The sequence below is a fragment of the Mustela erminea genome, chromosome 1, assembly GCF_009829155.1.
Source record: "Mustela erminea isolate mMusErm1 chromosome 1, mMusErm1.Pri, whole genome shotgun sequence".
In the NCBI taxonomy this organism is placed as follows: Eukaryota; Metazoa; Chordata; class Mammalia; order Carnivora; family Mustelidae; genus Mustela; species Mustela erminea.
The window spans coordinates 168475447-168547535 of NC_045614.1; positions in this window are offsets into that span (position 1 = coordinate 168475447).

Sequence of the window (72089 nt, forward strand, 5' to 3'; positions counted from 1 at the left end):
AAGAGGTTAATTATACCACCACTATGTTTAGGAGATCTGGGAGGAAATTCCATTATGCAAATATTCCCTCTCTAAGAACAGCATTTGAGATACTCCTGCCTTCTGGCAAAGTTTAGAAATTTGCTATGGTGACAGCCTCAATCACCAGGTTTTATTTAACAAGCCTTTCTTTCCCATTCAGCATATTCAGACTCCTAATTTACAATTCCCCTTGGAGTCTCACATTTCTGGCAGGACAACATCATATGGAGGTAGTCTCTGGTAGTAACATGGCCTTTACTATCTCTTGTGAGCAGGCCTCACCATCCTGTGCCATCACAGCAGCTTAAGACTATCAATCCCTTCTCCTAGGCAAGTTCCTCTCAATCCTCTATTTGTTTCAGCTGGAAATGTATCTACAAGGGTTTTCAGAACTACAGTCGTGATTGGTGCATCTATCTGCCATGTGCTTCTTATCACACTTTCCTTTGAAATAAACAGAACTTTGATAGTATTTCTTTAATGCTACATATTCTTCTACAGTGGGAATTTTTCTGTAGCAGACTATGTTTCCAGTGTTTTTATTTTCCTGTTGGAAGGTTTAGTTGAAATTCTAAGTCTAAACCATTTGCATTTTGATTCTTTTCTCTCTTACCCAATGTAATATTAGTACATTCAATTGGAATCAAGGTCTTTCTAATTTACATATGCTTTCTGTTTCAGGTATTTTGCTAACATCTTATTTTAGGTTTTGAATTGTGGGACTTTCCACAATTCAAATAATATTCTATAATCAATGGCTTCTATATCTACTAAAATCATATGCTAGTTTAAAAAAGTCTATATTCATTATATACATATATTGAATAATTCTACCCAGAAGATACCCTAACTATAAGGCATTCTCTCAATAAAGTAGCTCCAGTCTGTTCTCCATCCATTATTATCCTATCTAGTTACTTCTTAACATCTTTTATTCTTTGTCTTCTCTTAGAACTTTAATTTCAAAGAAATTAAAATATGATATTTCAAAGTATGCCTCTTTTGCATAAAAATTATTTTGTGCAGGAAGCAATTAAGAAGCAGCAAATACAGGAGAGGTCTCTCTACCTTCTTCTTTTCTGCCTAAAGTCATGATATGAATCCTTTGTATACTAGAGACCAACCCAGAGATGGCACCAAAGGAACCTGCAAACAGATTTCACTCCATTAGCTCCCTCCCACATATTTGCATTCCTGCAGTCTTTCGTCCCTAGAAGCCTAAAATGCTTTCCTTTGTCCTGTCATTTCTCCACAAACTTATTGTTCTTTATTGCGGATGCTATGTAAGCTGCAGTTCTAAGCCACAGTTTTAAGTCATTCTTTGTTTTAGACTTCTCCCACGTTAATAAATTGTTTTGTTGTTGTTGTTGTTGTTTCCCTCTTGATACTGTCATTTAGTCCCAGATGAAAACCTAAATTAGTGACGCCTGGGTGGCTCAGTGGTTAAAGCATCTGCCTTCGGCTCAGGTCATGATCTCAGGGTCCTGGGATCGAGTCCCACATTGGGCTCTCTGCTCAGCAGGGAGCCTGCCTCCTCCTCCTCTCTTTCTCTGCCTGCCTCTCTGCCTACTTGTGATCTGTCTGTCAAATAAAAAAAAAAAGAAAAGAAAGAAAAAGAAAATCTTTAAAAACCTAAATTAGGTAGAGGTAATTTTGCCACCCCTACAAATTTCACCCGTTTCTTGTATTTCCTCAGGATTCTCAATCAGAGTGATTCACAAAGTCAAAAACTGTCACCATGAAATTCTCCTAGTAATTCTGTAAATATTTTACAGTATCTCCCTGATCTATTTCACTCAAAACTGCCCAGGTTTTATAGAAACTTTTATGTAACTGTGTGTTCTTTTATTTTGTATTCTCCATCTGTAGCTGGAAGATTTTTCTGGGGCCAGGTTTTCTGAGCCAGGGCCTCTCTGAGAATGTTGTTCCCATTTTCTCTGAGACCTGATTCTTGTCCTCTGCTGGATTTCACTGAGCCCCAGTCACTATTTCTGACCTAGTGAGGATGAAAATCTCTTTTCATACAAGCAGGGACACTTCTTTCACCTTTTTATATCAATTACAGTTTTTTTTTTCTTTTTTTAAGATTTCACCTTCTCCTTTTTATTTGTACACCCTGCTACTGAAGAGTTCAGGCTTTGTCCTCTGGAAACTTCTTTTTCTTCTAGCTTAAGCAGCCTGTCTTTCTTCTTCTTCTTCTTCTTTTTTTTTTTCATGTTTCACTGCTCTGTGCTGATACTAGGAAGCAGTTTTCCAAATCCTTTGGTTTATCTCTAATTTCCAGAACATACCTAATTTCCCGGAGACAATCTTTAGGTCACTCAAGGTTAAAATTTTCAAACTTCAACACAAGGAACATCACCACAGGTTCTCAGAATGTGCAAGTACCAACTCATGGATTGGGGTATGAGAAATATATCAAGATATAAGATCCATTTGATGCCAGTGCTGTTGGTTTGTGGATCACACTTTGAAGAGCAAAATTTAGAAAGACTTTAGGGTTTTCTGTGATTTCCCTGCTGCTTTTCATTTCCTTCAGCCTAAGAAGAGGATCATTTCTCCTTACCAATAGGTCTCCTATTTTTGTACATGTTGATTAATAAAATATATCCCCCCTTCTTTGAGTACGTTCATAATTTACATCTCAGACATTAAAGCTAGGTTGATAGGTCATATAATGAATAAATACAGAGTCAACTGGTACAAACTACACAAATTCAAGGGCGTTCCCCTCAGAGTTTTCTTTTTTATCCTAAAGGCCATTTTAAGGAGAATTTGGGGCAGCAATTTTACTGCTGTCTATATGACTAAGAATAATGACTTAAAGCTAGAACTTCATAAGCCAATGGAGTTCAGCTGCTTTGAAGATTATAAAGAGCATTGGTGCTTATCCTCAACAGATGCCAAAGATTTTTAATCCTGCCTCAGCCTCATTTGTAAATCAAGCCTGGAATTCTGTGTGGCAAAAGTCAACCAGACACAAACTGTGACTTACAGACCTACAGCCACTTGCAAACAAAAGCCCTGCCTTTTTTCTGCAGCCTAGAGCTCTGCTTGGTTCCTTCTTTTCTGGAGGGCCTCACACTTTTGAGGTCCATAACCTTTTTAAAAAACTTTTTGAGGAATTTCTTTTGCTGAAACCTACTGGGCTTTGTTAAAGCATGGCTTTCCTATTAATTTTTTTAAAAGTAGTTGTAAAAATAAACACCAAAATGTTAACAGCAATTGTCGTATCAAAATAGCATATGACCGAAGACTTAATACCTTTCCCTCAAGACGTGGGAAGGGTCAGAGATTTTACCTGACCTGCAAATTAACCTGCCACTTTCATGGAAGCTGGCAGAAAAAATAAATTTCCTGGGTCAGAGACAAAGGACATTATTACTTACAGTTTGTGCAGTATGAGCTTCATGTTTGCATCGCTTCCTCTCCCATAAGAAGATGAGAAATGGCCCTAGTGGGACCTACACACAGAGTGGATTTTTGTCACAGCTGAGGAACCCCATTAGAGTATCCTCAATCTTGTGAGGAGACTAGTAGTGAATGTGCTCTGATTTTACCCCAGAGGGAGGCATTGTCTTTAATATTCTGAAAAACAAATGAACCTGACTTCTCCTGGAGGGAGAAACTATCTTTCCATTTGAAGGTTATTTGATGTTATATACACATCTCTCAACAGATTGTCTGGAACAAAAGACATACAGAAATGCAAGAGCTCCGTGAACAATTATCTATCAACATTGCCCAGGTCTTAGCCATTAACAACCAACAACTGTAAAGGCAGTCCTGCTACACATAAGAGGACATTGCAAGTCACCAAATTCAAAACGTTGCTTTATGCTCATTATTAAAGCACCACCAGGGAATAAACCTGCTCACCTTCGTCATGCCAAATGTTTCAAACTCTGATTAAAATTCATAGCCCCAAATTCCATAATTTATATTTTCTTTGAATATTCTTGTTCAAACAAAAGATCTGAGGACCTATTAAATTTAACTTCCCATTCAAAACTGTAACACATCTGTCATTCCCAGTCTGCCTTTGTAACACTGATGTCAGAGATAAGTAGAAGAGAATTCTAAGTCCACCGATAGCCTGGAACCCACAAGGAGAGTACATAGGGTACATAGCTCCGTTCTTCCAATTTTTCTTTCAAATTCACCAACTTGGTTTGTTCGCTCATTTTCCTGAGGCAAGATAAACTTTAGAAAGAGGAAAAAAAGAGTTTAGAAAAATTTTCCATATGGCAACCAGGGGTAGAGAATGACAATAAATACAATTTGTACAAGTATAAGTAAATGTATATAAAGATACTTAACTTCATATTGTAATTATCCGTCTTGTTTCTCTGAATGTCTGTACACATCTATGTGCCTCTCAGTATGAAGGAAAATGCCCATTTTCTTCAACATTGTCAATATCTGGGATTATGTATTATCAAATAATGGTTTATAGATAGACAAAGTAGACAGATTATTTACAGTTGCATCTAATCTAATAATTACCTACAAAGATTATTACATAAGAAAGGCATTTATGATCTTATATAAGAAGTTCAAAATCAGTTCCAGAATTGATTCATCAGCCAAAGGCTACTAGCTCTCTCCATATAACTGGGCAGCCACCTTCAGTGCATTATTTGTTGGCTTTTTGGGGAAGAAGGGGTTATTTCTCTTCTTAGTGTCTTTTTGAGGTGATTCACTATTGCTTTTCTTACTACTTAGTTGGAAACAATAATTTCTATCCAATCCTAAAATTATTTTTGAAAATTGTTTTATGGCCTTGTATATATCCAATTTTTATAAAAGATCCATGTATACCTGAGAAAAGTATATATCTATATAATTATCTTTTAAGTTGGTCATTTTAATTGTTCAAGTCTCAAATGTTATTCCTACAGTTCTTCTTCTGGGGCTATTCATAATTGAGAGAGATCTGTTTTACCCTTCTAGAATGATGTAGATTGGCTTTATATATTTTAAGACTAATTTATAGGGTATATCAGCTTTAAAATTATTGATTATTAATGGTAAGATAAGACTCATTTTTTTATGATACTAATATAGCTCCTCCATTTTTTTCTTTTGTTTGGCATTTTCCCGGTATTATTCTTTTTTCATCTTTTTTATGTGCCTTGTGTGCTGTTTTAGATTTTTTCCCCTACAAATGGTATATAGATGTATTTTCAGTCCCATCTGACAAACTGTTAACTATAAAGTTCAATGTATTTAAATTTACTTTAATTATTTCAATATTTTGACTTATTTTTAGCATAGAATTTCTATTGTATATTTTCCATAATTTTTAAAATCTCTTTTGAATTCTTTTTTCTTCACTAGGATATCTTGAAATTTTTCATGTATACTTACCATAAGAAGGTCCCAAAGTAATCAGTGCTCTTATCATTTATCTGACAATTCTATTTCTTATCTCTTCACACATTATTTGCATTTCATATGACACTATTATTTATTGCAGCTCTGTTTTGAACTATTACTTTTAAGGCTGTGAATTAGACATTATTCTTTGATACAGTGTGAGTCTATATTTACTCACAATTATACCCATTTCTCAAATGATTTATACTTATCTTTTCCTATTGAAGTATATAACTTCTAAGTTCATTTTTTGAGGGTCATCATTTTAATCATTTTCATCTTATGCAATAATTAATTGATTTGTACAATTCACAGATATTCTGGTATGAGATAGAAGGTTAACTGTGACAAAGGCCAAGCAAAAACTTCAGCAAATCCAGTGTGGCACATTCAAGCAAATGTGGCCTGCCAAACATTCTGACAGACTGAAATGACAAGTCATTTTATAGCCCCATTTTGGTCAGCCAACAGGTTTAGGCCATCTTGGGAAGGTGTGAGATAGGATGAAATGGCTCTCTACAGCTGAAACAGATAACAAAGGTACTAATTGCTGAAGGTTATCTGCTGACCACACTCCTCGCAGGCAGACAGCATGTCCTTCCCTGGCTGTCATGTTTGTTTCCTAATCAAGTGACAAAAATAATTCCTATGTTCCAAAATAATTTGACCACTTCTTATATATTGTAATCAGTTATAGATACCACTATTTGCGGAAAATCATGCTGGGAAGCACATATAGAAGAGTCATCAAAATGAAGAATGCTTTGCTTATCATTTGATATTTTTCAGCTGCAGTTACTGAAACAGAGAATTCACTCAAATTGTCTTAAACTGTAAGCAAATGTATTCACACACATAATAGCACATGTAGGGATAAATTGGGATAGAGTTACTCACTTACGTCTTCGAAGAGCCAATTTTGGTTTTTGCAACTCTGCTTCTTTATTTTTATTTATTTATTTATTTATTTTTGATTTTTTGGTCTTCTCTGTTTGCTTCATTCTAAGCTTCCTTCTCATGACCACTGATTAGCTAGGAACTGGGGCTATGTATTTAAAATGTGTATCTCTTTATGTCTTGTTGTCCATGCTTTGGTCACATGTACTTCTTTAGCTATAGTGGATGAGATTATTGGGATCATGCCTAATCTTACTAAGGAGACTCATTCCGCAAAAATATACTTCATTTGGGAGAAGAGAACAAATGTAAAAAGCTCCACTGCAGTGTCCTCTCAAATTCAAGGTGGTTTTTTTTTTTTCCTTATTAATAGTGATTGAGGAAGCATCTGTCAAAAATAAAGGTGGATGAATCTCTATTTTGGAAGGCAGCTGAAACTAATTGATATCTAAGTGAAAGGAATTCCCATATCTAAGATTATATGATTATATTTTTCTTATTGCTGAATTGAGATCTTTTTTTTTTTAAGTGTACGTAAGTAGAGGAATGCATGTGACTGTGATGTGAATACTCTTTAGTTAGCTGTCTATTGCTCTTAAAGTTATTTTCCTTAGTTTATATAACCTCTGATATAAAATTTTTCTTCTCCCAAAGATGGTTCATTGTGTTTACAAAAACTTCCTCTCATCTCACAATTCAGTAAACTTTGATGACTTGTTAATCAGACGAAGTTATCTGAGCATTGATTTTTGAGCACAAGCTTGCTCATTTGTAACAGTCGTTTTATTTTAGTATTCAGTATAATGCTGGGGCGTTATCAAATAACATCTAAACTTGAGTGTTTTTACTGTAACTGACATTTGGTGCTCATAACACAGTTATTACAGTGTTACATGTGCTAAGTTGAACAAAAAAACATGATAAACAAATTCACATTTAGTTGGATCAAATTATTTTTGTCTACAAGGTTATCTATGCCATTTAGGTTATTTGAAAAAGCCGAATACTTCTTAGGAAAAGAAATCAGCTTACCCTTATTCAAAATGGTAAAGAGAAAAGGTATAAATATGGGGAAAAACAGCAGATGAAAATGGAGGACAACAATCAAATCTCACCTAACATTTCCAAACCCAATTATTATTATTTCTTAAATTATTTTATTTTATTTTATTTTTTGTAAAACCTTTCTGAAGGAAAGTAATGCACAGTTACACGTCTTCCATTAAAGTATAATGGCCTCAATCTCACCATTTATTTTTTTATCTCTCTAGTTCAACAGCTCCCTAACTTCTTCTCTTCACAGACGGTGTATTTAGTAAAAGAGCAAAACTGCTCATTATATTGTCAAGGATAATATAATTCGTGGTTGAGATATTTAAGAAGCCAGCTTAATTTTTAAATATGTTATTATTGTTACCCATAATGATGAAGTTCACAGTTACCTGTAATGATGCTCAGTGTTAACTTTTTCCTTTTGTTCTCAGTCTAAATATTCTAGTTACAGCTGAGATTTGCATTGTTGTCCCCCCAAAATGCTGCTCTGATGAAGTGCACTATTGTTAGCATCTAATTCAACCACTGCTTGTATGAGAAAGCCTGATTTAACTTCCAAAGCTGATTATCATACATTTAGAAATGAATAAAGGAAGACTAGATTAATATAAATGACAATGCATTATTTAATAATGCAGGATCATTTTCTGGTTATAGCTTAATACTTAGTTGTTATAAATGTGTTAGGTATCATTTAGGCTTTGATGATGGGGCCCAGTAATTAATCTTTGACATAGAGTCTGAAATATCAAGGTACTCTGACTGAATTAAGTATTCATAGTATTGGTATTATGCATAATCCAGCTCTTTGAGTTTGTACAGAAAGAAAATTCAATGTGTTTATTCCATCCAAAAACCAAGCTGCTAGTAAGATTATATATCATTTACTGTCTAGATTACATGTAAGACAATCATTTAAGAAGTTTTGTTTTTGGTTTTTTTTTGTTTTCTTTGGTCCTCTTGAAAGTATATTAGTTATAAAGAGGGTATATTTGGAAGAAATACCAAGTTGACTGTTTCTTGTATTTCTTCTTGTACTTTCAAATCTTAGGCAAATTCCCAAAGAACACCCATCTCCAAGCTTAGAATTAAGCCACTCTCTCTCATAAGGTGAATTAGACTTAACAGAATTTGTCCCTAATTCACCACACTCTAAAACTCTTCAAAGTTCTTGTCATCTAAGAGCCATTATAAATATTATTCTCAATTCATGAAATGAATTTATTCCCTTGTCCCCATTCCTTCTAAGTCCTTACAAGTTAAATTTTACTTCATACATGGAAATCTGTTTAGGTTAAATCCTTTTTCCAGAAGTCCTTTTTTGGGTAATTCATAATCACAGTATATCTGATTATGTCTCAAATGAACTTATATATCCTTTCTTTCTTAGCCTCAGAATGCTTCTCTTCTTGTCTGATTCATAGAAATAATTGTTGTCTTCATCTTCCTATCAGTCTTATCAAAGCATGGAAGATGGAGCATCATCTACCATTAGCCTACCCAAACCATCTCTAACATGTACCTTAGGTTCGTTTACTTCCTTCTCTTCATTTTACTGATAACATTTAATTCCACCACTATGAGATTCTCTAAAAGCTTTGTGATTGGTTTCCCTTCCCTCCTATGATGGGCTGAACTGTACCTTCCCAAAGATTCACACGTGGAAGGTCTAACTTTGGAGATAACTCCATTAAGTAGGTACTTAAAGCTAAATGAAGTCATTAGCATAGGAGCACTAAACCAATAGTACTGATGTTCTTAGAAGAAAAGGAAGAGATATCAGGAGTGCATTCTCACAGAGGAAAAGGCCGCAGTAGGACAAAGAAGGAAGCTGTCTGCAAGTTTAGGAGAGAGGCCACAGGAGAAACTAACCCTGCATCAGGGGTTATGAACTCACTTGATTTTGGACTTCCAGCTTATGTGAGAAATCTTATGTGAGAAGATAAATTTCCGCTTTTTCAGCCACCCAGGCTGTGGTATTTTGTTACAGTATCTCTGGCAGACTAATACCCCAATTTCATCTCTCTCCAATATAGGCTCTGTGTAGTAATCTTTTATATAAGCTTTTATTTGCCCATACAAATATATGAATATATGAACATATATATGCATATACATATATGTATACATATGCATATATACGTATATTTCTATGCGATTTTGACCAAAGTCTGCAATGGCTCTCCATTGTCTTGGGATGAAATAATTCGAACCATTCTTTATCATGATCCACTATACTGTAGTCCTAATGATTTGCACACCAGAAATAATGGAGGACCTCACTATTAAATCACAGACGATAACCTCATCTCAGTGTAACCCAGGCAATTCTTCAGTGGTCCATCCAATGTTTGCCTCTGCACGTTACTGATAAAGAAGTGCTTTGGCAACTTTTTAAAAACTATACAAGAGCTCTTTTTTTTTTTTTAATTAATTTTTTATTTTTTATAAACATATATATTTATCCCCAGGGGTACAGGTCTGTGAATCACCAGGTTTACACACTTCACAGCACTCACCAAGAGCTCTTTTAAAGACGTGTTTGGAATTGGAACACAGATGGCCATGTCAGTGAACTTCTCATTTGCCTAAAGATTTGGCAGTGTCATCAAATGCAAGGATGATGTTCTGGGTCACACAACAGCCATCAAGTCCCAGTCTGCCAGAATGTTCATCTACTTTATTTTGGATGTTAGCTGTACACAGATTGCAGTCATGATGCTGAAGTTGTCTTGGATGTTCTTGTTCAAAGGACACAAGCAGTTGTCAGTGTGGGAAAGACTGCTGACAATCCTGAAAAAGATGACATACTTTTATAGTTCTCTCCCTTCACAAACACGGAATTATCAGCAACATGAGAACACGTAATAAAACTTCTTCCCATGCTATAAGTGAGCCTCAATTTTCTAAAGTTGAAGACACCACTGGACTGTACAACATATTTAACATTGCACCATGACTCTGTTCAAGCTAATGGAATCTCATTCCTGAAAAATAGGGGTGATCTTCCCACTGGTCACAACCTTCTTGTATTCAGGCAGGTCGGTGCGTTGAGCATACTATGAGAGTAAATCAGGTAGTTGAGAAAGTGATAAGTAATAGTTAGAATAGCCTCTGTCGTGATATTGAAAATGGTCTTAGTTACCAGCTACCTGCTGCTACCAGCTACCAGCAAACCTGCCATATCTTTTTGCTCCAATTTTCACTATTCCATGGATGTGGCTACTGTTGGCACTGAAGAGAAAGTATAACTATCTAATGAGTTGTCAAGGGACTGCTTGTTTATTTACCATACTTCCTTTCTCATTAGAGAATTTTCATGAGTTTAGGGACCAGATCTTTCACAGAAGAGATCTGTTAATAAATGATTGTCCAAATTCAAATATACATAACTGAATTCAATCTTCCTACAGTGATGTATGAAAAGTCAATGGCTGAACTAGTCACATATCAAATAGCACGTGCCAAGTCACTCAAAAATAATAATTTTACATAGAAATTCTTTTTTTTTTAAATTAATTTTTTATTTTTTATAAACATATATTTTTATCCCCAGGGGTACAGGTCTGTGAATCACCAGGTTTACACACTTCACAGCACTCACCAAAGCACATACCCTCCCCAATGTCCATAATCCCACCCCCTTCTCCCAAACCCCCTCCCCCCAGCAACCCTCAGTTTGTTTTGTGAGATTAAGAGTCACTTATGGTTTGTCTCCCTCCCAATCCCATCTTGTTTCATTTATTCTTCTCCTACCCACTTAAGCCCCCATGTTGCATCACCACTTCCTCATATCATAGAAATTCTTTTATTTAAACAATTCAATATATATCATTTTATAACTAAAATTTACATGATTTTTATTACTTAATGATTCTGCATGCAAACTCCTTATACACACACCTGTTTTAGTGATATACATATGATTTCACAAGTCTAAAAACAAAAGAAACACATATTCTCTTACACTTTCCAATAAACAGAAGCCGTAGGTTTGTCTTTTGATTGCCTGGTATAATTTTTAGGCAAGACATTTTCCAAATTCAAGAATTATACTGAATGTTATAGGAATGTAAGATACCATTGCATAGAAATTGTGAGGTTAAAATGCCACACAGAGATTTGCAGAGGGTCAGGTACAGAGGAAAGCTTGGGGGTAGGGGTGGTTTCTCTTCTCATTTAATGCTTCCCCCTTGATAATTAATTTAGTGTGTAAAGTACATGGAAAATAGTAATCTGCATTAATATTAAATGATCCTGTAGGACTTATGTTGGATTCTGAAAAAGAAAGTGATAGGTTACTGCAATTATCTTTAGACTTATTTTTCATTTAAGCACAGAGTTAGAAACTTTCTTAAAAATGGAACTAGTGGCCCATGATTCATTTCTTAAAAAGACATTTAATAAAATATAGTCAAAATTGCAGCCTCTTAAAAACATGGCCAATAATTTTTCAGAGTATAATTGCTCACTAATGTATATATGTAATCTAAAAGCTTTCAGTCTTAAGCAAGAATAAAACAATACCTCATTCATTTTGCTTAGTAACAAAAATTAGCTATACTAAGTACAGTTAGCTTATTATCACTGACTGGAACTCAATCTCCGCTTGTCTATTTATACCAACAAAATCCATTATAAAAAGGAGCATGTGATTATGTGGTAAAGGTGGACTTTAGTAAATGATTTAAAGAAGTCTATGAAGCATTCTTTTCTAAAAAGATTATATCATTAAAATAAGGTCAAATTATGTACATGAACTTAGAATGTTCATAAATTTTTTTTTAAATACGGGGTGTTTTCTTGATTTACACAATAGCTTACAGAAAATGCTAAGGTTTATTTTGTGTCAAATAATAAAAAAAATTGGAAGATGGAGACAATGTACATCAGTAAACCCGATAAATATGAGCTTACACATGATTAAAAAGTCCTGCTTTATTCCTTTGCAGATGGAATAATGTATATATTTAAAAGACCACATAACTCAAAGTCTTAAAATGGGAACCCTACTTGGCAAACTTTCTGGCATCATATTTATTAAAATACCACTTACCTCACAGCCAACAAAGTCTTTCCCTGGTCCTTAGTTATTATTGCTCTTCACCTAGATATCTACCTGGATTGCTTCATACCTCACATCATTACAAAAGTCAAGGCTGCCTTGTAAAAGTAAGTAAGAGTAAGGCTGCCTCACACCTGATCTTCTGGACTCCTAATTCATAAACCGAGATTGCCTTGTTCACACTAATGCATTGTCCACACTTATCTCAACATGTGTGTGCATCTTACAAAGATCTCCACTGTCTCTCCATTTGCCCAGGGTCAAACCCAAATGCTTTAACACAGCCTGCTTAACCTAGCTTCTGGTAACTTACAGTCTTACTTCATGGTTCTTTCTCTTGTGACATACACTCCAGCCATTTAGAAATCCTTGTGTTTTCCCACTACTCTTTGGCCTCTGAGCTATAGTATTAGAAGGCTCTCTTCCTTCTGGCTAGAAGTCTCCTCTGCTAAGTCTTCTCCTGATGTAGTACAGTTCAGACTCCAGCAATTAACAGGCATTTCTTCTCTAGGAAGAGACCACACACACAAAGCGTTGGTGAGATTTTCAGTATATGTTCTCTTATGGCATGAGTATATGTCTAACTGTTATATATGTGAGTCCTACACAGTGGGTGAAATTCTAAGAGGCTGGCATTAGTCCTTCTTTTCTCTCCTATTCCTATTACTCAGAGCAGTGCCTAGAATATAAAAGTTCAGTGAATAATTGTTGATTAATGAGTTCTGAAGGTCTTTAATAAGTTGAGTTACATGTGTATTTACATTATTATTATAATATAGATGTCAATGTTTGCATTTAATTATAGATTTTATAAAATACAGAGATTTTAGGATATGTTTAATTAGATTTCTATGTAATACATTGAAAATGCCTTATTGAGAAATTCTCATTTGTACTTTTATTTCTGTATATTTATATCTGTCTCAAGAAATCTAAATTGATTTTGGCTATAATATCAAATAATGACAGTGCAAACAGTGGCACTCCACTATTTAAATGATTATTAAAGTATCTCTGGTAAAAACTTCAGGAAATACCAAAGAAGAAAGAGAGCTGAAGAGAAACAAAAATTTTATCAATTAGTTTAAGTTACCTAATAAAAACAAAATGTAGAGAAAATAAGTAGAAGATATTAATTAGCTTTAGAAGACATTTGCCTATTGAACTTCTTTAAATTCAGGATAGAAGAGAGCCAAACACGTTTAAATAATCTAGGTCACATGGCATTCATATGATAGAAATACAAAATTTGCTCACTTACTTAATAAACTCCTTGCAGTTAAGTTAAAAAATTAATAATCTGGGTTAATACAGTGATCTGAAAAGAAAAAAAAACTGTAATATTTATCTTAGAGTAAACACACACAGCAGTTTCCTTGTCACTTGTAAAATGACATTTTTATAATAAGATCTTATATTTAAATAGCACTTTGCAGTTTAGAGAGTAAGATCTCTTATTCATTATCCAAAACCACAAATAGAAAAGCTGTGAATGTTTGTGCATATTTAGAGTAATTCAATCCAACAGTGCCTACATAAGCAAAAGAGAGTTTTGAAGTAAAAGAAAATATAAAATCAAATTTTAATGTTTCTTTAATGAACAGATATTTTTAATAAGAAATAGAATCCTTTTATTTTTTTTCTATCCTTACTTAGTTTCATTAAACTTCTGATATTGGCTGAATGTCTTATATCAGAGAATCTCTTCATAGAGACAAGTATATAGTTTCAGAAACAGCACAAACATATTCACCTAAAATATTTTGCTGCTACTAAAATTACTTATGACGTACCTGCTTAAAACTTTGGACCATTAAACATAAACAAATCACTACAGATAGAAAAATTTTTAAGGAGTTATGAATTTTGATATCTATAAAAATGCACAGTATGCATAAATAAATTAGAAAAGTATGAGGATAAATTTAATGTTGTTAGTTTCCTCAGCTAATATAAACATTGAAAATCAAAGTGAATTATAAAAAACAATTCAAGTTGATTTACATTGCCTGAACTGAAGAATGAGATAAAAGACAAGTTCTACTGGAAGATTCTAAACCATGTGTGATGGTAAATGCAAATGAGAGATTTTAAAGAGAATTTCATTCTTGTTGATCCTAAAGAAGTATTCAGTATCTTACTAACGAGTTGGAATTTCTGGAAAAGGCATTTTTCTGGATCCCAAGCTATAACATCCATAGGTACAATCAACTGAAACATTTCATTAATGAAAATTTAGTGACACAATTGGAAATAACTCAGTGTCACATGTCAAATACTGCAGTAAATGCTATTACTTTATAATAATTTGGTAAAAATATTTTAATATTTTATTTATAATAAAAGGTAATTGCATATAACAGATATATAACATTAAAATTATATTTATAATGCAATGTATAATTATATGTGCATATATATATTTCAGTTAAAGACCTTGTATTGCCTTTGACTTCTTTTTTTTAACTCCTACTTCCAATCTATCAGCAAGTACTCTGAAATCTGGTCTTTACTAAACCATTACTCGCAGTCCATTTTTGTTATTTTGATATTCCCACTCTTAAATAATTCCTCCTCTAAAAACAGTTCTCTCTTGATCTCTTCAATAGTTTTACAATTTTGTTCACCTCAATCACACTTCTGGTCCATCATAAATCATAGTCTACAGAGCACCCCTTCTTCTTATTAGAAAATATGTCAGAAAATTTCTCATAAATAAGAAAGTCCAGTATATTATACTGTAGTGTATTTTTCCTATTAAACACTTGAAATGTGTCTAGTGTAACTGAGAAGCTAAAATTTTTAATTTATTTAATTTTAATGAATTTAGATGTATACAATCATATGTTGATTGAACAATGCAGATTGAACAATGCAGAGCAGAATCAGAAAGTCATGATGATTGTCTTAGGGGGCATTGAATGAGTCTGCCAAGACAACAAATGCTACATAAAACATATTCCTTGAACTTTGCTATGAATTTACTAGGAGTATTTAGTATGGATGCCAGTCTTTGCCTGTATTTTCTCAAGGAGAGCATTCCATAGGCTTCTTTTTCTCTTCAAATTATATTTTGACTCACTTTTTAAAATTTATATACAGTAAAATTCATCTTTTTTGTTGCAAAGTTCTGTGAGTTTTGACAAACACATAGCTGTTTAAACATCAACAACACCAAGATGTTGAGTCATTCCATTATTGTAAAACTTCCTCATGTCTCTTGATACTCAACCCCATTTTGTCTTCTTTATTGAATACAGAAAACATTATTTCACTTCTGAGAATCTCATGTTCAAAAATATGTTGGAAAAAACTTCAGGAGTTCCCAAAAGAACAAGAAAGACATCTTTGTTAATTGATCATGAGGAAATAGAAGGCCATTGGCTAAATGGTATCTGAGAGAGGCAGATAACTGTTTAGAAAGTGTTACTGGCATAGTATAAACCTCAAAGGAAGGGATGAATGATTTATTTTGCACAGGGGAATCTGTTGAAACAGTGTAATAGAAAAGAAAAGTCTTCCTTTTGGAGAAGATAGTAGATAATTGATGTATGCACTCGTTTGGAATAAATCTTCAGTGCTTAAAGCAATTAAATAATGAAATAATGGTGTATCTATAAATCATTTTCATTAAGGGCAAGCTAATTATTTGCATAGAAATTTTTACTTAAAACAGCAAAAAAAAAAAAAAAAAAAAAAAACCCAGGTAAAATATTTTAAAACTCTGTTTCAAATTATTTTTTAAGTAGTAGGATAGTGAAATTTACTGGGCCAGGATCTTGAGGAGGAGGGTGGAAGTTGAAGACCTAGAGGATTATCCAGGTCATCAGAGCTATTGTTCTTCTATGGGCTTTTGCCAGTTCAGTAGGAATCAGCTGAAATGGGAACAGACTAATAGAATCTAAGAAGCTGATTAACACTTTTGCCAACTGCGAGGCTGTCAGCATCGGAAATTGAAATCTAGGGCCTTATGAGTTATAGATGAGCTCTATTTAAAAAAAAAAAAAAATCTCTTCCTTGGATTAGGACCCATCAAAGGTGTACCTAAGGAGTAAATGTGAATTTTCCTACACCACAGACTCACAGATGTTGTCTCAATTTGGTGGTTCCTCAGCAGGCTCAAAATAGAATTTCCATATGACTCAATAATTTCACTCTTGGAGTACTCACAAGAATTAAAAACAAGTATTCGAACAGATACTTGTATACAAATAGTAATAGTAACACTAATCACAATAGCAAAAAAAAAAATCATCAAATAGATGTTTAAACAATATGCAGTATATCTGTATAATGAAATTATTCAGCCCTAAAAGGATGAAGTATTGATTCATATTATGGTATGGATAAACCTCAAAAATATTATGCTAGCTAAGTGAAAGGAGCCAAACACAAAAGGTCACATATTATATGATTCCATTATATAAAATACCCCAAATAGTTAAATCCATAGAGATGGAAAGCAGACTAGTGGTTGTCAAGGGCTTGTAGTAAAGAGGGGTGAAGAGTAATTGTTTAATAGGTATGAGGTCTCCTTCGGGGGTGATAAAATGTTTTAGAACTAGATAATGTTTGCATAATATTGTGAATGCACTAATGCTACTAAACTGTACATTTTAATACGGTTAATTTTGTTTTATGCAAATTCTATCTCAATAAAAACAAAAATAAGAGTAGGCAAACCATATGACACAGAAATTGCCCTCCTAGACATTTAACCCCAGAGAGGGAAAATATTATGTTCACACAAAATCCTATACATAAATGTTTCACAGCTGTTTATCCATAATAGCTCCAAACTAAAAACTATCTAATGTCTTTCAGTGGGTGAATGGCTAAACAAACTGCAGAACATCTACACCCAAGGCATTACCCAGTAATAAAAAGAAATAACTATTGACAGAGGTAATAACCTGGATGAATATCCACAGAATTATGGTGATTGAAAAATCCAGTTACAAGGGCACTTAGGTGGCTCAGTGGATTAGGCATCTGACTCTTGATTTCAGCTCAGGTCATGATCTCAGGGTTGTAAGATCAAAACCCCACATTGGGGGCCATGCCTGTTGTGGAGCCCCCTCCCTCTGCCCTTCTGCCCCATCTCTTCCTCCCACTCAAAAAAACAAACACACAAACAAACAAAAAAACTCTGACTACATATTTCATTATTCCATTTATATAACATTTTTAAAGATAAAATCATAGAAGTAAAGAACAAATTAGTGGTATCCAGAAGTCCGGAATGCATTAGGAAGGATGTTGTGTGGGTTTAGAAAAACAACAGTGTATTATTTTATTGATAGAACTGTTCTCTGTCTTTATTATATCAATCCCAACATCCTGATTGTGATATTGTATAATTTTTTAAAAATGCCACCATGGCAAACTCTTAAAGGATACATGGGACCTTTCTGCATTATTTCTTTTAATTCCCTGGAATTTTATAATTATTTTAAAATAAGTTTAATTTTAAAAAGCTTACACAAATTTTTGTCATAAATATGAAAAGGACCCTTTTCTATTTTATGAGGAGAAATTAATTTCAAAAATAAATCTTGGCAAGGATACCACAAGAACGGATAGTTGCCAGTCATCATTCATGTATATACTTGAAAAATATTTTACAAAGTAACAAAGTAAACTCCAAAGTATATTTAAAATAATATGTTATGACTGAAATGTTATGACTGAATTAATTCCAGGAAAGCAAAATTGGTTTAACATTTTTAAAAAATCAGTTTTAGTATCCACCACAGTGGAGTGAATAAAAGAAAAAAGGAGATAACCCATATAGTCATTTCAATTAGTGAGAAAATCATTTAATGAAGTTCAACATTTATTGATAGCTTAAAATAACTCTTAAGTTATATATATAATTTCCTTAAAATAATAAGATTTCTTTAATTTAAAAATTCAGCAAACATAATCATACTTGAGAGTGAAATGTCGAAACTGTTCTTTTGAAGATCTAGGAAATAAAATAAGAATAACAGCATTTATCTCTTTTATCAATATTCTACCATATTTTCTAGCCAATGAAATAATATTAAGTAAATAAAGTATAAGCATCTGAAAGGAAAAAATAATATTATAGTCATTATGTTCATATCATAAAATTCTGCAGTTAGAACGTACAAGTACGCTATTAGCATTAATTAGTGCTTGCTTTTCAATATTCAGCTTTGTTTCACAAGGTGGCTAGCAATGGCAATGTGGACTGTCTTCTTTCTCAGTCGTTTCCCTTAAGAGAAGGAATCCCATGATAGAAAACTCTTCCCCAAAGGACTCTAAAAGACTTTTCTCTAATTAGAACTTTTTGAAATGTGTGATATAGCTTACATATACAAGAGGGGGTAAAGCAAAATATGTATAGCTCAATTATCTCAAAGTGAACCTCTGTGAAACTTAACAAATACTTAGGTCAAGAAATAAAAAACAACTTGCTCCTCTCAATAAACATTTTTCTCCTCTTAAAATTAATGAGTTCTTAAAAAGATTTTTCTTAACATGGATATATCTACTAACATTTTTCATTTTTAAAAAATAAAAGTAATAAAATATTAAATTTTTAGTTCATTTAATAATGATATAAAATCTGTTATATTTTGATGAAAACTGATAGCTTATAAAAAACTATAATTTCAAAACTATAAAAAGTTAAAGATAAGTGCACAGACTTACATTTATGTAAATATCTTTAGCTGCTGGTTTAGAAGAGAATAATTTTCACAGATTGAAATAATGAGAAAAAACAGGGTTCCTACAAATACATAGTAAAAGGAAAGTATTTTAATAGTTTTTTAAGATAATAGTGGATATTCTTTTATGATACTATACCAGACAACATGTAATTTCTTAAAAATAGGTTGCAATGTACAATCTGAAAGCTCATCATTAACATACATAGTTTGCACTTTGAGGGAATATTTTACTTATAAATGATTTGGAGCACCATGAACTTATCATTTAGAAAATATTGGTTCACTGAATCACATAGTTCCAAATGTTATCACTTTTCATTTAAAAATATGTTTGAAAACTACATCTGTTAATGTCACCACTGACCTAACTGGAAAAGTCTAAGAATTGGGAAGCTGCCAAGATCATAGTGAAAGATGCAAGTTTCCTAAAAGTTTAATTTTCTGTTAAAAGCTTAATTTTATCACTTAATATAAATAGTGTAATTTGTTTTCCTTGAAGTGGCTGCTCACTTTATTTTTTAAGATAATGCCTGCCAACTGCTGAAATCTGAATAACCACATTTTGTTCCCATTTTGTTGCAAAGAATATTTTATTAAAAATCTGTACTTTAAAAAAAAGCGTACTTGGTTTTTTTAATTTATCAAATGAATAAATACCACTGGCTTAAGTGAAGTTAGTATTTTATTTTTCTGCAAGTGACTATTATCATGGTGTAGTACCATTGCTCTGATTTATTACATCACTTTCATCCAGTATTTCTTTGGCACATCAGTGCAAGTGTCAAAGAATCAAAAAGGCAAGTAACAAACACCTAAGCGTTATTATGAAAATAGTTTTGATCATCAGGATCCATAGACCAGATTTCATGAGAAACATTTCACTGTAGCCAGAAATAAAGCAAGAAATAGTTTATATGAGAAAATCCTTATTAGCCTTCTTTTTAATTTCAATTTGTGCATATACCATGTCTCTTGGTGTTCCTCCCATTGATACTTTGTAGTTGGAAAGAAGATGTTATATATACCCTATAATTTTTTTAGGCAAATTGAATCAATTTTTTAATAATTTCCAGAGCTGGTATCTAGGAGCTTCAATCTTTTTATTGGTAAATACAAACGTTTTCAGAATATAAGAGAACAGCAGTGAAGAAATAAAAAAAAGAAGAAACAATGCTAAAAGTGATATTCAACAATTACGCAGTTTACACTACTTATAAAAAACTGTAACTGCTAAATAGCACATTCTTGTAGCTTTGATAGCTTTGAATGCTTATTTTTCATGCATAAATATATAGTTCTACAGGAAATAAAAGTAACATAATTCATTATGAGACGTGACTATGATACACATGTTTAGAACCTTTATTTCTCTTTCCTCAATCAAGAAGTTCTTTCCCTTTTAACACATATCTTTGTCATTGAAGTGTTTACTACAGAACCGGTATAAAACAGGTGACTCTATGAAATGGAAGGCATAAAAAAGTTAAAGTTTACCTGCCAATGTTCATTAATATAACTTGTTTTTATTCACAGAAATATAATGGAACAACTGACTCTGTAGATAGGAATTTCATGGCTATTAAAAAATCTGAGGATTAGTGGTCTAGAATACTCATTTGCTAATATGACTGAGTCTCAAAATGTCCTTCTGAAGGAGTCCATCTAAAGAATGAAATACAAAAGTTTAGTACCCATTAAAACAATTTAAAAACAAGGACAACAACAAAAACTCCAAAGAGTTACTTTTAGTTCATGAAGCATTTGCTGTTAATAAGGGAAAAACCATAGTGGACTAAGGATGAATCCACAATTGGTTTAGCTATAAGACTTTATGTTCTTTGTACTTGGTATTTTTTTTTAAGATTTTATTTATTTTTTTTTTGACAGAGGGATATCACAAGTAGGCAGAGAGGCAGGCAGGGGCAGGGGCAGCAGGCTCCCCGCTGAGCAGAGAGCCCAATGCAGGCAGGGTTAGATCCCAGGACCCTGAGATCATGACCTGAGCTGAAGCCAGAGGCTTAACCCACTGAGCTACCCAGGCGACCCTGTACTTGGTATTTTTAACTATAGTCATTAAGTAGATTATGTTTAAGTGATTAAATTATGTACATAGTAACCCAAGTTATCATTAAAGGAAAATAATTATGAATTGATTTTATTATTTCTAACCTAAAAAACACTTTTCAAACTATCATTACTTTATCCTTCATGGTTATGCTTTTTAAAAATAAAATTGAAATACATATATGTGTACATTTTAGAAGACATATTTGTTGTGCTATGAGGCACATAATATGTATGTATCTGAAATTCCACTTATTTTAATGATATATTTTTATCTACACATTACATTTTCAAATTATATGTTGATCTAAACTTTTTGGTAATTTCTGGTAAAGGAACTCTGGTAGAGTTTTGGTAAAACTCTAATGAAAACTGTATTGAAGAACAACTGAAGTAACATTATCTTATATATTGTTATTTTCTCTAATTTGCAAAAAAAATATTATATTCATCATTGACAAGTCTTCATCTATTTTGTCCCCAGTAATTTTTTTCACTTGAAGATTGTATATTTTTCTCCTTATATTCTACTGAAGTCCATTTTCACACCATTGACATAATATGGCTCTCTTCATTTGAATATTGATCCTTACCCTTGGGATGGTGACTAGCCAAACTTTCAAGCTTTCTGATAACTTGTCCTAGACAAATTATCAGAAACATAATGGTATAAAGCAATACAAATTTTTATCTGACATGGCTGTAGGTTAGAAGAATGACACAGGTCTTAATCAGCTAAAGTAAAGATCCCATCAGTCCTTCATTACTTTCTGGTAGCTTTAGGAGTTCAATTTTTCCCTTACCTCTCCCAGCTTCTAGAGACTGCTGGTGTCCCTTAAGTGGTGGTCTTTTCCTCCATATTCAAAGCCAGAAAATAAGGTTGAGCTATTCTCACATCTCAACAGTCTCTTCTCGCTTCTGAGGTTACATCTTCCTCTCCAATTTTCTGACACTTCTGTTTCCCTTGTTGATTTTTTAGAGACCTTTTTGATTACACTGGGCTGTCCTACATAATCCAAGAAAATTTCTGTATTTTAAGGTCAACTAATTTGCATTGCTTAATTTCATCTACAGTCTTATTTCTCCTTGCTATATAACCTAATATATTCACAAGTTCTGGGGATTAGGACATGGACATTTTGGGGGAACACTATTCTACTCACCATAGAGCTATTCCATTTCAAACAGTTCAGAATTTTTTTTGCCTCCCTCTTGCCCTCATTAGACACAATCTGCCTTTGTGCCTTTATTCATGTTCTTTCCAACAAGTAACATTGACCCATGATCCCTTCCTTAACTGTACTCAGACTCCTGCGTAAAACCCAATTGTCCCTCTATGAAGCTTCACCCTCTTGCTCCAGCTACAGCCATATCTTCCTTGCTAAAATTTTGGAATATTTATTAATTCTATGAAACAATAAAGGTTGCATATGCTGCTCTCAAGTTTTGTTCTGTTTTGTTTTCCCTTCCAGTCGTTTCAGTTCCTTAAAAGAACTTGAATCTCCATGGAGTAGAAACTAATAATTATATTACTTTTCATGTTTTGGTGCTTAGTTGTTCACAGACTTTGATTAAATATTTTTCTATAACAGGATTCCATTTTATGATTGAAGAGAATAAACCAATATAAGAGAAACCCAGCCATGTCACTTGTATTAACTGTTTTTGGTCACATAGAAACTTCTAAAAGCAAAGAATCAAATGATGGAATTTTAGTTCAATAAAAAAGAAGTCAATGCTAATATTAATTTTCACACTTTTGATTCTAAAAAAATGCTTCTTGTTTAGAATTCATATCTAAAACTAAAACTGAGGTTACATTGAGTAAGTTTGAATATCAGTTAAATATATAATATCTTTATTTCACTTGTTTCCATATGGTCTTTTCATGGTAATTGCCTCCTGACCCATAATCCTTTCTGGTCTCTACAAGTTAAAAAAAAAGAAAAGAAAAATTTTTTTCCAAGTAAAAATTCAATATATATAGTATTAATAATACATCTCATTAGGGGTCCTTTAATAAGAGTGATCCTAGATATTATTTTGCCTCTTCAAAATACGGCTGACTAAAGTAGCTTAGGAAACACACTCCCTAATTGCTTCTGTGCACTGCTGAATGCTGTTTCATTTGCTGCATGACTATCATAACTATTTATGTACCAGCTTATCATAACTATTTGGCAGGCTCCATACCTTTGCTACCTAACTTTGTCTTTCTTCCTATTGTTATTTTCTACCTTTCTACATAGCACAAAGTTTAGGAGCTCTACGGCCTAAGGCAAATATATTTTTTATGCTCAGTGCTTGGAAGTTTCAAAAATAGTGAGCTTCATCTGTTGTACATTACTTATTACATATGAATAAGCCTAAAAAGCTTATAAACACAAGTAATTGCCTTAGTATGTATCAAAATAATGATGTATTGGTGATATAAACTATCCATATAAACTATTCATATCCATAAAGATACAAGAGATTTCTTATGAATAGGAGTATTAAATACCAACAAAACATATTTTATCTACACATGTCTACTGTACTGGTATGTGAGAACACTATATGAAAAAAATGTACTGCTGGCTAATTTTAAACCAGGTGGAAGGCTCTGAAGGTTTCCCTCCTGAATTTTATACGTGGTAGAAAATCTTGATTCTTCTTATGCCAACAGAAAGATGAACTCTGTTTTGGTAATTTGAGTGTGGTTTTTTGGGGGAAGAAACAGTCCAACTAGTCTTAAGATGTCACACCAAGCAATACTGAAATAAGATCTCTGATTTCTAAGTGTAAACAATACCCTGATACTCAATTTCTTAAAACATATATTTGGTGAATAAATTCTGAAGTTTTACTTCACCAAAAAAAGCCCCCACTTATAATAAAATTATTGTTTACTTAACATAACGAATGTGTGTGTTCAAGCCCGCAATGGTCACTGGAGAATAACTGCAATAATTAACAGGAAAGTCTAAATGAAGGTTTCCTTACATATTTATCCTATTTGTGACTCCTGAGAGCACCTACCAACATAGCAGCAGCAATGACGTAATATAGCAAAACAGAAACTTCAATCTATTTGGTCAGATGGGTATGTTATATAGTTCAGAAAAGTAAAAAAAAATAAAAATAAAAAGTAAGTTTGGAAAAAGGGAGAGAGGGAGAGAGACAAAAACTACATTGCTATTAAAATAATGGTATAATTAAAAATAAAAGAAAGAAAAAATATTCTAGAAACTGGAGCTCCTGATCACGGATACTACAGGAATAATAAAGTGCACAGAAGACAAAACAAAACAAAACTAGTCAGAGCAGTCCTGTGGGTCTAGCCAGAAGACCAGACTTGAAGTTGAAATAAGAAAAAAAATAAAAAGAGTGAGTTCTATTTAACAACTCTTAACTTCTAGGTGTTATGATAGAAATTTTTTTAAATATGTACAAATACCGTAAGAGGTGTGCATTATTACCATTTTAACAATAATTAAATTGTGGCTCAGAGACTTTAAAGAATTGGGGGAAAAAATCAGGAGAGCTGAGATTCAAAAGCTTTTATGTACCTCATTTAAAAAAAAAAGCCTAGTTCTAAGAAAGTGAGACACTTAAGAAAATATTTCAAAACCCAGGAAGTGAAGGTGGAAACCTGGACTTAAAACTACCATAAAATAACATAGATTCCAAACATTTTTGCATAAATTGAAATGCATAGTTCTATCTTTTCAACATGTAAGAAACACAGGTAACTGAATTATTGCAGTGACTTGACTCCAGGGTAGTTTACTTTCGTAAATATTTCAGCTAAAGAGGATTATGATTTGTAAAAGACACTGACAATTTGTTCTGGTTTTCACCCTTTAGCAAGCTGTCAGAGAAGAGACATGACTTAACTCAAATTGGCTTTAAAATGTTGGGTTTCTTTTGGTTGCTCTGAATTTAGTTTTAAGGGAAAAATGTGGTATTTTTCACAAATAGAAAAGGACGTGGGTTAAAGAATAGTAATGAATATAAGCATCTATAGAAGGCTTAAATTAAAAATATTACCACTACTTTTAAGTCTTTCTATTACACTTCCCACCTACCTCCCTGTGCCCAGGTTAAATTTTTTCATTCTTCCCCAGATGTAACTGGTCTTCTGAATTCTTTGCTTATCATTTCCTTCCTTTTCTTATTTTTAACATATTTATGCATTCCTGGACAACATACTGTTAAGTCTTTTTTTTTTTCATGTTTCTAAAGCTTGTGTACATTCGGTTATGGTGTACGTACTCTGCAGTTGGCTTATGTTCTTTAATATTATGTGGTAAAAATATATATTATGTGGTAGAGATCCATCCATTCATATTGATGCGTATGGTTGTATTTAATGTTTTTCTTTGCTTTGCTGCCTAGTATTCAGTGGTATATAAATACCAAATTGAACCATTCTCTTTTGTATGGAAATTTGGGCTGTTTCCATTCTTATTGTAGTTATTATTTGCCTTAGAGTGAACTTCTTACTAGCAAAATTAGTTTACTTGGAAATAGCAGAGAATTGCAATTCAGGACGACTATGGTAAACCATAGGCAAATCCAGAGAACAGAAGGCAAAAAGGCCTGCATTTAAAGGGGAAAGAAGCAAGCAGGGGGCTCTTTCTTATAGCTTCTCATTGACAGAGTGTGAAGGTTTCTCACTGGCAGGGCTATTGCTGGGCAAGGAGGAATTAATTCTTCCTTCCTCCTACTGAGGTATTTAAAGTAAGATATACCTGTTGGAGAATACTAGGTTTCCTTTTAAGGGTAGGTGCATAAGAGCTCTCCCTTCAAGGCTTCTGCACTCCATTTTAATGAGGTTCCTTTTATTTATTTTCAGTGTAATACACTTAGAAAAATAATACTCTGCAGTAAGAGGGTTCAAACATCAGGGAGCTGAGGGCTAGTGTTTCAGTCAGCCATTCTCATATATTGTAAGCTACAAGCGGTATGTCTTTATGGAAAAATGAAATATATAAGTCCAGCAGATGGAGGAGTGCCTGGATGGTTCTGTTGGTTAAGTGTCTGCATTCAGCTCAGGTCCTGATCCCAGGGTCCTAGGATCGAGCCCCATGCAGCTCTGGCTCTCTACTCAGTGGAGAGCCCCCTTCTCCCTCTTCTTCTGCCTCCCACACCCTCTGCTTATGCTCTCTCTCTCAAATAAATAAAATCTTAAAAAAAATAAGTTCAGATTGAAATCCCATTTTTTAAAATAGAAACTAACATATCTGGGAGCACTTGAAAAGTATTATAACTATTTCTAATTAGATGGATTTCTTTTCAGTTCAATCATCTTCTGTGGTTTCCTTTATCCATTGTTTGATTTCAATATTCACATACTTGCGGTTATAAAATAAAATGGCATCATATTTTAAAATGTACACATATGATCTACTATTAGATTTAGTTAATACATTATATTATCTTACATTTCCAGATCAAAGCATAGGAAATGTAGAAACTGAATACATTCCAATAACATTTTCCAATACAAAGCTCAATTTCCCTCTGAGACAAATAAATGGCTCATGGTGGAGGCTTATAAGAAAATGCTTCCAAAGTTATGTATTGGATTTTATTCTTTTCACAACAGTAGAAAGGCTTTCTGGTGAGAAAATGTGAAGTTAATAAACCCCATTTCAATACATCCTGTGTGTCTGCAATTCTCTGTTCCTTTAGCCAACCTGCTTTCTAAATGAGAAGTAAATGGACTTTGCAGGCAAAAAAAGCAAGTACACATTAGACAGATTGTAAGCTCAGCCACAGACTGAGCTAACTAGACCATTTGTATTATTTTCTGAATATGTAAATATACTGCATGTGATATCATCTCAAAATTCATTTAGGAATCTTTGGTTTCTGTTGCATTTTATTTGTCTTCCCTATCAATATTTTACCTTCTCATGTAAAGACAAAGCCTTCTGACTGCCCACTCTTTACTTTATCTTAGGGACTTCCAGGCATGTTTTAAATCTTATGTTAAGGCATCTATAGAGTCACATGTCAAATATTTCTTGAATTCCTGAAGATTTTATTCCTTTCAAGTTTACTCATTACTCCACGTTTTCCAAAAGAGAAAAAAAAAAAAATAGGAGTCATTGTACTCTTCTATTTTATTTTCTGAGTAAAACTCTTTGTTCCCAGAATAGCAACCATTCTGGAGAATGCCCCCTTCTTCCCTCCAGGTCTGCACAATTTTTCTTCTACCAGTAGTTTACTGCAAACATATAAGGAGGCATCCTTTTATATCTGTGAATTCAGTATTTCTGACTCTACCATCAAGTTCTGCTCTACTGTTTATTCCTGCTTATTGGAACAGTAGATCTATCTGGGGCTATGCACGATAATCCATGTAATTGCCAATGGCACAGTTTGCTGAACAGCCACAGTGAGTCAGTTACTGCAGTGGTTACAAAGAAAATTAAGTCTCATTTTTTACCTTAAAAATCTTAGAGTTAATGGGAAAAGTGAGTTACAATATATTCCAAAGTATAAAAGATACATGGTATAAGATATAAGTACACAAGAAAGAAAATAAAAAGTCCCATAGAGAACATCTCATTAAAGAAGATGAGAACATTTACTCTTACCTTGTGAAATTAGGGGAAAACATTATTATTTATTCTCTGTGTGTATGTGTGTGTGCTGTGAATTTCTTGTAGCATGCAGGAATATGTGAAAATAACATCCAATTTTCCAAAAGTTCTCTAAGACTTGGAACTTTTTTTTTTTTTTTTTTTTTTTTGGCTCCTATCTTCTTTAGTCTCTCCCTGAACCCATGCCCTACACAAAGGATATCAGAGCTTCATGAGTATGTGGTTTTGTGTGAGTATAATGTTCGTGCTTCTCTTCCTGGAAGTATACATATTATGTCACATAGAACTCAGAAAAGGAACTATGATATCTGTAACTATTTTATTATTCCAATTGTATTTGTACCTACAGGCATAAATGCATTTTGGAAAGGTCAATAAATGTTCATCGTAATCACTATTTAAGGACATTAAATCCACCACTGTCCTTCTGGATTTCCTAATATGAATGCATATCTTTGCATAAGAGTTTAATTCAAAAGGAGAAAAAAATCAAATGGGCTATTCAGGAGTTACATATTTCAGTTATATACAATACCCGTGAGGCTTGTGATTGCTTTTAGATTAATCCTAGTTTTATACTGGGATGAGTAGTAGACTATGACTCACCAATTACAGTCTAAATCCAAACTGAAGTATTTAATAACTGAGATCATGGAAATAATCATGTGAGGTCATAGCCCATCCGGTGCTGAGGTTTGGTATCTCCACCCTGAGATTCTCTGAGGCAGCTCTCTGTCCTTATCATAAATTCCCTGAAGATCCTACTAGTTCAAGTACATTTCTCTTATTTGCAGATTTTATAATTGAATTATTCCACTTAGATAAATTACTTGAAGCTAGTAGTTATCATATAGTATCATATAGTTATGGACAGATACACTACTGATATTTATATTTAATAAATAAATACTATTCTTTTAATAATGACCAGATGAGAAGATAGAGGGGCACATTCCAATACTCCAATTCAAAATGAAAACCATACCAACATGAAGAAAAATGTATGGATTTTAAAAATGAATAAACAGAACGTGACATTGTAAGTAGATAAATTAATAATCAGTTCCTCAAACTATTTTCAATCAAGGGACATATCCTTCCAATAATATAGAGAATTTCCTAATGAATAATCATAATAAATGGCTGAAAACAGTCCATTTCAAAATGTAGGATGAAAATACAATGGCAAACTCTTGACCTTTTTGAGTTATGCTATCAAAGAGGAAATAATCTGAAACAGAGCTGTACTACACAGCTACATAATAGCCCCATTATGAAAGTGAACTACCCTTGTTTTGTAACTGGGTATGAGTCTCTGAGTAGTGTCAGGACCTTTTAAATGTCAGAATTTTCTGGCTCTGGGTCTCTTCTGTCTGTTCTGCATGGAACATTGTGACTGGCTTGCAATAGATGGATAGTTTCTACTTAAAAATTTCCTGAATTCTCCCTTATAATCAGAGTTGGTAATAGCTATATGAAGAAAGATTAAGGGAAGTTAGAAAGTACTAGAGAAAAGCTAGATTGAAATTTTAAACTTGCATTAACCTCATAGTGGGAATGTATTAAGACCAAAACTCTACAACAATCTTCAATGTAAATGCTTGCAATTTACTGCATGCCTTTTGGAATATAAGTACTTTTAAAGACACAGTTCCAATTTTAAATATTTATTTGTTCAATATATTGATTTCAATTGTTAAACATGGTACTATCTAAAAGTTAACAAATTTGATTACTTAAAAAAAAAAGTTTTTGAATTCTTTTTTTTTTTTTTTATTTCCAGCATAACAGTATTCATTATTTTTGCACCACACCCCGTGCTCCATGCAATCCGTGCCCTCTATAATACCCACCACCTGGTACCCCAACCACCCACCCCGCGTCCCTTCAAAACCCTCAGATTGTTTTTCAGAGTCCATAGTCTCTCATGGTTCACCTCCGCTTCCAATTTCCCCCAACTCCCTTCTCCACTCTAAGTCCCCATGTCCTCCATGCTATTTGTTATGCTCCACAAATAAGAGAAACCATATGATAATTGACTCTCTCTGCTTGACTTATTTCACTCAGCATAATCTCTTCCAGTCCCGTCCATGTTGCTACAAAAGTTGGGTATTCATCCTTTCTGATGGAGGCATAATAAGTGCTCCATATCACTCGGCATCAGGGAAATACAAATCAAAACCACAATGAGATATCACCTCACACCAGTCAGAATGGCTAAAATAAACAAGTCAGGAAATGACAGATGCTGGCGAGGATGCGGAGAAAGGGGAACCCTCCTACACTGTTGGTGGGAATGCAAGCTGGTGCAGCCACTCTGGAAAACAGCATGGAGGTTCCTCAAAATGTTGAAAATAGAACTGCCCTATGACCCAGCAATTGCACTATTGGGTATTTACCCTAAGGATACAAACGTAGTGATCCAAAGGGGCACATGCACCCGAATGTTTATAGCAGCAATGTCCACAATAGCCAAACTATGGAAAGAACCTAGATGTCCATCAACAGATGAATGGATCAAGAAGATGTGGTATATATACACAATGGAATACTATGCAGCCATCAAAAGAAATGAAATCTTGCCATTTGCGACAACATGGATGGAACTAGAGCGTATCATGCTTAGCGAAATAAGTCAAGCAGAGAAAGACAACTATCATATGATCTCCCTGATATGAGGAAGTGGTGATGCAACATGGGGGCTTAAGTGGGTAGGAGAAGAATAAATGAAACAAGATGGGATTGGGAGGGAGACAAACCATAAGTGACTTTTAATCTCACAAAACAAACTGAGGGTTGCTGGGGGGAGGGGTTTGGGAGTTTTTGAATTCTTAATTGGACCTGTTCTTCATCCCTCTTAATCTTCTTCCAAACAAATATACTTAATACATATCCATGCGGCTCTTACGGGATGCTGACCTTGTTAGTCAGGTAATGTAAATATTCTTTTTATATCTAAGATATCTAAGTAACAGAAAGACTCTCAGGTGCTTTTGAAACATGCATTTGGTTTTTTGTTTGCTTGTTATTTAAATTCAATTAGCCAACATATAGTAATACATCATTAATTTCAGATGTAGAGTTCAACAATTAATGAGTTGTGTATGACATCCAGTCTCATCACATGCATTTGTTTTTAATGTAGAAATATTCCTGTATTCCTTTCAAAACTATTTTGATATACTTCAAAATTTCTTCAAGAATTAGTAACTTCTGTAACTATATCCCTCCTTTAGAAGTTATCTCTGAGTTTTATGAGAGCTTAGTGTCTAGAACCTAGAAAAAAGAAAGCTATTATCGAGAAATTTTTGAAAATCTTTATTTTAAATCTGGGCGCAACTTTAAAAGACACCCTTAAGTAGAAGAATAAGTGTAAGAATTCAGATCTATAACTGTCTGAGCTTGAAGCCTATGATGATTCACTGACATTCAGCATTATTTTATTATCTGTTACCAGATTCTCTCACTTAACAAAGTAAATGTAAACAGAGATTTCGTTCAAATAAATATACCCAGAGTGGAATAAACGTTTTTGAAATTTAAAAAAAAAAAGAGGTGAAAAGAAAAATGACCCCAGTGTAATATTTATGTGTATGTATTTCTAGCAAATTATATGTCCTAAAAAGATCTTAGAATAATAATGCATTTACTCTAATCCTATTATCATTTTTGCTTCATTTGATCTAAAGAAATTTAAACTGTGATGGGAAATTTTTTTAAATATTAAAAAATGCTGAGAAGAGAAGAAAAGTTTAAAGATTTAGTTTAAAAATATTTGAAATAATATGAGTCAAAAAATCAATATTTTTCCAAATTCTACCTAGAAACAGAAAATACCTCTCGTTTGGTGGTAATTAAATACCACTCCATTTGGGGTGGCTGGGTAGCTCATTTGGTTAAGTAACTGTCTTCAACTTAGGTCTCTATCCCGAGTCCTGGGATCAAGCCCCATGTCCAGCTCCCTACTCAGCGGGGAGGCTTCTTCTCCCTCACCCTCTCGCTCTTGCTGCTCCCCCTGCTTATGCTTGCTGCTCTCTCCCTCTTTCAAATAAATAAATAAATAAATTCTTCAAAAAAATAAAAAATAATATGGGAGCCTGGGTGGCTCAGTTGGTTAAGCAACTGTCTTCGGCTCAGGTCAGGATCCCGGAGTCCCGGGATCAAGTCCCACATTGGGCTCCCAGCTCCATGGGGAGTCTGCTTCTCCCTCTGACCTTCTTAGCTCTCATGCTCTCTCTCACTGTCTCTCTCTCAGATAAATAAATAAAATCTTTAAAAATAATAAAAAATATGAGGAAGTGGTGATGCAACATGGGGGCTTAAGTGGGTAGGAGAAGAATCAATGAAACAAGATGGGATTGGGAGGGAGACAAACCATAAGTGACTCTTAATCTCACAAAACAAACTGAGGGTTGCTGGGGGGAGGGGGTTTGGGAGAAGGGGGTGGGATTATGGACACTGGGGAGGGTATGTGCTTTGGTGAGTGCTGTGAAGTGTGTAAACCTGGTGATTCACAGACCTGTAGCCCTGGGGATAAAAACATATGTTTATAAAAAATAAAAAATTAAAAAAATAATAATAATAATAAAAATAATAATAAAAAAGAAAAAATTCATGATTTCATTCTGAGCTTTGGTAGAATACATTACAGAAAAAGGAAGAATTAAAAACTTGTTTAATGAAAGTTTTGGTTAAGTATTTGAAACAAGGCTTATTCTCTAAATTTAATACTCTTCCTTTGTATACTCATTTGCAGGAAAAAAAATTACTATATCTTAGCCAAGAAAATAGAATGAAATTGAGGAAAATCTAAGCTAGAACTGTTATTAATTTATTTAAAAAAAACCATAATTTGATTTCAAATTATTTATCCTATAACATATGATAATGACTATTATTGGCTCTATTTCTATCCTTCTGAAAACTAAAGTTAAATATGAAATACCACATAACATGTATATAAACATTGAATTTTAAAATAAGTAGTTTACCAATAATAAATTAATTAAATAACTCAGTTACATATTATGTTAAAATTTCTGAACTTAAAGCAAAAAAAGGCTGTTTCTTATTTGAAAGGTGAATATTAGTAGAAATTACTAAGACCAAAACAGATTTTTAGGTGTCCACAGGAGAATTTTTTTTTACAGTTATCATAGCTTTATGCATAACTGATAAAAAAGACAATCAAATTGAGGCACTTAGATTGTTGTTACAAGTGACTATAGGCTCTAAATATGCTTCTAAAAATTCTCATGAGCCTGGAATGAGTAAGGTTGATATACCCCTATAGTGTTTGCAAAACACCAAATACATAATACCTTTTTTTGTTTTTGTAACTACATGCTTTCTCCTACAGTATGTACTTTCAGAAAAATTGAGTGTATTATTATTTTCCATTCATAGCACAAATCCAGTTTACTCCGCTCATGAGACCACTACACATATGGTAAAATGTAGAAATCCAGCTGCATTTACTTCCACATACTACGAAATTCCCCCAAAACATCTACTAAAGTTATCGATATATTTCCCATTTTTTTCATATGTTATTTATACATAGATTTTTCTGTCCTCTTTACTCCATATCATCAATTTGCTATTCCTAAACTAGTTCTATATTATTTTTGCTGCTAGAAATTCATTGCATGTATTATAATATATGCTGTTATCTTATTATCTGCTCAGGGAAGTTTTCTATTTTCCTTTCTATTTTCTTTCATAAAAACTAATTTACATATTTTTGGGCATTTTGAGAAGTTTAGTTCTGTAATTTAAAACATATCGTTTCTATTTTGTACTTGATATCTTGGAACACACTATGTATTAATTTGCTATTATTGCCCTTGTATCTCGATGCTTTCTCCTGGGTTTATTTCTCATCAGTTAAAATAGTTCCTCCAAGAATATTTCAAAAATAAATTCTTTATATAATTAAATTTTAGCAGCTTTATAAACCTCAGAATATCTTTATTATGCCCTCATATTTATTGCTTATTTATCTCAAAATAAAAATTGATAATTATTTGTCATTACTGTTTGGAAAATATTACTCCATTGTCTTTGTTAATGCAATTTAGATTTTTCAAATATGATATAAATGTATTTCTTGTTCTGTTGTGGAACATTCTTTTGTTTTTGGAATATTTTACATTAATTATTAGTTTTTCTTTAGTTCTACTAATTTTCATTTTAAAGTGCCCAGGCATAACTTTTCTTCAGATGTCTGGTCAGCTCCATATGTATCTTTTTTTTTTTTTTAAAGATTTTATTTATTTATTTGACAGAGAGAAATCACAAGTAGATGGAGAGGCAGGCAGAGAGAGAGAGAGGGAAGCAGGCTCCCTGCTGAGCAGAGAGCCCGATGCGGGCCTTGATCCCAGGACCCTGAGATCATGACCTGAGCCGAAGGCAGCGGCTTAACCCACTGAGCCACCCAGGCGCCCCATATGTATCTTTTCAATCTGAGATCTATCATTAATAATTTTTGGAAATCCACAGTGACTTTTTTTCAAGTATTCTTTTCCTACATTTACTGTTTTCTTATATAGGTTAACATGTCAATTTCTATGTTTCTTGTCTCTTATTTATTATTTATTTTTCATCCTACTTTACCTGGTACATTTATATATTTTAGTTATTTATGTATTTGCATTGGAAAATTTCTCAACTTGATATTCTAGTTCAGTCAATTATTCCTTATCTATATCTATGCCTTATTCATCTCATGGCTATTCATGCTTGATGTTACCTGTAGTTCCTATCTTCTCAGGTATCATATTTATGTTAAATTTTTGATCTTTCCTATTTTTTTTTCACTTGTATGAATTGACCAGCCATTTATTTATTTATTTAATGATTGTGGTAATTTTCTGCCTGTTAACTCCTATTTTCCTGTGGCAAGTACTTTGGCTGGAAATTTATATACTAGAGGGAGATTTCAAAATTTGGGGCCTCAGTTTTGCTCCTCTAGTTGACTTGAAGTGTCTATGTGTGTATGTAGGAGTATATGTTGGGGGTGTTTTGTATGAGGTTTGCATTGATCAGAGCCACGACTAGGGGTTGTTCCATTCCTTGACAGGATCCTACCACTTCCCCCTTCCTTATGGTAACTCCTTGAACTTTGAAATTTCACTCTAGATATCTTTTTCTTTTTTCTTTATCTTTTTATCATGATCCTTTAGCCTTGGTGTGTAGGTGTGGGTGTGTGAGGAATGGGGAAGGGGGGATGGCTAGCATCATTCATTATTATCTACTTATCTCACCTTGGAGTGGATGGTCTCCTGGTGTTATCTTACTAAAACACGGTGGTGCAAGGAAAGAGGCCAAATATGACCATAAGCAAGCCACTTCCCTGACTGTGCTTTCTGTCCCCTACCATAGTCTGTAGTTTTCTTCCCTTGAGTTACAAATTTTCTCTCCTCAGGAGTTTTTCATAATTCTTAATATGGGTTTTTATTTTCCCAAAATCCATTCACATGTCTCATTTTACTGACTTCTTCAAGATTGCAATGTGAGAAGGAAACAGCAGCCCATTCTAGCAAGTAATCTTTTATGTTTCTTTAATTCCTTTTAGTAAATGTCTCTTTCATTAAATATAAGCTCTGAAAGGGCAGGAACCATATTTGACTACATCATTCAATATTTTCTCCCTTATATATAGAATGTAGTGTGTCCTTGGTCACTCTTTTATGGAATTAATTGATATATAAATACCTAGTGGAATGAACAAATGCAAATGTTTAAACATATAGAAAAGGTATCATATCTGAATATTAAGTCCAAATTCCATGTTTCACCAATGAAATATTGTATACATATTTTTGCTTTGTAATTAGACACCATATGTATAGATGAGAATTAGACAGGTCTTAATTTCTATGGAAGAATCTGATCTTTATATGACTAGGATCAGGTTGTTTAAAGTCAGCCCCAGGTTTCTAGATAAATTCTCTCCTTCTCTCTGTTCCTCATCTTCTCTCTTGTCTCTCCGTCTTTTAGTTTTTCTTATAGTCCAATGAACACTGCTTATGACCATAGCTGGTTTTTGCTCCAAACACATACATAGTCCTTTTTGTTGGTGAAATTGGCTGGACTACTTGTGAAGTCTGATGCCTTCTTTAATCATGCATGAGTGCAATTTAAGCCACATCCTTTCTTTGCTTTCCCTTCTTCTTCATCTAATTGATGTTTGAGTCCATCCTCTTCAGGCCTGGGATTGGGTGGTAACTGTTAGAGAATGGCAGCCCCTGATTTCCAGGAGCTGGCCTGATAGTATCAGGTAAGCTTTAGTGTTGCTATGCACTAGCAGGGCCCGCATAACTTGGCCTTGGGGTTTTTCTGTTGGACATCAACAATTTCAAAAACATCACCAAGAAACAAATCTGCATTGTGACAATGATACATCAAGACAAATATAAAAACCACTTAATAATTATATGTGTTCTCAGGAAAAACATGAACATTGTCTAAATCAGAAATAACTAAATATTTGCCTAACCTGGCTAGTATGGATGACTGCTACTTCTTCACAGTGTTAGACTTGCTCTCATCTATCCTTCTCCTAGATAAAACTTATGACGAGACCCAACCATAGATTGTCCCTACTTCCCGAAAGTATCTCATCCAGAAAAAGCTTATTTCCTGGAATCCTCCCCAATATCATTTAAACAAAACTCAAATAAGCTTTTTTCTAACACACCCCCACCCACAGTGAGCTGCTCCACATTTCCCCATGATGTGCATTCTCCTTTGCTAAAATGAGAAATACACTCAACTTGTAGAAATACAGGTGTGATCCCCGTGATCTTTGGTTAAATTACGTTAAAAAAAAAAAACCAAACTAACAAACATAGAGAGAAAAGAAATACAAAACAACTTAGAACTATCAAAATGAGTCACAAGAGGGATACCCAAAATATTTGAAATCTTTGTTGTGTTGCACTAAAAGCTCTAAGCTCAGGTCTACTTTCTAAGTAAGTAAGTCTTTGAAATTCAGATCTATCATGTCAGAATTTCTTGGAGTTCATTTTCAATGCAGCTTTGGTAGAGAGAAGGTAGTTTTTAAGCATACAACCAGCTCTGTGTCCCATTAAAAAAGAAAAAAACAAAAATCAATTCAAAAAATACTGACCTCTGAAAAAATTGCTTGTGCCTCTTTACAAATGTTTATGTCTAAGTATAGGAGTTAGTATTACACAATCTTTTTGACTTTTTATTACCTATGCATAAATTTGTTAATAAGTAAGGTCTCTGCTTAGCTGGGTTGGTCTACCTGAAAAAAAAAAAAAAAGTGTACATGCAGCTACCAGTACAAAACTGTGGTTTATTATTGAGAAACTCTGAAAACTCTGAGTTCTGTTTTCATTTTGGTTTGTAGTAAGTTTGACAATTCTGAGCATATCATTTTGTTTCTTTGTTGACTTTCCCTGCTGTGAAGTAGGGAGAGCCAATCTTCTGATAGGGGAAGTGTGAAAATGATTAATGTTCAAGAAAGGTTGTGAGGAAAAGTGCCACCCAAATTCAATGTATAATTATTTCACTAAATCACAATTTTCTTGATGTTGAGATCAGTGCCCTACTCTTTATGCAACAATAACTGATTCAGACTTCATTTATAAAAAGAAAAAAAAAAACAAGAAAGAACAAAAGGGAAGAGAACTGACAATACAAAGCAAAGAGAAATTACAGCAATATGAACTCTAACACTGTAGCATTCTTTCACGGTCTGGTACTTTTTAATCTTGAGTCACAGATGGAAAAATAAAGGAAAAAAAATAAGGCACAACCATCGTACAGCAGGCAAAGCAAGTGAGATTGCTTGGATTGATTACTCTGAACTCCAGAAAACAGCTACAGAATGTCTAGAATTCCCCAGACATGGCTACTGTGGTTTTGAGTAGTGGCTCAACAGCTTTCATTTTCAGACAGATTACCTATGTGCCCCAATTTTCTGTCTCAAACTCTTTATTTCAGTTTTGATTTGGAAATAACCCATGGCTATAGTATTTCTTTTGTTGCCTACAACCCCATAGATGATTTTATTTCTGATAGCATAACAGATTTTACTTGAAAAATAAGAATATGAGAAAAACATGTAGTTATATTAGCTGTTCCATTTCATAATAATTCTACTGGGCTCATAAAGTTCAATCTCTCTCTCTCTCTCCCTTTTTTTTTCTTTTATAGTGTCTCTGAAGTCAGTTGGGCCAGTCGATTTGGAAAAGTTTTAGGGAAAATAGCTGAAAAATAATAAAATTAGGTAAGTGTTAAATTGATCTTCATAATTTCTAAAGTGTAATTAAGTAGTATGATCTTCCCAGGAAATAAATGCCTCTTTTAGAATATGTGAATTTTCCAAACACTGACACATACACACACAAACACACATTAAATTATATGTTGAGGTAATATATTTGTGTATGTTCAGAAAGTCAATAGATATTCTCATACTCTCCTTTGTATGTGTGCAATATTAATAAATCATGTGGAGGCAATAATTCTGCCATTTTTTATAGGAATGAGAAAAAGAAGCAATTTAAAAACTTCTGTGTAGAGAAGGATTTTAGCCCAACATTAATGATACGGTTTAATTAACCACTGCTTATTTATTGTATGTATGTATGTATGTATGTATGTGTGTGTATTTTTTTTCAAGGTTGTGTCTATAACGAATATTTAAATATATTAAAAATGGTCATTAATGGAGTGAATTTTTTTAAAAGGCAAGCAAAACTAAATGCTGTATATGCAGTATGATCTTAACTATAAATAGGTTGAAAGATAAAAAGTTAGGTTGGTGATAGATTGGTTGGTTCATAAAAAAGAATGAAGAGGAAAGAGAAAAAAAAGAAAGAAAAAAGGAAGGAAGGAAGCAAGGAAAAAATGAAGGAAGGAAGGAGAAGGAGAGAGAGAGGAAATAAAGAAGGGAGGAGTCAGCTAGAAGCAAATTAAAGTTTTAAGAGTTATACTTCTATGAGGAATATGATCCAAAGTGAGTCCTACTATATTGTTAGGTAGCCCAAATTTTCTAGACTGGGTATGGATTTCCTATAACCAGAAATTTTTAATATTAATTTTAAAAATAAAATCTTTATTATTCTTACTTTCTAAATACATGCCATAATAACCATACTCTAATATTAATATTATTCATACACAAAAAGAGTTATGAAATCAAGAACTATTATATATATTATATTTATTAACATAATCAGAAACATTCATATTAGCATCTCACATTAGGATTTGTATGATTTCCCACAAATTTGATTAAATGCCATATTGCTCACTAAATGAAAAATTTTTATGAATCAATTCTAGGTAATTATTTTTTTCATTTTATAATCATTTTTTATTTATTTTTTAAAGTTTTTTTTTAAATTCCATTTAGTTAAAATACAGCATAATATTAGTTTCAGGTGTGCAATACAGTGATTTAACACTTCCAAACAACACCTGGCACTCCTCACAATAAGCACACTCCTTAATCCTCATCAAATTTAAATCTCATTTTTTTAATATTTATTTATATATCTTAGATAGAGAGAGAGCAGGCACACTCATGGTGTGGGGGAGGGACAAAAGGAGAGGGAGAGAGACAATCTCAAGTAAGTAAGTTCCATACCCAGCAGGGAGCCCTATATGGGGCTCCATCTCATGACCCTGAGATCATGACCTGAGCCAAAATCATGAGTCAGATGCTTAGCCAACTGAGCCACCCAGGTGCCCCAACAAAATTCATTTTTAATAAAGTTTATGTTTCACTAAAACTTGTGAGCTCCTATATCTAAAAAGAATGTATTGTGATTACCATTGCTGACTGTTGAATGTTAATCACTAACCTAAACAGTGCCCACGTATCATGGATAAGTTAATTCCAGTCAATGGGGCAATACACAGAGAACAGAGGGAGGAAGCCAAATTATTTTTTAGTCTAAGTTCTAACTTCACATAAATGACAGCAATGGTAATGTCATTTCCATAAGTCTCAATCTATTATTTGCCTTCACTTTGGAACCTAAGCAAGCCTGCATCAACAACTTTTTTTTTTTATTCAATTTAATTTTTTTTGGTGTACCAAAATTCATTTTTTATGTATCACACCTAGTGCTCCATGCAATACATGCCCTCCATAATACCCACCACCAGGCTACCCCGCCACCCATTCCCCCTTCTAAAACTCTCATTTTGTTTCTCAGAGTCCACAGTTTCTCAGGGTTTGTCTCCCCCTCTGATTTCCCCCAACTCACTTCTCCTCTCCATCTCCCAATGTCTTCCATGTCATTCCTTATGCTCCACAAGTAAGGGAAACTATATGATAAATGATTCTCTCTGCTTGAGTTATTTCATTCAGCATAATCTCTTCCAGACCCGTCCATGTTGATACAAAAGTTGGGTATTCATCCTTTCTGATGGAGACATGATACTCCATTGTATATATGGACCATATCTTCTTTATCCACTCATTCATTGAAGGCTATCCTGGTTCTATCCACAGTTGGATGATCGTGGCCATTGTTGCTATGAACATTGGGGTACACATGGCCCTTCTTTTCACTACATCTGTATCTTTGGGGCAAATACCCAGTAGTGCAATTGCAGGGTCAGAGAGTAGCTCTATTTTTAATTTCTTAAGGAATTTCCACACTGTTTCCCAAAGTGGCTGCACCAACTTGCATTCCCACCAACAGTGTTAAGAGGGTTCCCCTTTCTTCACATCCACTCCAACACTTGTTGTTTCTGTCTTGTTGATTTTGGCTATTCTCACTGGTGTAAGGTGGTGTCTCAATGTGATCTTGATTTGAATCTCCCTAATGGCTACTGATGAACATTTTTCATGTGTCTGTTAGCCATTTGTATGTCTTATTTGGAGAAGTGTCTGTTCATGTCTTCTATCCATTTTTTTAAAGACTTTATCTATTTATTTGATAGGCAGAGATTACAAGTAGACAGAGAGGCAGGCAGAAAGAGGAGGAAGCAGGTTCCCTGCTGAGCAGAGAACCCAATGCGGGGCTCGATCCCAGGATTCTGGGATCATGACCTGAGCTGAAGGCAGAGGCTTTAACCCACTGAGCTACCCAGGTGCCCCATCTTCTATCCATTTTTTGATGTGATTATCTCTTTTGTGTGTGTTGAGTTTAAGGAATTCTTCATAGATCTTGGATATCAGCCCTTTGTCTGTAGTGTCATTTGTGAATATCTTCTCCCATTCTATGGGTTGCCTCTTTGTTTTGTTGACTGTTTCCATTGCTGTGTAGAGGATTTTGATCTTGATGAGGTCCCAAAAGTTCATTTTCACTTTTGTTTCCTTTGTCTTTGGAGACATATCTTGAAAGAATTTGCTGTGGCCAATGTTGAAAATGTTACTGCCTATGTTCTCCTCTTGGATTTTGATAGATTCCTGCCTCACATTGAGGTCTTTATCCATTTCAAGTTTATCTTTGTGTATGGTGTAAGAGAATGGTCAAGTTTCATTCTTCTATACATACCTGTTCATTTTCCCAGCACCATTTATTGAAGAAACTGTCTTTTTTCCACTGTATATTTTTTTTTCCTGCTTTGTAGAAGATTATTTGACCATACAGTTGAGGGTCCATATATGGGTTCTCTACTCTGTTCCCCTGGTCTATGTGTCTGTTTTTGTGCCAGTACCATGCTGTCTTGGTGATCACTGCTTTGTAGTAAAGCTTGAAATCAGACAACATGATGACCCCAGGTTTTTTGTTCTTTTTCAAGATTTCCTTAGCAAATTGGGGTCTCTTCTGCTTTCATACAAATTTAGGATTGTTCCAGCTCTTTGAAAAATGCCAGGAATTTTGATCAGGATGGCATTGAAAGTATAGATTGCTCTAGGCAGTATAGACATTTTAACAATGTTTATTCTTCTGATCCATGAGCATGGAATGATATTCCATCTTTTTGTGTCTTCTTCAGTTTCCTTCATGAGTGTTCTGTTGTTCCTCCAGTATAGATCCTTTACCTCTTTGGTTTGGTTTATTCCCAGGTATCTTATAACATCAGACCTGTCCACAGAAACCTGGCAAGACAGAAAGTGCTGGCAAGACATATTCAGGGCACTAACGAGAAGAACATGCAGTGAAGAATAATTTACCCAGCAAAGTTGATATTCAAAATGGATGGAGAGATAGCTTCCAAGACCAACAGGTTTAAAAGAGTATGTGAACACCAAGCCAGCATTATAAGAAATATTAAAGGGGGTTTCCAAAGAAGAAAGAGTCCAGGAGTGTCACAGAACAGAAATGTACAGAGACAATCTATAGAAGCAAGGACTTCACAGCAAACACACTGTCAATAAAAACGTATTTTTCAATAATCACTCTCAAGGTGAATGACCTAAATGCTCCCCTAAAACAGCACAGGGTTGCATATTGGATAAAACAACAGGACCCGTCCATATGTTGTCTACAAGAGACCAATTTGGAACCTAAGGATATATCCAGACTGAAAGTGGAGGGATGGAGAAGCATCTTTTATGCCAATGGGCCTCAAAAGAAAGCCTGGGATAGCAATTCTCATATCAGATAAATTAGATTTTAAACTAAAGACTGTTGTCACAGATAAAGAAGAACAATACATCATTCTTGAAGGGTGTATCCACCAAGAAGATCTAAAAATTGTAAATGTTTTTGCCCCCATTATAGAAGCAGCCAACTACATAAGCCAACCGTTAATCAAGATAAAGAGTCATACTGGTATGAGTACATTAATAGTAGGGGATCTTAACACACCACTCTTAGTAATAGATCATCCAAGCAGAAAATCAATAAAGAAACAAGAGCATTGAATGACACATTGGACCAGATGGACCTCATAGATATATACAGAACATTCCACCCGAAGACAACAGAATACTCATTCTTCTCACATGCACATTGAACAGTCTCCAGAATAGACCACATACTAGGTCACAAATCAAGGCTCAGCTGATTCTAAGATTGAGATTATACCCTGCCTATTCTTAGACAACAATGCTTTGAAACTGAAACTCAACCACAAGAAAAAGTTTGGAAGGAATTCAAACACTTGGAAGCTAAAGACCACCTTGCTTAAGAATGTTTGATCAACCAGGAAATCAAAAAAGAACTTAAACAATTCATGGAAACCAATGAGAATGAAGACACTTTGGTCCAAAACCCATGGGATATGGCAAAGGTAGTCCTAAGGGGGAAATACATATGCATCCAAGCCACCCTCAAAAGAATTGAAAAATCCAGAATACACCTGCTCTCTTTACACCTTAAAGAAACGGAAAATCAACAACAAATTAAGTAAACCTCACATACAAGAAGCAAAATAATCAAGATTGAAGCAGAGATTAATGAGACAGAAAAACTAGGGATATAGCAGAACACATCAACAAAACTAGAAGCTGGTTTTTTGAAAGAATCAATACGATTGATAAACCACTGGCCAAACTAATCCAAAAAAAAAAGAGGGAAGACCCAAATCAATGAAATTATGAATGAAAAGAAAGAGATCACAACTAACACCAAGGAAATAGGAACAATCATCAGAAATTATTATCAACAGTTATATGCCAATAACTTAAGCAACCTATATGAAATGGATGCATTCCTGGAAAATGATAATGTTAAGCAACCTAGACGAAATGGATGTAATCCTATAAACTTCCAAAACTGAATCAGGAAGAAACTGACAACCTGAAAAGACCAATATCTAGTCACAAGATTGAAGCAGTGGTCAAGAAACAAGAACCTAGGACCTGACAGATTTCCTGGAGACTTATATCAAACATTCAAAGAAGAAATAATACCTATTCTCCTAAGGCTGTTTTAAAAAATAGAAACAGAAGGAAAAGTTCCAGATTATTTTTATGAAGCCAGCATTACACTGATCCCCAAGCCAGGCAAAGACCCTGCCACAAAGGAGAATTTCAGATCAATATCCCTGATGAATATGGATGCTAAGATTCTCAACACGATCCTAGCGAATAGGATCCAACAGCACAATAAAAAGATTATCCACCATGCCCAGGTGGGATTTATCCATGGGATGCAAGGGTGGTTCAACATTTGAATATCAATTAATCTGACAGAATAATAAGAGAAAAGAGAAGAACCACATGGTCCTCTCAATTGATGCAGAAAAAGCATTTGACAAGATACAGCATCTATTACTGATTATAATACTTCAAATATAGGGATAGAGGGAACATTCCTCAACTTCATAAAATCTATCTATGAAAATCCCACAGCGAATATCATCCTCAATGGGGAAAAGCTAGCAGTCTTCCCTTTGAGATCAGGAACACGACAAGGATGTCCACTTTTGCCACTGTTGTTCAACATAGTTCTAGAAACCCAGCAACAGCAATCAGACAACAAAAAGAAATAAAATGTATTCAAATCGGCGAAGAAGTAGTCAAACTCTCTTCACAGATGACATGATACTTTATATGGAAAACCCAAAAGACTCCACCCCCAAACTACTAGAATGCATACAGTAATTCAGTAATGTGACAGGATACAAAATCAATGTAATGAAATCAGTTGCTTTCTTATACATTAACAATGAAAAAATAGAAAGATAAATTACTGAATCGATTCCATTTACTATAGCACCAAGAACCATAAGGTACCTGGAAACAACCATTTTAGTTGGAGCACAAGACACTTGTGAAATCAGCACCTCAGTCTTCAAAAGTGTTTAATTATTCCTTTCAATATTCTTCTTTGGGATATTTTTCCTCTTCCAATCATCACGTTCCTTGCTACTGAATTCAAAGAGAAAGTCCCTTTCTCCAGTCGCAGGCTGCTATCATCCCTACTGAGGCAGAACCCCAGGTTCTTGGTCTTGCAACATATTTAGATACATAAATTATGGAAAGAACATGAGGCTAAAAGAGAATGAGAGGATTTAAGTCCTAGCTATTTGATGTGCTCTTTTTTTAAGATTTTACTTATTTGAAATAGTGAGTTATAATATATAGCTAGTGGATTATAAAATTGAGGAACTGATTTTTTATTTTTTGCACAAGTATTTTTATATAACATTAATCCCATGTTTGTTATATTTGTGGCAAATTGTTTTCCTAATGTTTATTTCTCTTTTAATAACTATGATCTTTCATTGTATGGATTTTTTGCTTTTAATATAGCCAAAAGATTTCTTTATTTTAAATGCTATTCCATACCTGATGAGAACTGAGAGTTATTTACCTATATGGACTTCTTATGAAACTCTACCTATAATTTTTCATATGAAATATTTGATACAACTGAGTTTTGTTTTGGCATTAAGTTTGAGATAAATCTGCCCTTGACATACTGAAAAGAAATGCTATGTTTATATTTTATGCTTGAATATATTCCTGAATTTAAATTTAATACATTTATTTATTATATACTATGGAACTTCATAATAATTGCACCCGATGATTCAATTGTTATAAAATTATTGCCTATGTATTATATGAAATATCAGGCATTCCCATTATCCTTTTTTATATGAATCTTGTTTCTAGGTGAAATTAAGAATCACTATTTTCCAGTTTTAAAATTTAATGGAAATGTTCATTGAAATCTAATTAATAGATTAATAGGCTAATATGAGAAGAGTATATCTTTGATAATATTGAGCATTCTTATCAAGGGACTTGCTATCCCATGACATTTATTTAAATTATTTTGTTCATTAGTTAAATTTTTATTTTCTAGTGTACTTATAGATGTCATTAAGTTTATTATTTATTTTGGATAACTTTGCTAATGAAATCATTTATTATCATTTTATATAGCTGATTATTTCTTTTATTTAGGAAAGTTGCATTTGAAATATTTCAGTACAGACCAATATTTTTAATAACCTTTTTTGAGCTGCTCAGATAGACAATCAAATATACATTAAAATTTTCCCTCATTTTTCAGTATTTATTTTATTATTTTACTTTCTTTTGTCATTGATTTAGAGTAGGAGTGAGCATCCTAAGTCTTGTTCTTGATTTTTTATATTACTGTTTTTATCAGTGGAATATTTAGATATTAACCATGACTACTGCTTTTGGTTTGATATAATTCTTATTTTATTATATTGGAAAATAGCCTGTTCTGGTTTTGTTGTTTTGCTAGGAATGGATGTTGAATTTGATCAGATCTAAGTTTAGCTTATTCTAATCTAATTTGTAGCTAATGAATTTCCTAATTAGATCAGCCCTGAATTTGAGGGATAAACACAAGTTGATCCTGGTGTATTTAATTTTGAACATGGTACTTAATTTAATTCGCTAGTATATTATACAGAGTTTTGTCTGTGCTTTTAAATGTGCTTTCTTCTAAAAGCTTGTAAGGTATATGCAGAGTTCAAAACTACAGTGAGAAATTCTTTTAACTGTTCTGTATGCTCAAACAAATTTATTTTATTTTTTGAAGCAATTTTAATTAGGTAGGCTTAATCTATTGCCTAAAAATGTTATGAAAATCTCACATAAAACAGTTTGAAATCAGTATCATATGAGGGTACTAAAAGAAAATTTGCTGTTGTGATCATTGTTATTTTATCTAGATAGTGATATATTTAAATTTTGTTTCTTTAATTGATTAAACTTTGTTAAATTATATTTCCCTAGAATATTCTACAGTTTATTATCATTTTTAAATTACAGCCAACTGATTAACATAGCCTCTTTTGTCTTTGAAGTGTATTTAATCCATATAGCTATATTACATTACTCATTGTATTTGTGATTTTCTTTATCCATTATTTTATTTGTAAGAAAAATCTCTAATTATTATAGTCTTTAGAAGACCTACTTTTAGAATTGTTTTGTGCTACTTTTTGTAAATCACCTATGTCTTCTTTGTAATTATTCTACTTTATTTTTGTTATTTTTATTTGTTTTGCTATTCATTGTCCCGTTTATTTAGTTGCTTGTTGGATTTGAAAATTTATCATTTCATTTCATATTTAAAATATTTAGAATTGTAACTTTAATTTACATATATATTTTTCCAGATTCCACTATTCTGCTTGCTATAACCTTTTTTTTTTTATTTGTTTGAGTTCATTCTTTTTTTTTTTTAAAGGTTTTATTTATTTATTTGACAGAGAGAGATCACAAGTAGATGGAGAGGCAGGCAGAGAGAGAGATGGGGGAAGCAGGCTCCCTGCTGAGCAGAGAGCCCGATGCAGGACTTGATCCCAGGACCCTGAGATCATGACCTGAGCCAAAGGCAGCGGCTTAACCCACTGAGCCACCCAGGCACCCTTGAGTTCATTCTTTAACCCACTAAGCCACCCAGGTGCCCCTGTTTGAATTCATTCTTGATGCATGATTTATTTCCTTCTTATCCTTCTTTTTCATTTTTAAGTTAATTTATTTTCATTGTTTTCCTATTTTGTGCTTACTTGTTCTTTTTTATTTCTTAATATTTTGTTGTCTTGATATTATGAAAACTATGAACTCTTTGATTTCTTCTCTGCCATTTAAAATACTCATATATATGAAATCTAGTTATTGATTTTGTTGTTATTTATATGATTTACCCTTGTATTTTTAGGAGCAAATTATATTGTTGACTCTTATTTTTAGGGCTTTTTCTCAGTTATACTTCTATAAAATATTATTTCTTAATTGGAGTTCTATGTTGTGAAAATGAAGTGATTCTTTTGGGGTTTAATAAAACCCAATGAGTTTTAACACCTTTAATATTTTAAATGGGTTTAACATCTTTCCTTTAAATTCTATTTTTCTAATATAAATTTTTTAATCTTATCTTATGCTTAAAGGTACCTGACCTATTTTTGAGATAATTCTAATATTTTCCTTTTCAAGTAATGCTTTTAAGTCTGTTTCATATATACTTTATATATTCAAATATTTTTATGTAATTCAAAATTCTTTATCTATTAATAAAAGAATTTAACCCATTTACAATTACCATTTTAATTGAGATTTGTATATGACTTCTGCAATAATGTATTTTTGAGAATAAATTTATGGTTTAGAAATAAATGAATGTTCAGTTTTAAAAACACATATTACATGGAAAAAAAGAAAAAGGTAAACAAAATGTACCAGGAGCATAAGTCTTCAAAATTAAACAAATCATGATAAGTATTTTGGTTACCATTCTTTGAAATCACTTCTTCATAATAGATAAATGTAAATATATGTAGTTATTAATATAAATATAAATATAGATATAGGTGTATGTGTGTGTCTAGACTCAGGATAAAGCAGTAAAAAAGATACGGTCATTATTTAGTAAGTTTCATTTAAGGTTGTAATGAAATTAACAAATAATTAAGTCATATCAAGTAGTGATAAGTGTTCAATAAAAAAATAAAACATTTATTCTAATCATTTATTTATTACTGTATAATAAATCTCTTCCAAACATAGTGGCTTAAAGTCTATGATTCATTTGGACTGCTCTGATGATGTGAGCAAGGCTCAGTGGATCTCAGTTGTACTTGTCAATGTGACTGCATAAGGAGACTAGAGCTGATTCATCCAGGATAGCCACAGTAGATATTTGACATCTGGCATGTTATCAGGTTGCATGACAGATGTAACTAGACCATGTGTCTTTTATCTTCTAGCAGGCTACCCCAGACTTATTCACATGGTCTCAAGAAACAAGGTTTCTTCAGCATTATATTTAAAACTGACATCCTGTCAGTTTCTCCCCATTCTACTGGTCAAAGCAAGGTCAACTCTGACTACAACTCTTAATAGAAAAAAGATTGTTATTGCAAAGTGTGTAGTTATAAAGAGGACTGGAGTTTTGGGGTAATTTGAAGGGAAACAGTCCATCACAATGAGAAAAATGGGGAGCCACTCTAAAATGTTTGGCCAGTTAGAGTCTCTCAAATTAGGTGATATTTCAAATGTAATTTGTATGACAAAAGAGTCAGCTATTCCGATTTTTTAAGGAAATAGTTCTTTAAATACAATGGATAGCTTGTTTAGAAAATTTAAAGAAGGAAAGAGGAAATAGTTTCAAAGAAGAGGGAGAAGACCATTATGAGAGCTAGTACAATCTGGGTAAGAGCAGGTGTGGTAATAGATTTAGTTAGAGAGGCAGAATCCAATAAAGGAGAGTCTGAGGGGCTTTGGGTTTCAACCTAAGTATCATCAGTTCTCCTCTAATACAATAAACAGTTTCCTGAAAATCAGTGCACAAGGCAAATCATTCAATAAAAACCAATAGGAGGTCCAGGAGGTCCATTCTGCTGGTCCCTACAATTATACAGAAAACATCTGTGCCTGTGAGTTCAGAACTTCTTTGGAATGCAAGATCTGATCTATCTCTTGGTGGCAATATCACAGTCTGTGAAATTAACCCATTATCCATATGAATCTACAGAGGGTCAACAAACACATTGAAATTTTCCTCTCTGTCATGTAGCATCCAGTTACTCAACAAGACCTGTCAATCTTAGTTCCTTCTTATGTTTTACATTTCCACTACAACTACCTTATCTCAAATAAATATTACCTCTTAACTGATCCACTACAATTACCCTTATTCTCCTCACATACGTTCCTTTGTTTAAGTAATATTATTGTGATATAAAGAAAAAAGTAAATTTTAAGCGTAGCTTGGATGAATTTCTACAAATGAACATATCTAAGAAAATACCACACTAGTCAATATAAGGAATATTAGTGATGCCTCAAGAAGACTCTTAAGCTTTTTTCCAGCTATTAACTCCACCAAAGATAACATTATTCTGGATTCTACCTTATTAATTGCACCTGTTTTTTAAATTTTATACAAAGGCAACCATAAAGAATGCACTCTTTTGTACCTGGTTTCTTTCACTCAATATATTTAGAAATCCATCCTTATTGTCCCATGTTATTTATTCTCTTCTACTACCTCCCATTTCATTTTATGATGGCCCCATAATTTACTTACCCATTTTACTGTTGGTAGAGATTTGATACATTTTAAGTTTTAGCCTTTTTAAGGTTAATACCTATATGAACATGCTTGTACATTTCTACCAGTGAGCATATGTGTGTATTTCTTTTGGGTGTATACCTAGAATAAGAATTGCCAAGTCAAGGAGTATGCACATATTTGCCTTTAATAGACACTTCCATAGAGTTGTCTAAAATATCTATACCAGCTTACATTCTAAATAACAGTATATGAGAGTTACAGTTACCTCACATCCTTTCCACACTTATCACTTTTGTTCTTTGCTTTACCCAATCTGTTAGGTACAGAGTTATTATGAAGTGGTTTCAATTACCATATCTCTAATAATTCATAACACTTCAATTTTCATATGCTTGTCATTAAAATATCCTCTTTTGTAAAAAAAAAAAAAAAAAAAAAAAGACTGTCCAAATCTTTTGCCACTTTCATTTTGAGTTGTCTGTCTTTTTCTTGGTGATTTTTAACAGTTCTTAGATATTATGGTTCAGAGTTATTTGTCAGATTAACTGTCATTTGCATGTATATGCGTATGTACAAATACATAATTGCAAATACTCTATTTTACTCTTCAGGTTACCTTTATATTGTTTTAATGCTATCTGTGCTGAATAGATACTCAAGCAACAGCCTTAGTGGTTGTTACACAATCCCATCAAATAGTTATTTCCTTTTCTTCATTTTAATTTCAGATTTTATTGTTGTTTTCTATGACAGTGTTAGTTGATATTAGTTACTCTACTTTTGCCAGAAGCAGAATATCTAATTCATTCACTCTCTCTTTACATATCTATATATCTATATCTATATGTAGATAGATATAGACATATATATATAACTGTATCTACATATACAGACATATCTATATAGATATAGTCACTTCCTATACTTTTCTCTATGTATCCTTATATTTATGTAGATATAGATCTCTATATAGATATATAGATGATGTAAATATAGATACAGTTACTTCCTATCCTTTTATCTATCTATCTATGAATAGATATAATCTCTTCTGCCAAAAACATTCATTCCCTCTATATACATCTATATATCTATGTAGATATGGTCACTTCCTATCTTTTTATCGATCTATATATATAGATCGATATAAATCGATATATCTATACAGATCTATAGATACAACAGACATAGTCTCTTCCTATTCTTTTATCTATCTATCATCTTTGTATCTGTAGATCTATAAATATATGGATATAGTCACTTCTGCCCAAAGCAGTATATCTAATTCATTCATTCATCTAATTCTTTCCCTTTCTCTGTATCTGTATCTATAGATATAAATATTGTCACTTCCTTTCCTTTTCCATTATGTTTGTATTTATAATGACTTTATTCATAATAGCCAAAACTTGAAAGCAAGCAATATATCCTTCAGTAGATGATTTTTTTGATAATCTCATTTCCAAAGATAGTGACTTCTATTTCATCTCAAGTATTTACTCCTATGGGTGCTATACTTCATCATCATCAAAAATCACACTGTTTCCTTATCTTTATTTGGAACATATCACTCTCAAACACCACCCCCTGCCCCACTTTCTTTACAAGTTTATTCTAGAACACCAAATATGGAAATCCTTTATACTGTTAGATCTTCAAACCCATTGATCTCGGTGCTTTTTCATTCTCCATCTTCTATTCCTGTTCTCACAATTGTGCTCATTCAAATTAGATTATATGAAGGAAATTATCATTACTCTTCTACAAATACTCTCAAATTTTTTCATTCTTCCTTCAGTCACACTGACTTAGAAAAATTTTATTCTTTGTAAACCCCAAACTTCTGTCTCTGCCTGGTCAGCAACAAAGCAGCTGAATATGTATGAGAAAATCAAGAAGAAAGCAAATGTGTTTTGATTTCTCTAAGTGCTTTATACAAGTAAACTCATTTAGTGCTATCAACAAACTTATGAAATGTCCAGAATTATTATCAAGATCCAACTCAATTCAGAATATAAATACAAATGTATGAAATAAAATATTTGTACGATCAAAGTATCTAAGTATTCATTAAATGGTATCAAATAAGCAAACATTTTTTAAATGGAGCACTTGACATATTTTAACAATAATGATGTATGATAACATATGGATACTTTTTGCAGATTAATTTGTAATTTAACAATTCATTATGAATATGATAGTCATCATATTCATGAATATGATAGTCATCATATTCAAAATCCTAGGTCAATTGCTATTAAACTGTCCTATGGACAATAGCATTTATTTAAGGAATGAAAGATAATTCAACATCAAGTAATAGATGAATACAATGCAATATATCAAGACAATGACAGAAGGCATTTACTTTCATAATATATGCTAGAAAACAAGTCACCTGACAAAATTCAGGTTTTAAATGGGTAGCTGTAACTCATTCTTTTTTATAACTGCGTCAATATTATAAATATAGCACATTTTCTCCAATTTACTTATAAAAACATTTAAGTAAAGCAGGTCTGAGGGAAACAATATAAATATGGCTAAATATTTAATGGAAACCTACATTCAGATGTGAATAACTTTAAAAGCATTATGAAACTTAGAAACACTTATATTTCAACATTGTGAGCTGTTTCTAGGTAATAAAATTTAAAAGGAAAACAAAATAATTTACAAAAAGTCATAAAGTAGAGGTGATAATTATCCTTATTTGGAAATAATATGATTATCAACATAATAAAATACTCTATTAGTAGTAAGTTAATTTGGTAAGGTAACCAGATATAAGAATTTTTTTCCATAGGAGTCATGATCAGTTAGAAGGAAAAATGAAAAAAAAAAATTCCATTCACAACAGTTCTCAAAACTATAAAACTTCTGGAAATTACTTAACATGAAATGAGTAACTTCTCATATAAGTATACTTTATATGAGACTTTCTTATTGTATGAGAAAGATATAAATTATTGAAGGGTATAAAAAAGGAATTAAACCAACAGAAAGAGTTAACATAGTCCTATGTAACAGAATTGTTAGATAAATTCTAGCAAATTTATAGTATATTATGCAGCTCTTACAGGCAATGAGTTCCTTCTCTATCAATTATCCTAGATTTATGTTCATGTGTAATTTATGTCAAAAAAAGTATGTTGGAGAGACTATGGACTCTGAAAAACAATCTGAGGGTTTTGAAGGGACGGGGGGGTGGGAGGTTGGGGTACCAGGTGGTGGGTATTATAGAGGGCACGGATTGCATGGAGCACGGGGTGTGGTGCAAAAATAATGAATACTGTTATGCTGGAAATAAAAAAAAAAAAATTACAAAAAATAAATAAATAAATAAATAAATAAAATCTTTTAAAAAATGAAAAAAAAAAAAAAGTATGTTGGAAAAATGCAATATACCTGCAAAAGCCAAATATGTAAGGTGCTATTAATTTTTAAAAGCAAATGATGATCACTTTCATGAACAAAGAAAGGGAAGGAAAGAAAGAAGGAAGGGAGAGTGAGAGAAGGTGGGAGACTGGGGGGAAGGACAGAAGAAAACAAGCAAAAAAGCTATTCTTAGGACATTAAAAATTTGCATTTTTTGCATGAGAAAGGTGTCAAAGGTCTAAAGTATAGACCACCACAACCTTTAGAGATTTGTTTACCTCAAGGAGAATGAGACAGATAATAGAGGAAAGGGTATTATTTAAAATAAAAATCACAGTTAGTTATAATATAGTTATCATATTAATTGTTTATGAGGAATGTCTCTGTGGAATGTGTTTTCAGGTTTATCTGAGAATTTAATTTTTATTTCCTTTCCTTTCTCTTTTGCATTATCCTTTAGTCAGACTTGTCCACTTTTGGATTCTATTTAGTCTGATTGCTTCTCATGAAAAATATCATCATTCAAAATAATTCTCAATTTCCTGGCCCAGTTTGTCCAAATTCAAGTTTCACTTGCAGTTCTCTATTTCAATACCCCCCAAATAATCATCTCCATTGCTATTGCTATGACTCTTTATGTTCCAATTTGCTATTTCATGAAAATGTGAAATACCAAAGAAAATTAGAGTCATTACGGTCTCTTTCAAGATTAAGGTCTAAAAAATATTTTGTGATTTAAATTCCCTTTCATAAAGCAAAGCTCCAAAACAAATGGGAATCCAGGAATGAAATACAAAATAATGTCCCCCAGCCATAGCTGTTTTTCTGATTCCTGTCTTCCGTGGGTGAGGTTCATTAACAGTAAAAAGTTTCAGCTTTTATCCTGAATCCAGCACTACAATTGAGTAATAGGAACTCAATTTTTTTGTTGCTTTTGTCGAGTTCCCAGGATTTTAAACTTCTCCTACCTAACCATCAGTTTTAGAAACGAGGAAATGAATTTGAATCCTAATACCAGTTTTTACTATTACCCTTTGGAATTTCCTCCAGTGCTACATTAGCTCTTCTAAAATTGGAAACTGAAGATAATAGGGACAATGCACATTTATACATCTTTCTCTATTTTTTAATTGTATCCAAATTTTAAATTATTTCCTTTTCTCCTAGGTTTCTTTTTCTTATTTTCTGATCTTTATTTTTTTGTTTTAGTATAAAATTTAAAAAATACTGATTATTTTATTTTTTCTTAAATTTTCATTCCACTCTATGTTTATTTTTTATCTCCATTTTCATTTTTCTTTGAGTTCTTTGCCCTATTGCATTATTTTCACAGTTTTGTGAAGAATTTGTTGACTTCCTCATCCATCTTCTGTGAAACAATTATGTATGCATCTCTATTATATAAATGAAGTCTACACCAAGCTCCTAATGACCTGACTCTTAAACAATTTGAGGTCATAGTTTGGTAGTCCAATTATGCTTTGTCTTAGTGCTATTCTCTATTAGCTATGGTTGATTTCAATATTGTTGAAAATATCCATGTCCTTTCTTATCCAACAGTTATAATTTCCTGCTCCACTGATGTCAAACTTATCCACATGATTTGCTTTGGCCTATAAAATAAGAACAATTATTGAATCACTAATATAACACTCTATGTTAACTATACTGGAATTTAAAATTAAAAAAAGTAAAATAAAATGAGAACAAAAATAACTTTTTCCACTTCCTGGACAAAATTTTAAGAGTCATATTTTCTTTCTCTCTACTACATTAACAGAACATCACAGATATGGGTTTAGCCTTTACCTTGGGTACTAGTTAAAAAATATTTATAGCATATAAAATATGTATGTGACCTATGAGTGGCATATAATAGAACAAGAAATATAACAATATTTTATTGTAAGGTGCTACAGTTTGGAAGCTGTTTATTACTACTGCAAATACTAAGTTGACTGATATAGTAGCCTTCTCTGTATACAAAATTGTTTTGAGATTTATTAATTCTAAATTTGAAATCATCAGAATTTTTCAACATCCTTTTATCTTCAACTGATAAAGGTACTGCAAAAATCAATGATCAGTGTTAGACTGTTGCTAACAGACTACGATTTCTAAAAAACTGAACTCATAATTCTTGAGGTCAAGTGTTATCTTGCTACAGGAGGGTTATGAAGATTAAAGCTCCTTATTAAAGAAACTAGTAAACTTCTTGCCTCAATTTGTCTCCTTACAATCTTGGTAAATGACTTGTCCTGTGGATTTCTTGTGTTTTTTTCTGACTTGCCTTGTCACTATTTGTTGTATATTATGAGAACAAATAAATATGTCTATACACTGAAATTAATGTATTTTACCTACTCAAATGTTTTAGCCCAATATACATCTGATGTTCCTAAGTCCTAGTTATAATATTATGCATAGCTCCTAATTTCTTACCTTTTCTTTTGCTTTTTTCTTCTTTCTTTCTTTTGTACGTAAAAGTGTTGCAAAGACTGGGTAAGAACCTTAAATGCATTGTCTCATTTTATCCTCACAAAAACTCTATTACATTGTTTTTTATTTGTTGGGATTATTGCCTCTCAACTCTTCAAACTTTCTCTCCTCTGTGATCTTGAGGCAAGAACTTTGTAAACCACAGGCCCAGATTGCTTTGCTAGCAGGTTCCTATTGGGTTCTGAAAACAGGAGTTACTAAAGAAATATTGGAAGACAGTAAGATTGAACTCCTTCAATTTGTTGGTTTACTCTTTCTTTTCATGTTACTTCAATACTGCCAGCTGATTACACCCTCCAAATCTTTCAACACACAAGGAAACAGCCTCTGGCCCCACAAAAGTAGTTTTATCAGCATCTGGGCAATGTCTCCTACTGAGCAGTATGTACCCTGCTCACCCATAGTGTACATAGTACACCATAGTGTACACAGTAACTAAGCTTGGAGCATGCTGAATTTTAACAAGGTGAATAACCATCTAACCAGCACTGAGCTCAAGAGATAGGACATTACGGGCCACCTGGAAGGTAACTGCTTTTCCTTTCCTGTTACTACATTCTACTAAGGTTAAACACTATCCTGATTTTTAACAGCATAAATTAGTTATACCCTCTTTTATACTTTATATAAATAGGATATTTGTATCAGAATTCAAGAAGACAAGCAAAATAAATAAGATCTACATAACAAGATTTATCTCAAGGAATTGTCTCACATGATTGAGAAGGCCACCTAGGGAATTCTAAAATTTTTAAGCTAGGACTTAAAGAAAAGTAAGTTGAAGCCCTCAACCAAAGGCTAAAGCCCTAAACCACACGCAAAATTTCTTCTTCTTCAGGGAAGCCTCAGTTTTGTTCGCAAGGGGTTTGTAGTGATTGACTGAGGCCCATCCAAATCATCTAAAATAATTTCTCTTACTTAAAGTCAACTGATATGGACTTTAATCACATCTGCAAAATACCTTCACAGCAACACCCAGATTACTCTTTACATACTGTGGACTAAAGCCTAGCTAAGTTGAAACATAAAATTGACCCTCGGGTTCTTATTTCTGGTTTCTTTTCTCCCACATTGTATTTGTGAAATTCATACCTCTTGTTGTGTTTACTTGTACTATATTTATTTTCATGATTGTAAAATATTTCATTGTAGGAATGTAGAATAATTTATTTGTCTACTTCCTTGACTATAGACATTTGAGTAAATTTCAGTTTAGAAATACAATGAATTTTACTGCTAGAATAATAGGAACTCAATTTTCTTGTTGCTCTTGTTGAGTTCACAGGATTTCAAAGATATGCTTTTTGTTGAACAAATGTATGACTTATTGTTAGAATGCACCTAGGAGTATAGTTGTTGAGACTTAGATTCTATGTATATTCAACTTTTTTACTAAGTACCCATATCAATTCACATTCACACTGACAGTCTATTAATGTTCTTACTGTTTCATATTCTCACTAGCATTTTCTGTTTTACATAAATTTTTAATAACTCTCTGGAGGGTGTATGTATGTATTTGTATATCTCATTTTGATTAAAACTTGCATTTCCTTGATGACTAATGAAGCTAGTCATATTTTTGGTAATTTGCATACTCTTATTTTTTGAGTGTTTGTTTCAAGGTCTTTGCCTATTTTTCTATTGGGCTTTTTGGCCTTTTTTTCTTTTTATCTAATTCAATAGTAGTGGTTTTTTGATCTTTCTAGATATGACTTTTTTTATCAAATATATATCTATAGATATGTAAGTTCATACATCCCAAATGCTCTTCTTTCTATGGGTTGCATTTTTACCTGTTACTGAAGAAACAGAAGTGCCAATATCAACATAAATCAATTAATCACCTCTTTTATAGTTAGTGGCTTTTTATCCATGTTTAAGAATTGTTTTTTGGGGGGCACCTGGGTGGTGCTCAGTTGGTTAAGTGACTACCTTCAGCTCAGGTCATGATCCTGGAGTCTCAGGATCGAGTCTGCATCGGGGTCCCTGCTTGGCAGGGAGTCTGCTTCTCCCTCTGACCCTCCCCCTTCTCATACTCTCTCTCTCTCAAATAAATAAATAAAATCTTAAAAAAAAAAAAAGAATTGTTTTTTTTTGTCTACTTCAATAGCATTAAAATGTTCTCTTCTAAGATACTTCATTGTTTAAATTTCACATTTAGTTGCAGTATATCAGAGATTGATTTTTATTAATGATATAGGTCTATTTCAGATAAGACCAGAAATATCTTTGTCCTATGATATCATTGTTCAAATGTTAATTATTAAAATAAACAAAAGAAACAAACATTTGTTCCCTGATGCACACTGGTTCTGAGAATACTTTTGAACTTTTCTGTTTGCAATTTTCTTATCTGATGCAAGTACTACAATGTTTTCATTATGATGCTTTATATTGGTCTCATTATTATGATAGAATGTTCTAGGACATTTTTTCTCATGGTTGCCTTTCTTATTTTTAGTTCATTGACTTTATAAAGAATCACCTGTAGCTTGTAAAAAAATTTTACCGCTATGTCCATGACACAGATTACTCCATAATTTTCTTTACTATTAATAGCCTAATGAAATATAGAAATCAAAGTGATCCTGGCCACATAAGAAGAGTTGCAAAATGTTTCTTATTATGCTATTTTCTGAAAGATTTTGCTTAAGATTGGTGTTATTTCTTCCTTAAATATTTGGGAGGATTAAATAATGAAGCTCTGTGTTTCTGTGTATGTGTGTGTGCAGGTTTTCAGTAACAGATCTAAATTCTTATACAGAGTCAACCATTAAAATTTATTTCTGTCGCATGTTTCCTAAGTGATTTTGAGAAATTTATACGTTAAACTTGTCAAATTTTCAAATTTATTTGTATAAACTTGTTTGTATTATTTCTTCATAATTGCTGTTTTCTCTATTTTACATATTTTGTAAAAATCTTTTTGATTTTTGCATTTTTCTTTATGTTTTCTTCTACTTTCCTTAGGTATGACTTAATGTTTTTCATTTTCTAGCTTCATGAGTTAGAAAGTTAAATAATTGAATTCTAACATTTCTTTCTTTCCAATATATACATTTGGAACTATCCATTTTCCTCTATTAATGCTTTAAGAGCTATAAAAAAGAGAATGATATATTATTCATTCAAAAAAGAAAGAAAATCCTGCTATTTGCACCAACATGGATGAATCCTGAAGGCATTATGTTAAGCAAAATAAGCCAGAGAAAGAAAGCAAATACTGTATGATCTCAGCTATATATATGATAGAAAAACAACTATAAAATCATGCAGTAGTTTAATGGTTCCCAGAAGTGAAAGGTGGGGTAGGGGGTGTAGGTGAAGGTCTTCAAAAGGTACAAACTTCCAATTAGAAGGTAAGTTCTGAGGATTTAATGTACAAGGACAAATATAACGAACAATACTGTATCGTATAGTTAAAATGTGCTAAGAGAGTAAATTTTAATCGCTCTCACCACACACACACATACGCACACACACACACACACAAAAGATAATTATGTGAAGTGATGACTGTGTTAACTAACCTTATAATGTTAATAATTTTGCATTATATATGTATTTCAAATCATCATATTTTACATCTTAAACTTATGTAATGTTATAGTCAATTATATCTCAATAAAGCTGGAAAAATTCATATATTTAATTTTGGTGAATATTTTATGTGCATTTTAAAAGATTATATTTGTGTACTATATTCTATATATGCCAGTTAGTGTAATGTCATAACTAGATCTATTATTTAAAATTCTTTTTATTATTATTGACTTATGTTCTAATTGTTTTAAAATTTATAGATTTAGGATTTGGGCATATTACTGTTATATTTAATCTTTTATCATTTAAACATATTCTGTTTTACCAAAATTAAAAACAAAATTAAATATATTGTATAAAATTACTGTATCTCCATTTTCAGCTGGTTTCTCAAATAGGAAACATTAGAAAAATTATATTACATATTACAGCCAAAAAAAATGGCGATTGTAAAACTTTTGTGGAACTATTCTTAAGAATCTTGTTTTATGCTTATTTAAAATGCGTATCCTATAGAAAGCCCAGAAATAAACCCACACCTATATGGTCAGTTAATCTATGATAAAGGAGGTAAAACATTTAATAATGGAAAGAAAATCTTTTCAGTAAATGGTGTTGAGAAAGCTGGACAGTAAAAGAAGGAAACTGAACCAATTTCTTAAACCATTCACAAAAATAAAGTCAAAATGGGTTAAAGACCTACATGTAAGACCTGCAACAATAAAACTCCTAAACAAAACATAGGCAGTAACCTCTTGGACATTGACTTTAACAAGTATTTATGGATATGTCTCCTCAGGCAAGGGAAACAAAAGGAAAAACGAACTATTGGGACTACACTAAAATAAAAAGCTTTTGCACAGCAGAAGAAACCATCAACAATAACAAAAAAAGCCAACCTATTGAATAGGAAAAAAATATTTGTGAACCATATACCCAAAAAAGGGTTAATATTCAAAATATATTAAGAGCTTAGACAACTTAGCATGAAAAAAATAAGCAATCCAATATAAAAAATTAAAACCTAAATAGACATTTTTCTAAAGACATACAGATGGCCAACAGATAAATGAAAACATGCAACATCACTAATCATCAGGGAAATGCAAATCAAAACCACAATGAGCTATTAGCTCACACTAGTCAAAACGGCTAGTATCAAAAAGACAAAAAGTAACAAGTGTTAGTGAGGATGTGGAGAAAAGGGAAACCTCATGCACTGCTGGTGACAATGTAAATTGGTACAACCACTGTGGTAAACAGCATGGGGATCCCTCAAAATATTAAAAATAGAAATACCATATGATCCAATAAATGCTATCCTAGGTACTTACCCAAATAAAACAAAAATACCAATTCAATAAAATATATGTGTCCCATGTTTATTGCAGCATTATTTACAATAACCAAGATATGGAAGGAACCAAAATGCCCATCATTAAATGAATGGGTAAAGAAGAGTGGTAGATATATGTAATGGAATACTATACAGCCGTAAAAGGAACGAAATCTTGCCATTTATAATTACATGGATAGATCTAGAGGGTATTAAGCTAACTGAAATAAGTCAGATAAAGAAAGACAAATATTATATGATTTTAGCTATATGTGGAATATATAAAGCAAAGAAAGAAAATACAGAGAACAAGCTGATGGTTGCTAGAGCAGAGGTGGGAGGAAATGGGTGAAATAGATAAAAGGGGTGAAGAGGTAGAAACTTCCAATTCTAAAATAAGTCATGGAGAAGAAAATATAGTCAATTATATTATAAAAATGTAGGGTGACAGATAGTGGCTACACTTAATCATGGTGATCATTGAATAATATATAGGGTTCCCTAATCAATATGATGTGCACCTGAAACTAACATGACATTGTATCCTAATTACACTTTCATTAAAAAAAAATCTTTACCAATCAAAACAAAAATAATTAATTGAAATAAAATGTTTAAAATACAATGCATATTTTAGATTCTCTAATTAAAATAAGGTAAGTTTATATTTTTAACTATTCAAATCATACATTTTCCTTGATTTGTGCAGTCTATTTATATTGATTATAATTACTTACAAAGTTGATTTTCTATATTTCATATCCTCACTTATTTTCTCATTGGACTATCCATTTATGTTTCTTCTTATCTTTTAGATTCATCATTTTTTTAAATTTGCAGTAACTTTCATATTTGGTTGAGATTTTAAATTTTAAGTAATTTACTTTTCACTTATAAAATATTTATATGATGCCTTTTAAATATTACATACCTCTGTTTTCATCTATTTTGCCTTTATTTTCTTTCTTCTTCTCAGTCCCAGAAGCATGTATTTTTCTGATTTCTATCCTTACAGGATAGTTTTCATGTTATTTAACCTTATCTAAATGGAATCTCATAAAAAATATACTCTTGGGAATCTGAATTTTATTTTTATTTCACAAAAAAATCTTGCTAAAATATATACAAAATATAACCTGTTTCAGTATTTTGCTATTTTTTATTCCTAATAGCATGTAATATTCCATTGCATGAAAATATAATAATTAATTTTTTCTTTCCTGCTTTTGATGATATTTAGAATGTTTTAAATTTTCTTAATAAAACTTCAATTAGCATTCTTCAATTAACATTCTTTTATTCTCAAATATTTGTAATTTTTTGTAGAAATGTTTTCATTTTTCTTTAGTGAACTCTTAAGAAAAATTGTTGGATAAATTGTGTGCTTAATTTTATTACAAAACTATCAGTATTTTGCCATCTTATAATCACATCAACAGTGTATGAAAGTTTGATTACTTTGTACCCTATCCTATATTTTTTATTGTTGTGTTTTTTATTTTAGTATTTCTAGTGGCTGTGTAAAGATATGTCATTGAATTTTAACTCAATTTTTCTAGATGATTAAGAATGTTGAGCATCTTTTCTTTATTGTTTATTGTGAAGTAAGTTAAGTGTGCATTTTAAAAAAGTGTAAAAATTATTTGGTAAGCACAGTGTTCAATAAATATCAATTAGGATGAGTATTGGTTTCTATATTTATATCCTTATACTTTCTTTCATATATGTATTTCAGTTACCAAAAGATATGTATCAAAATCTCCAAACTGAATTGAGAATTTTTTGTTTTATCTCTGAATGTTTGCCAGTTTTTAGCTTATATATATTGAAGTTATATTATTTATTGCATGCATATTAATCATGATTATGTATTCTTCAATTGAATGTACTTGTTTTCCTTTACAAAATGTCTCCATCTCTATTAATATTCTTTGCCTTAAAGTTCTATTCTGTCTCATGATAATATATCCATAACATTTTTCTTTTTGTTAGTATCTGTGGGCAGGAAAGAATTAATCTGTAGCTCATTAACACATGCTCTCTTGATAAAGGGGAGTAATAAAGAAGTCAGATGACTCAGGCTAATCCTACAAACATGCTAATGTTTAGACCTCCTGGCAAACAAAGAAACATATTTGTTAGTAAGAGTATCCTCATCTAGAATACTTTTAGGAGGATAAAGTTGGTTGTCTAGAATTGCTAATAGAAAACCACTGCTAGAATCTATGCATTTCTATGCATCACTCCCTATAAACTATAATGAAATTTGCATACCTATTTCAGTTTAAAAATGGAGATGTTTTATCCCTAGGAGTGTTTTCTTTTGTATAAGTACTATGAACTGCACACATCTGTTAGAAACCTATGTATTAAGTTGAGCCAGTGTGCATCTGACGTGGTGAGGAAGAAAAAAGAGAACTGTGTTATTGGTTCGGCTTCACCTGGTATTACCCATTGATCATTTGCATTTTTTTTAAGATTTTATTTATTTATTTGACAGAGAGACACAGCAAGAGAGGGAACACAAGCAGAGGGAGTAAGAAAGGGAGAAGCAGGCTCCTGATGAGCAGGAAGCCTGATGCAGGGCTCAACCCCAGGACCCTGGGATCACCACCTGAACCAAAGGAAGAGGTTTAATGATTGAGCCACCCAGGTGCCCTGATCATTTGCATTCTTAAAATATGTTATTACAACTTGATCTTGACTAGTAAAGTAATTGTTTCATGTATCTGTTTTAACAATAAAATCCTTTGTGTTACCTCAGTTTGCATGGTATGTCTTTTCCAATCCTGGCACCTTTTTTTTTTCCATATTTCTAATACAAATCTGTTTGTTTTTATTTAAAATAGTTTCTTATAAAAAAAAAAGCCTCATCTTGCTATACATTTTCTCTTCTTTCTCCATATATTGTCTCTTCATTATTTTTTCCCTGACTTCAGTGCAGGAATTACTTTTGTTATTGTCTTTTACTCCTCTATTAATATTTGTTATACTATTAGTGGTTAACCTAGAGATTTATAGTGTACATTCTCGACTTATTATAACCTTAGTTAAACTAGTATTTTGTGACATTACAGAAAATGCAATATCCTATAATACTTTTAGCTCTTTTAACTAACCTCTCCTTTTTGAGGTATTGTTTTCATATAGTTTACTTCCACATATTATAGATTTCATATGACATACAATTATTGTTCTGCAATATTAGTGTTCTTCTATATTTGCACACATATTACCCTCCCCCACCATGAGTGTTTTTAATGGTTTCCTATACCTCAGTTCTTTTATCCATTATAATATCCCTTCATCTTGAGAAAAGTCTAACTCATTCTTTTTTTTTTTTTTTTTTTTATAAACATGTATTTTTATCCCCAGGGGTACAGGTCTGTGAATCGCCAGGTTTACACACTTCACAGCACTCACCAAAGCACATACCCTCCCCAATGTCCATAACCCCACCCCCCTTCTCCCAACCCCCCTCACCCCAGCAACCCTCAGTTTGTTTTGTAAGATTAAGAGTCACTTATGGTTTGTCTCCCTCCCAATCCCATCTTGTTTCATTGATTCTTCTCCTAACCACTTAAGCACCCATGTTGCATCACCTTTCCTCATATCAGGGAGATCATATGATAGTTGTCTTTCTCTGCTTGACTTCTTTCGCTAAGCATGATATGCTCTAGTTCCATCCATGTTGTCGCAAATGGCAAGATTTCATTTCTTTTGATGGCTGCATAGTATTCCATTGTGTATATATACCACTTCTTCTTTATCCATTCATCTGTTGATGGACATCTAGGTTCTTTCCATAGTTTGGCTATTGTGGACATTGCTGCTATAAACATTCGGGTGCACGTGCCCCTTTGGACCACTACGTTTGTATCTTTAGGGTAAATACCCAGTAGTGCAATTGCTGGGTCATAGGGCAGTTCTATTTTCAACATTTTGAGGAACCTCCATGCTGTTTTCCAGAGTGGCTGTACCAGCTTGCATTCCCACCAACAGTGTAGGAGGGTTCCCCTTTCTCCACATCCTCACCAGCATCTGTCATTTCCTGACTTGTTGATTTTAGCCATTCTGACTTGTGTGAGGTGATATCTCATTGTGGTTTTTATTTGTATTTCCCTGATGCCGAGTGATATGGAGCACTTTTTCATGTGTCTGTTGGCCATTGGGATGTCTTCTTTGCAGAAATGTCTGTTCATGTCCTCTGCCCATTTCTTGATTGGATTATTTGTTCTTTGGGTGTTGAGTTTTCTAAGTTCTTTATAGATTTTGGACACTAGTCCTTTATCTGATATGTGGTTTGCAAATATCTTCTCCCATTCTGTCAGTTGTCTTTTGATTTTGTTAACTGTTTCCTTTGCTGTGCAAAAGCTTTTGATCTTGATAAAATCCCAATAGTTCATTTTTGCCCTTGCTTCCCTTGCCTTTGGCGATGTTCTTAGGAAGATGTTGCTGCGGCTGAGGTCGAGGAGGTTGCTGCCTGTGTTCTCCTCAAGGATTTTGATGGATTCCTTTCTCACATTGAGGTCCTTCATCCATTTTGAGTCTATTTTCGTGTGTGGTGTAAGGAAATGGTCCATTTTCATTTTTCTGCATGTGGCTGTCCAATTTTCCCAACACCATTTATTGAAGAGGCTGTCTTTTTTCCATTGGACATCCTTTCCTGCTTTGTTGAGGATTAGTTGACCATAGAGTTGAGGGTCTATTTCTGGGCTCTCTATTCTGTTCCATTGATCTATGTGTCTGTTTTTGTGCCAGTACCATGCTGTCTTGATGATGACAGCTTTGTAATATAGTTTGAAGTCCGGAATTGTGATGCCACCAACTTTGGCTTTCTTTTTCAATATCCCTTTGGCTATTCGAGTTCTTTTCTGGTTCCATATAAATTTTAGAATTATTTGTTCCATTTCTTTGAAAAAGATGGATGGTACTTTGATAGGAATTGCATTAAATGTGTAGATTGCTTTAGGTAGCATAGACATTTTCACAATATTTATTCTTCCAATCCAGGAGCATGGAACATTTTTCCATTTCTTTGTGTCTTCCTCAATTTCTTTCATGAGTACTTTATAGTTTTCTGAGTATAGATTCTGTGCCTCTTTGGTTAGGTTTATTCCTAGGTATCTTATGGTTTTGGGTGCAATTGTAAATGGAATGGACTCCTTAATTTCTCTTTCTTCTGTCTTGTTGGTGTAGAGAAATGCAACTGATTTCTGTGCATTGATTTTATATCCTGACACTTTACTGAATTCCTGTATAAGTTCTAGCAGTTTTGGAGTTGAGTCTTTTGGATTTTCCACATATAGTATCTTATCATCTGCGAAGAGTGATAATTTGACTTCTTCTTTGCCGATTTGGATGCCTTTAATTTCCTTTTGTTGTCTGATTGCTGAGGCTAGGACTTCTAGTACTATGTTGAATAGCAGTGGTAATAATGGACATCCCTGCCGTGTTCTGGACCTTAGCGGAAAAGCTTTCAGTTTTTCTCCATTGAGAATGATATTTGAGGTGGGTTTTTCTTAGATGGCTTTGATGATATTGAGGTATGTGCCCTCTATTCCTACACTTTGAAGAGTTTTGATCAGGAAGGGATGCTTTACTTTGTCAAATGCTTTTTCAGCATCTATTGAGAGTATCATATGGTTCTTGTTCTTTCTTTTATTGATGTGTTGTATCACATTGACTGATTTGCGAGTGTTGAACCAACCTTGCAGCCCTGGAATAAATCCCGCTTGGTCGTGGTGAATAATCCTTTTAATGTACTTTTGAATCCTATTGGCTAGCATTTTGGTGAGAATTTTCGCATCTGTGTTCATCAAGGATATTGGTCTATAGCTCTCTTTTTTGATGGGATCCTTGTCTGGTTTTGGGATCAAGGTGATGCTGGCCTCATAAAATGAGTTTGGAAGTTTTCCTTCCATTTCTATTTTTTGGAACAGTTTCAGGAGAATAGGAATTAGTTCTTCTTTAAATGTTTGGTAGAATTCCCCCGGGAAGCCGTCTGGCCCTGGGCTTTTGTTTGTTTGGAGATTTTTAATGACTGTTTCAATCTCCTTACTGGTTATGGGTCTGTTCAGGCTTTCTACTTCTTCCTGGTTCAGTTGTGGTAGTTTATATGTTTCTAGGAATGCATCCATTTCTTCCAGATTGTCAAATTTGTTGGCGTAGAGTTGCTCATAGTATGTTCTTATAATAGTTTGTATTTCTTTGGTGTTAGTTGTGATCTCTCCTCTTTCATTCATGATTTTATTTATTTGGGTCCTTTCTCTTTTCTTTTTGATAAGTCTGGCCAAGGGTTTATCAGTTTTATTAATTCTTTCAAAGAACCAGCTCCTAGTTTCGTTGATTTGCTCTATTGTCTTTTTTGGTTTCTATTTCATTGATTTCTGCTCTGATCTTTATTATTTCTCTTCTCCTGCTGGGCTTAGGGTTTCTTTCTTGTTCTTTCTCTATCTCCTTTAGCTGGAGGGTTAGGTTGTGTACCTGAGACCTTTCTTGTTTCTTGAGTAAGGCTTGTACCGCTATATATTTTCCTCTCAGGACTGCCTTTGTTGTGTCCCACAGATTTTGAACTGTTGTATTTTCATTATCATTTGTTTCCATGATTTTTTTCAATTCTTCTTTAATTTCCCGGTTGACGCATTCATTCTTTAGAAGGATGCTGTTTAGTCTCCATGTATTTGGGTTCTTTCCAAACTTCCTCTTGTGGTTGAGTTCCTGCTTCAGAGCATTGTGGTCTGAAAATATGCAAGGAATGATCCCAATCTTTTGATACCGGTTGAGTCCTGACTTAGGACCGAGGATGTGATCTATTCTGGAGAATGTTCCATGTGCACTAGAGAAGAATGTGTATTCTGTTGCTTTGGGATGAAATGTTCTGAATATATCTGTGATGTCCATCTGGTCCAGTGAGTCGTTTAAGGCCTTTATTTTCTTGCTGATCTTTTGCTTGGATGATCTGTCCATTTCAGTGAGGGGAGTGTTAAAGTCCCCTACTATTATTGTATTATTGTTGATGTGTTTCTTTATTTTGTTATTAATTGGTTTATATAGTTGGCTGCTCCCACGTTGGGGGCATAGATATTTAAAATTGTTAGATCTTCTTGTTGGACAGACCCTTTGAGTATGATATAGTGTCCTTCCTCATCTCTTATTATAGTCTTTGGCTTAAAATCTAATTGATCTGATATAAGGATCGCCACTCCTGCTTTCTTCTGATGTCCATTAGCATGGTAAATTCTTTTCCACCCCCTCACTTTAAATCGGGAGGTGTCTTCGGGCTTAAAATGAGTTTCTTGTAGGCAACATATAGATGGGTTTTGTTTTTTTATCCATTCTGATACCCGGTGTCTTTTGATTGGGGCATTTAGTCCATTAACATTCAGGGTAACTATTGAGAGATATGAATTTAGTGCCATTGTATTGCCTGTAAGGTGACTGTTACTGTATATGGTCTCTGTTCCTTACTGATCTACCACTTGTAGGCTCTCTCTTTGCTTAGAGGACTGCTTTCAATATTTCCTGTAGAGCTGGTTTGGTGTTTGCAAATTCTTTCAGTTTTCGTTTGTCCTGGAAGCTTTTAATCTCTCCTTCTATTTTCAATGATAGCCTAGCTGGATATAGTATTCTTGGCTGCATGTTTTTCTCGTTTAGTGCTCTGAAAATATCATGCCAGCTCTTTCTGGCCTGCCAGGTCTCTGTGGATAAGTCAGCTGCCAATCTAATATTTTTCCATTGTATGTTACAGACCTCTTTTCCCGGGCTGCTTTCAGGATTTTCTCTTTGTCACTAAGACTTGTAAATTTTACTATAAGGTGACAGGGTGTGGGCCTATTCTTATTGATTCTGAGGGGCATTCTCTAAACCTCCTGAATTTTGATGCTCGTTCCCTTTGCCATATTGGGGAAATTTTCCCCAATAATTCTCTCCAGTATACCTTCTGCTCCCCTCTCTCTTTCTTCTTCTTCTGGAATCCCAATTATTCTAATGTTGTTTCGTCTTATGGTGTCACTTATCTCTCGAATTCTCCCCTCGTGGTCCAGTAGCTGTTTGTCCCTCTTTTGCTCAGCTTCTTTATTCTCTGTCATTTGGTCTTCTATATCACTAATTCTTTCTTCTGCCTCATTTATTCTAGCAGTGAGAGCCTCCATTTTTGATCACACCTCATTAATAGCTTTTTTGATTTCAACTTGGTTAGATTTTAGTTCTTTTATTTCTCCAGAAAGGGCTTTTATATCTCCCGAGAGGGTTTCTCTAATATCTTCCATGCCTTTTTTGAGCCCGGCTAGAACCTTGAGAATTGTAATTCTGAACTCTAGATCTGACATATTACCAATGTCTGTATTGATTAGGTCCCTAGCCTTCCATACTGCCTCTCGTTCTTATTTTTGTGGTGAATTTTTCCGCCTTGTCATTTTGTCCAGATAAGAGTATATGAAAGAGCAAGTAAAAGTAAAAGTGTGGTAACAACCCCAGGAAAATATGGTTTAACCAAATCAGAAGAGATCCCAAATCATGAGGGGGGAGAAAGGGGATAAAAAGAGGTTCAAAAAGAAAGAAAGAATAAAAGAAAAAAAAAGAAAAAATTTTAAAAAGGAAAACGAATAAAGGAAAATATAAAAAGGAAAAAATATATATTAGATAAACTAGTTAGAAAACATTAAAAAGGAAAAGGGTAAAAGTTTCAAAAAATATTAGTAGAAGAAGAGAAAAAGAATGAAAAAGAAAAAAATTAAATTAACTGCAAGACTAAAAACATCACAGGGAAAAAAAAAAAAAAAAAGAAAAGAAAAGAAAAAAAAAATCACAGGGAGAAAGCCATGAGTTCCGTGCTTTGCTTTCTCCTCCTCTGGAATTCTGCTGCTCTCCTTGGTATTGAAACCGCACTCCTTGGTAGGTGAACTTGGTCTTGGCTGGATTTCTTGTTGATCTTCTGGGGGAGGGGCCTGGCGTAGTGATTCTCAAGTGTCTTTGCCCCAGGCAGAATTGCACCGCCCTTACCAGGGGCCGGGCTGAGTAATCCGCTCGGCTTTGCTTTCAGGAGCTTTTTTTCCCTGAGTGCTTTCCGTAGAGTTCTGGAGGACGGGAATACAAATGGCGGCCTCCTGGTCTCCGGCCTGAAGGAGCTGAGAGCCCGGGGGCCCCACTCAGTGCGCCCTCAGAGAACAGCGTCCAGTTACTCCTGTCTGCCTGACCTCCGGCCGCGCTCCAATCACGGAGCCTGCGACAGGTTCAAGGTAACCCCGAGCTGCGAGCTTACTGTCGGCTCTGTCTCTGCAGTCGGCTTTCGCGTTCCAATACGTGCAAGCTCTGCGACACTCAGATACCCCCGATCCTTCTGTGACCCTGCGGGACCTGAGGCCACGCTGACCCCGCGTGGGCTTCACCCTGGTTTAGCCTCTGGAGCAATGTCCCTCAGCGGAACAGACTTTTAAAAGTCCTGATTTTTTGCGCTGTTGCTCCACCGCTTGCCAGGAGCCGGCCCCTCCCCCCGGGGTCTATCTTCCCCTCGCTTTGGATTCACTTCTCCGCCAGTCCTACTGTTCAGAAAGTGGTTGTTTTTCTGTTTCCAGAATTGCTGTTCTTCTTCTCTTCGATCTGCCGATGGATTTGCAGGTGTTTTCAATCTTTAGATAAGCTATCTAGCTGATCTCCTGGTAGCTGAAGTAGTCTCAGCCTGCTACTTCTCCGCCATCTTGACTCCTCCTTCCAGTCTAACTCATTCTTAAACCACTCATGCTTTCATGGCTTTTCCTAAGTAGTCATCATTTAAGTTAAGATGATGAATAAGGAATCAAAATACTCTAGTTTTAATCAGATTCCCATAATCTGAGAACGAGGCTTTCAGGTCCACTGCATTGAAGAATGTAACTAGGAACATGGCACAGTTAAGTTGTTTCCTCTTTCCTAAACTCTTTCACTAGGTAATTACCAGAAGGCAAATATCTTGTGCATTTTAGGCAAGAGAACTGAGTAAAGTCGAAAGACAGAACCCAATATGAAGAAGCAGACATGATTCAAACAAGTTGTCTCTCATTCTTTCTTTTCATAGAAATTTGAAATTTAAATGAAGTCACTCAAGAATGCAAGAAGATAAATCATTCTGATGGCAATGCCCTAGGTCTAGAGATATATTAATGAGTTCCTGCTGCTAAGATCACCATTGTTGCCTTGATTCTTTTCCTTTCTGTATCTGCCTGTTAGGCCCTTCCTTTTATTATTTCAGCCACTTTCATCCTTTCAAGAAATTGATTCTTCTGTTCTAAATTAAATGGTGTCAGTTTATATTGGTTATAACAACAATCCTATTTGATAAAATAGGGCAGAATTCAAGGATTCTTAATTTATTGGGCTCAATGAAATGTTGAACAATTTTATAATACACTTAATTCTATAAAAATTGATGTAGCTGGTCAGATTATTCCTGATTCCTAACATTGAAGATAGAGCCTTCATTTCTTTTTCCCTGGAGAAGGAAGGAATGCTTCTGATCTGCCTTTTCCCATATCACAGTAATGGGATTTAGTTCTCATGTAGATATTCCTGCTATTCCTGAAAGATACAGTGGGTCTGGAAATTATCTGTTGCTTGAAAATGTAATATATATTGCTAATGTACTAACTAAGCATGGACATTTTGAGAAGCGTGTGTGTGTGTGTGTGTGTGTGTGTGTGTGTGTGTGTGATGTACAGGAGAGAGAGAATGAGAAATTTACATCTCATCTGGGAGAGTAAATTATTATGATGTTTTGTCTTCTAGAATTTCAACTTTTGTAATAGATGTACTTTCAGAAAATCATCCTAATACCTGAGAAAAATTATGATCCAAAGGTAATTTTTTGAAAATTCTCTATACCTAGGGTTTCTTGTACCAGCTGGTACAAAAATGGACAGGCCAGAGGGGCACCTGGGTGGTGCCATAAATTAAGAATTTGACTCTTAGTTTTGGCTCACGTCACGATTTCTTGGCAGTCATGGGATCCACCTCCATATGGACATCCACACTGAGCCCCTCATCAGGCTCCACACTTAGTACAGAGTCTGTTTCAGACTTTTTCTCCCCTTCCCCTCTGCTCCTTGCCACTCATGTCCTCTCTCTCTGTCTCAAAGAAATGAATAAAAAAAAAAAAAAATCATAAGAAATGAACAAGCCAGAAAGATACTCTAGAAGTTACACTGTTTCAGTTAAAATATGGTAGTTTTAAGAAAGTAACTAAAATTCTTGAAAATACAGCATACCCATTTGAAATTTTTCCTAAGAATCTCTCTTGTATTTTAATGTCATTTCATGAATACCTATGCTTGGTTATGAAAAATTAAAATATCAGCGGAAAATCTGGCCATTTTTTTAAAGAAAATGATACAAATCTTATGAAATTCCCATGAGATTTTCTTAGTTATCTAAATAAATGTCATATTTAAAATATTAAATTAAAATAAATATTAAGGTTATATTGTACTTAACATTTAATAGACCGTGTATAATATTTACAGTGTATTTATACTATATACCTACTCTCAAAATTTACTGAGTATTTACTACAGTTCAGGCACATTATCAAACAATCCAGAGATTTTAATAGCAGAAAGAAAAGATGGTAAAAACAGGTCAAGGTCTATAGTTCATTGCTTTCTACATGCCCTTCTATTCTGATGC